The 72,089-nt window shown below is 43.0% G+C and overlaps 3 protein-coding genes across 4 annotated transcripts in view; 1 reads left to right on the top strand and 2 right to left on the bottom strand.

The window, feature by feature from the left end:
• Positions 1-49, top strand: part of LOC106600410 (transcriptional adapter 1-like) — a 17,957-nt gene extending 17,908 nt beyond the window's left edge. For both annotated transcript variants that reach the window (XM_045714770.2, XM_045714771.2), the window contains one exon: positions 1-49. This exon is cut by the window's left edge and continues 610 nt beyond it. The gene's annotated coding sequence lies outside the window, so the exon portion shown is untranslated.
• Positions 50-6,994: 6,945 nt separating this feature from the next.
• On the bottom strand, positions 6,995-8,879 carry LOC106600411 (transcription factor Jun). The gene has a single exon (XM_014191729.3). The coding sequence runs from the start codon at positions 8,477-8,479 to the stop codon at positions 7,529-7,531; it is 951 nt and encodes a 316-aa protein (XP_014047204.1). The 5' UTR covers positions 8,480-8,879; the 3' UTR covers positions 6,995-7,528.
• A 53,998-nt stretch (positions 8,880-62,877) lies between these two features.
• LOC106599954 (myocilin) lies at positions 62,878-65,361 on the bottom strand. Its single transcript, XM_082973090.1, has 3 exons — positions 64,701-65,361; positions 64,142-64,179; positions 62,878-63,749 (listed from the first exon to the last, which is right to left on the bottom strand). Exons 1-3 carry the CDS (start codon positions 65,164-65,166, stop codon positions 63,300-63,302), a joined length of 954 nt encoding a protein of 317 aa, XP_082829216.1. The 5' UTR covers positions 65,167-65,361; the 3' UTR covers positions 62,878-63,299.
• Between the last annotated feature and the right edge of the window lie 6,728 nt (positions 65,362-72,089).

The following is a 72,089-nucleotide window of genomic DNA, read 5'->3' as shown; positions in this document are numbered from 1 at the left end:
TCGTTTGAGGATGGGTGTGTTTCTGATCACCTGGTGGGTTTATTTTGTCGGTTAATTTGTTTGATAGAATAGTGTTACTTTTGTATTTCCCACGCCTCTGTGTACAAATGTTATTATTGCGATATTGACATGCTCTTGTAGAATTATGCCGGAGTAGTACACTTGGGTCCTTGTTCACTGTACTTTGTCAGAGCAATGCATTTATTAGTATGCATGCAAATATGTAAATATGATTTATTTAAAAAAAAAAAAATTTACACCAGCTATCTTGTTTAATATCAAAGTCCACTTGATCAATAGTAAATAAATAATAATAATAAATAGTAAACGGTACTGTGCAGCCGTATTCATTGCCCCGGCCAAGGCTTTCGACTCTGTCAATCACCACATCCTCATCGGCAGACTCAACAGCCTTGGTTTCTCAAATGATTGCCTCGACTGGTTCACCAACTACTTCTCCGACAGAGTTCAGTGTGTCAAATCTGAGGGCCTGTTGTCCGGGCCTCTGACAGTCTCTATGGGGGTGCCACAGGGTTCAATTCTTGGGCCGACTCTCTTCTCTGTATATACACTGCTCAAAAAAATAAAGAGAACACTTAAACAACACAATGTAACTCCAAGTCAATCACACTTCTGTGAAATCAAACTGTCCACTTAGGAAGCAACACTGATTGACAATAAATTTCACATGCTGTTGTACAAATGGAATAGACAACAGGTGGAAATTATAGGCAATTAGCAAGACACCCCCAATAAAGGAGTGGTTCTGCAGGTGGGGACCACAGACCACTTCTCAGTTCCTATGCTTCCTGGCTGATGTTTTGGTCACTTTTGAATGCTGGCGGTGCTTTCACTCTAGTGGTAGCATGAGACGGAGTCTACAACCCACACAAGTGGCTCAGGTAGTGCAGCTCATCCAGGATGGCACATCAATGCGAGCTGTGGCAAGAAGGTTTGCTGTGTCTGTCAACGTAGTGTCCAGAGCATGGAGGCGCTACCAGGAGACAGGCCAGTACATCAGGAGACGTGGAGGAGGCCGTAGGAGGGCAACAACCCAGCAGCAGGACCGCTACCTCCGCCTTTGTGCAAGGAGGAGCAGGAGAAGCACTGCCAGAGCCCTGCAAAATGACCTCCAGCAGGCCACAAATGTGTCTGCTCAAACGGTCAGAAACAGACTCCATGAGGGTGGTATGAGGGCCCGACGTCCACAGGTGGGGGTTGTGCTTACAGCCCAACACCGTGCAGGACGTTTGGCATTTGCCAGAGAACACCAAGATTGGCAAATTCGCCACTGGCGCCCTGTGCTCTTCACAGATGAAAGCAGGTTCACACTGAGCACATGTGACAGACGTGACAGAGTCTGGAGACGCCGTGGAGAACGTTCTGCTGCCTGCAACATCCTCCAGCATGACCGGTTTGGCGGTGGGTCAGTCATGGTGTGGGGTGGCATTTCTTTGGGGGACCGCACAGCCCTCTATGTGCTCGCCAGAGGTAGCCTGACTGCCATTAGGTACCGAGATGAGATCCTCAGACCCCTTGTGAGACCATATGCTGGTGCGGTTGGCCCTGGGTTCCTCCTAATGCAAGACAATGCTAGACCTCATGTGGCTGGAGTGTGTCAGCAGTTCCTGCAAGAGGAAGGCATTGATGCTATGGACTGGCCCGCCCGTTCCCCAGACCTGAATCCAATTGAGCACATCTGGGACATCATGTCTCGCTCCATCCACCAACGCCACGTTGCACCACAGACTGTCCAGGAGTTGGCGGATGCTTTAGTACAGGCACGTGGAGGCCACACACACTACTGAGCCTAATTTTGACTTGTTTTAAGGACATTACATCAAAGTTGGATCAGCCTGTAGTGTGGTTTTCCACTTTAATTTTGAGTGTGACTCCAAATCCAGACCTCCATGGGTTGATAAATTGGATTTCCATTGATTATTTTTGTGTGATTTTGTTGTCAGCACATTCAACTATGTAAAGAAAAAAGTATTTAATAAGATTTTTTCTTTCATTCAGATCTAGGATGTGTTGTTTAAGTGTTCCCTTTATTTTTTTGAGCAGTATATCAATGATGTCGCTCTTGCTGCTGGTGAGTCTCTAATCCACCTCTACGCAGACGACACCATTCTGTATACTTCTGGCCCTTCTTTGGACACTGTGTTAACAACCCTCCAGGCGAGCTTCAATGCCATACAACTCTCCTTCTGTGGCCTCCAACTGCTCTTAAATACAAGTAAAACTAAATGCATCCTCTTCAACCGATCGCTGCCTGCACCTGCCCGCCCATCCAGCATCACTACTCTGGACATATTCTGACTTAGAATATGTGGACAACTACAAATACCTAGGTGTCTGGTAAGACTGTAAACTCTCCTTCCAGACTCACATAAAACATCTCCAATCCAAAGTTAAATCTAGAATCGGCTTCCTATTTCGCAACAAAGCATCCTTCACTCATGCTGCCAAACATACCCTCGTAAAACTGACCATCTTACCGATCCTCGACTTTGGCAATGTCATTTACAAAATAGCCTCCAACACCCTACTCAACAAATTGGATGCAGTCTATCACAGTGCCATCCGTTTTGTCACCAAAGCCCCATATACTACCCACCACTGCGACCTGTACGCTCTCGTTGGCTGGCACTCGCTTCATACTCGTCGCCAAACCCACCCTCCACGTCATCTACAGGACCCTGCTAGGTAAAGTCCCGCCTTATCTCTGCTCGCTGGTCACCATAGCTGCACCCACCCGTAGCACGCGTTCCAGCAGGTATATCTCTCTGGTCACCCCCAAAGCCAATTCCTCCTTTGGCCGCCTCTCCTTCCAGTTCTCTGCTGCCAATGACTGGAACGAACTACAAAAATCTCTGAAACTGGAAACACATCTCCCTCACTAGCTTTAAGCACCAATTGTCAGAGCAGCTCACAGATCACTGCACCTGTACATAGCCCATCTATAAATAGCCCAAACAACTACCTCTTCCCCTACTGTATTTATTTATTTATTTATTTATTTATTTTGCTCCTTAGCACCCCAGTATTTCTACTTTGCACACTCATCTACTGTCAAATCTACCATTCCAGTATTTTAATTGCTATATTGTATTTACTTCACCACCATGGCCTATTTAAATAAATAAAATTACTCTATCTTATGGTGCCACTGTTGTCAATGACATCTATAGTGCCACCAACTGGTCTGGTGCAGCCATCTAAGGTTGCAGTGACTTTGTTCACACAGCTTGTAAGGACACATACGTAAGGTTTACTTACCAAGTTTCATGGCCCCATGTCCATCGGTTCAGTTCTTTATAGCCCTGGTGTGATATGGTGCCATCTAGTGGTGTAGCGTGGCCGACTTTGAATGCACCAACTAATCATTGTCAAATTCATTAGGCTAATTCATTGACTCCAGATTTGGTATATAGACTCAATCTGACTTAAAGTTCATGAGATGTTTTAAGTATTATTAGCATATGTGCTAACATGCATCTACAGGTTCATCTTAAGGACGTCCATTATAGCGATGATACGTTTCAAGTTGATAGGCCACTTTGGAGTGGCTTTACAGTGGTTTAAATGGACACGTAAAATCAGATTTTTGATTTGTTATGTCTGCCATCTTTTTTACCAATAACTTAGCTTTTCTCAAACTAAAGGGAAGACGTAGCATGGGCCAACATTCCACATTTAGTGTCATGGTTCATGATAAGATTTTTTGAAGTGTTTTTTTTATTTTATTTATTTTTTCACATTTTAGCATATGTGCTAATATGCATCTACTGGTATAGTGTGACCATCTTTGAATGCATTAATGTTATTTTCTCAAACTGTTTAGGGACTGTTTTGATGATTCAAAATACCAAATTCAAAATCAGACTTTCAGTCCATGTGAAGATTATTTTATGATTATTTTAAGCATTAGCCTTACATAGTCAAAGTGAATTGTTAATAGTTTCCTAACTTTTTAAGATATCAAAGCCAAACTTAACATGGTTCATCGTGGTAATGTATTTGATGACCCTACAAAGTTGATAGGCCATTGTGGATTTAAATGGACAAGTAAAATCTGATTTCCTGATTTATCAACAACTCAGCCATCTCTTCACCAATCCCTTAGTTTTTCTCAAACTCAGTTAAGAGATGGTATAATTTGGATTTATGGTTCATGAGAAGTTTTTAAAAGATTTTCCAAAATGTCCAAGATGGAGGAAAATCTATCCTGAGGGACCGTATGGGTCCTTGAGGCAAATCTGTTCAGCATGAGGAAAGACCTACAAGAGCTTTCATGTCTCTAGGTCAAACGGGGCAGCGGATATGAGGGTTTGTGAGACTGGCCTATAGGTGGTGCTGTTATAATCAATCTGTGCCATTCTTTTTGACCAAGCTACTAGTTTCTGTGTGCCAAATAAATTAATAAATGACCAATTTATGCTTGAGTTATTTAACCATGTCAATGGGAGGGAGGGGGGGAAGTATCTAAGAAAAACCTAATGTTTTTCTTAGATACTCCCCCCCCTCCCTCCCATTGACATGGTTAAATAACTCAAGCATAAATTGGTCATTTATTAATTTATTTATTTCATAGCTTCGCTGTGAATCCCTTATAATAATAGTAAACAGTAAGGCAGCATAAGTGGTGGGTGGGTGGGTGTGTGTGTGTGGCAAGTGTCAGTGTAGGCGTAATAGGCGGATATACACGTAAACAGGACTAAAACATGATTGGTAGCAGGGATATATATATATATATATATATATATATATATATATATATATATATATATATATATATATATATATACTTATGGTATTATACAGTGCATTCGGAAAGTATTCAGACCCCTCGACTTTTTCCACATTTTACGTTACAGCCTTATTCTAAAATTTCAATTTTTTAAACCTCATCAGTCTACACACATTACCCCATAATGACAAAGTGAAAACAGGTTTTTAAATTTTTTTGCAAATGTATTAAAAATAGATACCTTATTTAAAGTATTCAGACCCTTTGCTATGAGACTCGAAATTGAGCTCAGGGGCATCCTGTTTCCATTGATCATCCTTGCGATGTTTCTACAACTTGATTGGAGTCCACTGGTGGTAAATTCAATTGATTGGACATGATTTGGAAAGGCACACACCTGTCTATATAAGGTTTCACAGCTGACAGTGCATGTCAGAGCAAAACCAAGTCATGAAGTCGAAGGAATTGTCGGTAGAGCTCAGAGACCACATTGTGTTGAGGCTCAGATCTGGGGAAGAGTACCAAGAAAGATCCAGAAGAACACAGTGACCATCATTCTTAAATGGAAGAAATTTGGAACCACTAAGACTCTTCCTAGAGCTGGCCGCCCGGCCAAACTGAGCAATCGGAGAAGGGCCTTGGTCAGGGAGGTGACCAAGAACCCGATGGTCACTCTGACAGAGCTCCAGAGTTTCTCTGTGGAGATGGGAAAACATTCCAGAAGGACAACCATCTCTGCAGTACTTCACAAATCAGGTCTTTATGTTAGAGTGGCTAGGCGGAAGCCACTCCTCAGTAAAAGGCACATGACAGCCCGCTTGGAATTTGCCAAAAGGCACCTAATGGACTCTGACCATGAGGAGAAGGTCTGATGAAACCAAGATTGAACTCTTTGGTGTAAATGCCAAGCGTCACATCTGGAGGAAACCTAGCACCATCCCTACGGTGAAGCATGGTGGTGGCAGCCTCATGCTGTGGGGATGTTTTTCAGCAGCAGGGACTGGGAGACTAGTCAGGATTGAGGGAAAGATGAACTGAGCTAAGTACAGAGAGAGCCTTGATTAAAAACCTGTTCCAGAGCGCTCAGGACCTCAGACTGGGGCGAAGGTTCACCTTCCAACAGGACAATGACTCTAAGCACACAGCCAAGACAACGCAGGAGTGCCTTTGGGACAAGTCTCTGAATGTCCTTGAGTTGCCCAGCCAGAGCCTGGACTTGAACCTGATCGAACATCTCTGGCTTTGCAGCAACACTCCCTATCCAACCTGACAGAGCTTGAGAGGATCTGCAGAGAACAATGGGAGAAACTCCCCAAATACAGGTGTGCCAAGCTTGTAGCGTCATACCCAAGAAGACTCGAGGCTGTAATCGCTGTCAAAGGTGCTTCAACAAAGTACTGAGTAAAGGGTCTGAGTACTTATGTAAATGTGATATTGTTTTTATTTTTAATATAAATTTACGAAAAATGTATACAAACCTGTTTGTGCTTTGTCATTATGAGGTTTTGTGTGTATATTGATTAGGGGGAAAAAAACTAATCAATTTTAGAATAAGGTTGTAACATAACAAAATGTGGGGAAAAAGTCCAGGGGTCTGCCTACTTTCCAAAGGCACTGTACATGTAAACAGGAGTAATAGTGACCAGTAGCAGTATGAATAGATACTTGGGAATGTCAATCAATAACCAATGGATAGCAGCATAGTGGTAATCATTTACGCAGCAGTGTAGGTATGAAGGGGGACAGAAGTTGACACTATTAAACATCTATTGAACACATTACACTATCTACACAAGACACTATTGAAGATTTTTTTTTTTCTTCTCTCAGTCATGTGAACTCGTTATCAAAGATGTTTTAATCTATTATGTAGCACCTCAGCTCCTTAAAACACCAGTCGTAAGACTATTACTACCAACCAGCATTTACAACAGGAGACAGTATTTTAGGCACACCCTGACCCACCGTCATAGAAAACGTAACTGCTCTCAGAGCTCTCTTGCCATATTTGGCTTGCTTGCTGCTCATTTCCGAAACGATGTCCAATCGTTGTCGAGGAGCACGGTCCCCTACCAAGCGATTACACTACACTGGAGTGACTCAATGGTCAGTCTGTCCCCATTTTACTGTTAACAAACATTACATTCATTCACTGTTCATCCAAGAACGAACTATTCAACTTTTTTCCTGTGTCAATAAAAGCTATTTAAAACCCAATTCTTTATAATTATAACAAAGACAATATTCTCAATTCATGACTTTTTATTCCACATTGTATTTGTCGTATATTTGTATTTTCTGAAGTGCTCAAAAGACAGGCATAAAAATAGTATTATGATAAAGTATTAATTCAGGTCTAACGTTTGTTTTAACCTTTTCACAAAATTGTATTAATGTAAATGTTAAGAAAGTAAGGCAGTGTTGTGTCAGTCCTAGTACACAAACACCTCTGGGTCAATCCTCGCACAAGGTGTGTCAATAAAGCAATGTCTCGTAACGCTATAGTGTTACATTGTACAACTTGTCGCTGGTGAGAGAACTCAGTGCTAGACTTGGTCTATATACATACTAGACAATGTCAGAACTCGTAATCGATCAACAGGCATTGCCACTGTTCGTTGGCCTTAGCCACCGCTAGCCGATTTATTCCACGAATACGTTTATTTTTCTTGTCGCCATTCTGTCAGGGCGCAAAGACGAAGAACCCGCCCCTATAGGAGCTGCGTTTGGTCCCATAATGAAAAGTCTCTCACTCAAACCGCAATGTCTTATGGCTGTTCAGAACGCCTGGAGCTGCTGCGTCAATATGAGTTGGCACCCGCTGTTAACATGGTCCATGACCTTCTGTTTGAGCAGTGCCAGTTCGTCCCGGAGCACGTTGGCAGAAGAGACCAACTCTGTGTGTTGGGTCTTCAGGTTTTTGACCCTGTCCTCGAGCCTCGAGATCCTCTCCAGCTTCCTTTTCCGGCATTTAGACGCGGCCACCCTGTTCCTCATGCGCTTTCTCTCGGCCTTTATCCTCTCCTGGCTCTCCATGTCGATAGGAGACATCGGAGGGGTATCGCCGCTCATCTCGGGCACCGTCTGGGGCTCCTCCTTGAATGGCTGTAGCCGTGGGTGCTGGGCTGGCAGCTGGGTCTCGATGTGGGTTTGGGACGGGACGGACGTGTAACTGGCGGAGGAGTGTCTGTCGCCGGTAGGTGCCGACGCAGAGCTGACAGCCCGATTGAAAAGGCCCAAGTTTGTGTATTCCGGTGGCTCGGGGCGCACGGTGCAGCTGTAGGATATAGGACTGTCCGACACAGTAGATGCGGATGCCATGTCGTTGGAAGCATTCGTCTGAGAGTCACAACTGCCATTAGGCATATGCTGTTGATAATGAAGCTCCGCGAGCGCCCTCACGAAACCCTCAGCAAAACCCTCTTGCTCGTCGGTGATGTTCTTGGGACAGAGGAACTGAGTTGGGGTCGGAGTCGTCAAACCATTGCAGGACTGGATGATGAGCCTTTCCAATTCCGGAGAGGCCAGTTTTAATAATCCCACATCAGGGGACGTCAGTATATCGATAGCTTTCGCCCGCAGATGAGGTTTAAACATTTTAGGGTCGTTGAGGTTCAGTGTCATACTCTGCTTCATACTATTCGGGTTAACCCCATGATATCCAGCCACTGCGCCTTGCTGACCATTTACCGATTCGTCATAGAATGTAGCTTCCATCTTGGTGGGCATCAATTGACTGATCTTTATCGCGAAAATAGTTGTTGGGAAAAAAATAAAAGCATCAAATGTTGAAATTGCAATAAACAATTTGGAGTGATAAACTGCAATCCGATGTCCCCAATCTTTTGACAGTTTTAGGATAAGTAGAGTAATGTTCGAACCTCTAACCTCAAGTCGGAGGACAACTTTTAATGTCCTAAGTGGAAACTTTTCTTGAGGCTTGATAAAAGAAGAATAGTATAAAAAAAAATATTCCCTTCCTCAATCGATATGCGTCTTTGTTTCAATTAAGATTTTTTTTATTCGATTTGCCTACTGAAATGAGGCTTTTCTTTTCTAAGCAGATGCTGTATCTCACTCGATACAATGTACTTTCTAGCACTTCCAACGTGGAGACGAACTTTATCCACTTCTATGCTGCTGCTATACTGAAAATAACAATGATGTAATTTCTAAGGCTTCCTATTGGTTTGAGATGATGTGATGGGCGTTACTTTTTGAAATGACATGCACGTTGCGTTGACAACCAGCCATGTTCCCGCCTCCCGCAATGGTTGATGGGATTAGGTAATGCAGTAAAAGGAGCGGTGTCCTCTGGGATGACGTATTGTTTTTGAAAATATTGTTACCCGCTCTATTTCGTAACACAATCTTAATCAGGTTGACTAGATTTCCTTTTGAATAACAGCTTTCACAATATTTGCTTTCCTTCTTTTGCTCTTTGATTTTGTAGGTGGAAGCGTGGCAATTTGGCACCAGTCACCACACAAATTATTGGCACCCTTGATGAAGATTAGCAAAAAAAACTATATCAAAAATAAATAATTCAAATACTGAGCTATATTTCATGCATAAAAATTGGGAAATTATATATTTTTTATACTAACACAATTACTCAGAGAAAGATATGTTTTTTTTTTAACAAGTAATACATTTTTTTCACAAAAAGATACATTTCAAAATTATTGGCAGCCCTGTTTTCAATACTCCAGCACCTTTGCGAGGATAATGGCACATCCTTTTTCTAAAATGTTTGAGATTGGAGAACACATTGTGAGGGATCTTAGACCCAGTTTTGTGGTCAGATGACATGAAAATAGAGCTCTTTGGTCACACACACCAGTGATGGGTTTGGCTTAAAATAATGGAGGCATATGCAGAAAAGTACCTCATACCTACTGTAAAATATGTGGTGTATTAATTAATGTATTTTTATTTCACCTTTATTTTAACCAGGTAGGCCAGTTGAGAACAAGTTCTCATTTACAACTGCGACCTGGCCAAGATAAAGCAAAGCAGTGTGATACAAACAACAACACAGAGTTACACCTGGAATAAACAAACGTACAGTCAATAACACAATAGAAAAAGTCTATATACAGTGTGTGCAAATGGCGTAAGGAGTTAAGGCAATAAATAGGCCATAGTAGCAAAGTAATTACAATTTAGCAAATTAACACTGGAGTGATAGATGTTATGGGGCTATTTTGCTTCCACTGATACTGGGAACCTCGTTAAATCAATGGCATCATGTACCAGGACATTTTAGCCAAAAACCTGGTTGCCTCTGCAACCAGTATATCTGACCCTGAAACTTGGCCACAAGTGGATCTTCCAGCAGGGCAATAACCCCAAGCACACATCCAAATCCATAAAGAAATGGTTAATTGACTATAAAATCAACATTTTATCAGACTCCGGACTTGAACCCATTGAAAACCAATGGTTTGAATTGAAGAGGGCAGTCGAAGATATCAAGGATCTGGAAAAATTCTGTATGGAGGAAAGTTCTATGATTCCTCCCAATGTGTTCTCCAATCTCACAAAACATTTGAGAAAAAGGCTCTGTCGTTATCCTCCCAAGGGGAAGGTGCTGGAGAATTGAAAGCCAGGGTGCCAGTAAGTATTAGGCTACTTGTTAAACAAAATATCTTTCAACGAGCAATTGTGCTGTTATAAAATAATATAATTTTCTCGATATGTTGAGCATACGATATAGCTCAGTATTTTAATTATTTATTTGATAGTCTATTTTGCTCATCTTTATCAAGGGTGTCAATAATTTTGGAGGTGACTACTTCTGGTGTGTGTGTGAGAGAGAGGGGGCCGAGGGAGGGGGGTGGCTCCCCCTGTTTTTTTGTTTTGCTTTCCAGGTGATACTTTCTGCGTTGGTTATATAGGGGAAGGAAAATGTTCAAATGAATATCAAATAGAACATTGTGCCTCACATTTTAAGGGGTGTTTCAAGTACAAGTATAACAAGTAGGCATCTGCCAAAAATAAAGGAAACACCAAAATAAAGTGTCTTAATTGGGCGTTGGGCCACCACGAGACAGAACAGCTTCCATGCACATTGGCATAGATTCTACAAGTGTCTGGAACTCTATCGGAGGGTTGCAACACTATTCTTCCACAAGAAATACCATCATTTTTTGTTTTGTTGATGGTGGTGGAAAACTCCCATAAGTGTTCAATTGGGTTGAGCTCTGGTGACTGAGATGGCCATGGCATGTGGTTTACATCGTTTTCATGCTCATCAAACCATTCAGTGACCATTTGTGCCCTGTGGATGGGGGCATTCTCATCCTATGTGGACAAAGAAATGGTAGCCAAAATAATGGCCTGCCCAGCAGTTTTATGCATGACCCTAAGCATGATGGGATGTTCATTGTTTAATTAACTCAGGAACCACAGCTGTGTGGAAGAACCTGATTTCAATATACTTTGCATCCCTCAAGTGCTTCCAATATTTTGTCAGTTAGCTGTATTTTTTTTTTTTTTTTTACATTTATTTCATCTTTATTTAACCAGGTAGGCAAGTTGAGAACAAGTTCTCATTTACAATTGCGACCTGGCCAAGATAAAGCAAAGCAGTTCGACAACATACAAAAACACAGAGTTACACATGGAGTAAAACAACATACAATCAATGATGCAGTAGAAAAAAATAAGACTATATACAATGTGAGCAAATGATGTGAGATAAGGGAGGTAAAGGCAAAAAAGGCCATGGTGGCAAAGTAAATAAAGTATAGCAAGTAAAACACTGGAATGGTAGATTTGTAGTTTGAAGAAAGTTCAAAGTTAAAATATAAATAATATGGTGCAAAGGAGCAAAATAAATAAATACAGTAGGGGAAGAGGTAGTAGTTTGGGCTAAATTATAGATGGGCTATGTACAGGTGCAGTGATCTGGGAGCTGCTCTGATAGCTGGTGCTTAAAGCTAGTGAGGGAGATAAGTGTTTCCAGTTTCAGAGATTTTTGTAGTTCGTTCCAATCCAGTATGTAGCAACAATGTGTTTCTACACTGTAATTACATAGGTACTACCATGCAAATACATATCCTAGGTATTAGCATTACTGAATGTAAACTCTCTATCTAGGTTTTTCATTATTTTCCTGAATAGATGGAAATATGTCTTATGATCTGTCTGTAATATGCAATGTGTGGAGAAACTCCTTCCAGTTCGAGTAGAGCTCTATGGGCCTCAGTGTTGCTCCTCGGTCTCTAGCAAACTCTTGGACTGATAGCACTGGTATTGTCTCTGTGCTCTGTCCTTGCCATGAGATCAACCCTGAGATGACACTCTTGTCTTCAGGTTGCCTTGACAACAGAACAACAACCACCATTTAGAGGTATTGACACCTGCTGTTGGAATTCCAGAATGGAATATTTTGGAAAGTCTGTTCCTCCTGTCACGATAATGATAATAACAACAAATGGATTAAACAACAATGTTCCAATACCACAGTCATGCACACAGTCACAGGGACAGATCAAACACACATAAGCCAAAAAAGAAAAACACACACCTGCATTCTCTGTATGGAGCTAGTAAGACTCGAGATTTGTCTCTTTGCTGAAGATAAAATAGGTTTACACATATCCCCCAGCACGCTCCTGTGTTTATTACTGTAACTGGGAATTTTCCCATCAGCCTACAGCTGACCTGGCCATACTTCCTGTTCCTCTGTCCCTGCTTCCTGTTCAGTGGCCTGATGGGTAACCTCTAGATAACACCATCTTCTTCCCCCTGGCTCAGCCAGCTGCTTCCACTGCATGGAGGTCTCTATTTTCCGATGTCCACCAGTTGCATATGCGTTTTGTTTTGCTGGATGTCTAGTCCACATTTTCCGTACTTGACGCACATGTGCTTCGCTTTTCAACTACAGTAGCTAAAAGCTATCTTGTTAGAGTCGGTGACTGTACTTCCATTTGTACCACCGCATGGTAAAGCAACCCACGAGTTGAAAATATTGAATGCATGCGGTACACAGAATGCACCACAGCCTATTGCGGCACCCCCAACATAGCGTTGCGGACTGCTTCATTGACAATGAATGACTTCCGCCGGAACGCAAAGAGTTTGATGCATCTGGACATGAGGTGTAATCAAGAGTTTAGACCCAGACCCAGCTGACATAAGCTGTCCTTTGTTGGAAAGTGATGGATCCTTAGCCACTCTTCCTATCTGTGCTCTATCCAAAATGAGGACAGTGCCCTTTGCATTTGTTGTTCATAAATAGAGGAAAGTTAGATTACCCACTCACTCACTCGTGTGTGTATGTTAAACATGTCTACAGTGTTTGTTAACGACCATCTGTTTCTTCCTGTCCTGCTGCTATGTTTTCCTCCACCCTCTCCCTCCTCTATTCTCTCTCCCCTCTATTCATGTATGGCCCAAACACAGCCTGCTAACTGTACACTGCTTCTCTGTTTCCCCTTGGCTTTAAGTGTTTATACTTTCTAAGAAAATAACACAATAGTAAGATACTGTATTCGCCCTTGTAGTTTTGGCAGGGTCAATAGGATTGTCGTGCAATTCTGACTGAATGTTTTAAAAAAAATCTGTGTTAGACTCTAATGACCCTGACTTATCTATGTTATTATCACCTATTTCTAAGAAGTGTACGCCTTTTTATCAATTGAGGTCAATACCATTTGAAGGTCTAATCTTGGCAGAGCATTTTTTATACATATAGATTAGTTTCCTGACATCCTCACTTTAAAATAAGGCAACAGTAAACATGTCGCCCCCCCCCCCCCCCCCCCCCCCCCCCACACGAAATATGCAATGCCCCCCTTGGGCCAATCAGTGTACTGTTCTAAATGAGGATTCTCTATGGCAAGATGCGTCATTCACCCATGTTTTGTCAAAATCTGGCGAGTGGTGTCTGAGATAGCGTGTGGGTTAGCTAGACTCATATCCCTGAGCATGTATGCCAAATTTCAGCACTCTGAGTCAAACAGATTAAGACATATTGAGTCTTAACAGTGTTTGCAACGTGTTCCAAATTGTTACAATATGAATATCCTTGACGGATTTATATGCATTTGTGAGCCAGACCACGCCCACGTGAGTGTTTATTGGTCAACAGCGGCCATGTTATTTTAGGCACTAGTCTGGAAAATATTGTTGTTGAGAGACTTTTGTGCATAGATGACACATGTCAAGTTTTGTCCAGATCAGTCATTTGGTGCCAGAAGAGTAGCGTTTTAACAAAAACATTTAAAAATCCATCATGGCAGACCTTATGGGTCCCTGAGGCAAATTTGTTCCTTGTGAGGAGAGGGAGCTATGTATCGAATTTCAAAACGGAGCATTTGACCTAAAGTCTTTAAATTCGGTACATTTAGTGGGCTAATGTAATTTCAGATTTGTGTGTGTTGGATAATGAGCTGCCAGTGTCACAAACTCACTGTTTACGAAGCTGACCAAACAAGAGAAACCTCTCTGGGCTGGGGTGTAATTAACTAAATTTGTCCAATAGAAAATCTTGTTTTAAGTCCCTCCCCGTTTCGTTTCTTTTACTTCCGTTTAAGAAACGTTTCGCAACAGAATGGTCTGAATGAATACACACATGCCTTGGTATGCGAGACCACAACAACGTACCCTTTTTGGCCACTAATGCGTTCCGTTGGAAATCAGAACGTTGTCGTGGAAGTTATCAACATAAATTGTGAACTTCAACGTAATGTTTCAAAAAGTTAAAGTTTCCCGTCGTGTTGTCCCTGTTTAAATCAAATGTTTTGGGAGTCGTGTCCTGCACAATAAATTGTCAAATGCAGCAGACTGAACGGAGACCGAAATGATGGTTGAAATTCCACACAACAAAATGTGATCACTCACCATAGTGCGATAGTTTTGGTATTTTTACAGTCTATCAATGAGTCTCTACATATGTTTATATGTTTTAATTAAATGTTTGGGACCATAACCAATAAAAAAACAGATCCAGACTTACCCTAGTAACCTTCTTCACCAGTGATCTCTTGTTAATGATTCCTCTCTCTCCGGCAGGTGTTGTTCATGGTTGAGTCAGGCCCAGTAGAGTGGTACTATGTGGGTGTGGACGTGGGGACAGCCAGAGTGAGAGCTGCTCTGGTCACCAGGGAGGGACAGATGAAGACTACTGCAGAGGAACCTGTCACCATCTGGGAGCCTCACTCAGACCATTATGTCCAGTCATCCACTGACATCTGGTCTAAGTGCTGTAGCACAGTTAGGGTAGGTGTTAGGATAGTCTGATTAATCACACTAATACACAATTCATTGGTATACAGCCTGAGACGTGTGTGCAAAATCGTGTAAATATACACAGTACAATATAATTACATTGAACTTTCTCTACACGTTGTCAGTGCGGTTTGTACTTTAGATGTTTCCCTGGTAGGTATGATTAATCAGACTAGTGTTCAGGCTATTTGAGAATGTAGGTATGACTTAAGTGCTCTGCAAAGGGATGCATTCTCTAGGAATTTCTGTCATTATTGGCGTAGATTAGTATGACGCTTAACTCCAAGGCCTTTATGAATACTTATTGCCGTTTTGCAAAATGTTGTCCTTATATTCAGCAGCAATACAAAACCAAAGCATAACTGTCACGCCCTGATCTGTTTCACCTGTTCCTGTCATTGTCTCTGCCCCCTCCAAGTGTCGCTTATTTTCCCCAGTGTATTTATCCCTGTGTTTCCTGTCTCTCTGTGCCAGTTCGTCTTGTATGTTAGTCATGTCAACCAGCGTGTTTTTCCTGTACTCCTTTTTCTGTTCACTTTTTGATAGTCCTCCCGGTTTTGACCCCTGCCTAACTCTGGACTACTTTCCTGCCTGCCTGATCATCCTGCCCGGCCTGACCTTGATTCTGCCTGCCCTTCGGCACCTTTTGGACTCAGAACTGGTTTTGACCCTTTTACCTGTCTATGACCATTCTCTTGCCTTCCCCATTGGATTAATAAATATTGTAAGACTCCAACCATCTGCCTCCTGTGTCTGCATCTGGGTCTCGCCTTGTGTCATGATAACAACATGTTTCGAACACCATATTCATGTGACAGAGGGTGACCCAGGGAGTGCAGAGGAGCCAGGTCTGAGGGGTGGGTTTTGATGCCACCTGTTCTATTGTGGTCCTGAACCAGAATTTTCACCCTGTAGCCGTCAACCAGGATGGTTGAGTGAGAGAGTGGTGAAAAGTAGATGGATACCCGTACTAACACTGTTGAATGCTCAGGCAGTTTTATTGAGTGCAATGTTTCAACTCGAAAGTCTTGGTCAAAATGTCTCCTCCTTCTCTGTTGCCCTGTGTGTAGGTGAGACTGACTGCAATGCGGTGATGTGGAGGGACGCATCACCAGCACCGGCCACAGGGTCCTGGGCAGGGTTGGAGGCGTGATGTCATCAGAGATGCAGCCTCCCAAGCTACTCTGGCTGAGAGCAGTCAGAGGTTAGAGGTCACCCATTATAAGTCAACAGACAGTTTTATTGGTGGACTCTGCTGATTGGCTAGTTTTCCTAAGTGATGTTTGTTTATTGCCCTGACATTTTCATGTAATTTCCTACCTACCCTGAATTCTTTGGTCAGAACATGAGAGAGACCTGCTGGTGGGACACCGCCCACTTTCTGGACCTTCTTGACTTCCTGTCCTGGAAGGACACAGGTTCTCTGGCCAGGTGAGCTATAGAACAGGAGGAGAGGGGGGTAGGATGGATTTTGGCAGTGGGTTTGGTTGATTATTGGGGAGGGTGTACTCTGTATGTGTGTCTAAATGATGGTGTGGGTGTGTGCGTGCGAGTGTGTGTGTGTATTTTAACCAGACAGTGTGTGCAGGGCAATTCCACCGTAACGGAATTACACTTTGATTCCGTTTTTTCACTGAATCAAAGTGCCAAACAAAAATCATTGATTTCAAAGTTTAACAGACCATACAACTCTAGGCACAATGACTACTTTTAACAATTTCCACTGAAAAATGTACAAAAACTCATTTTGTGGAAGAACTGTGCAGATGCAAACTTAGGTAACAGAATTACGGTAAAATATCCCTCAGTTTTTCATTTTCTCAAAACTCTGTCAAATATCTACTCCAAATTAAGATTCAAAGATGTCTGAATTAAGAATTGGGTGTCAGCTATGACATGACACCTTGAGTTTTGATTATTATAATTTTTTGGGTTATTGAACTACAGTAAGTGAAGTGGATTTACACCCGGTAATGAAATTACGGTAACAAAATGACATCATGGGTCCCTGATCTGTACTACCAAGAAATGCATAATTATGGATATGGTTTCACAAGTTTGGACATCACAGTTCAGCACAGTGCAGTACAATAGAGCATAGTAGAATTCAGTACAGTGCAGTAGAGTACACTACTGTAGATTATAGTTCTGTACGGTACAATATACTCTACTGTACAACACTACTTTTCTTTACAGTATTGTATTGGACTGTACTCAACTGTGCTCTACTCACTGTACTGTGCTATCCAAACTTAAGAAACATACGTCTATGGTAGGTTCAGATTTGGTCCGGTCCATAGGTGGACGTTACCATCAAAGGCCAGGGTGAACGAACCAAATTGTAACTACTTTTCAACGTCCATGGACGTCCAGTGTCGGTCGGTGCTAAGTGGTTGAGGATGTTGGTTACAGTAAATGGAAAGAGAGGGGTATCATAAGTAGGTATCATTAAGAGTTGGGAGAGGTGACATTAACTGGAGAGTGAGAGAAAAAGGCAGAGAGAGAGAGACAGGAAAATAGGGAGGGAGGGGTTGTCAAGGCGTTGTTGGGGTTGTTGATTTGACCTCCAGACAACAGAAAGAGAAAGAAAACAGTTATGAGCTGAACATAACAGTATGCCAGTAGAGGGTAGGACAGTAACAGGTGACCCAACTGTGGTTTGTGACCAAGGGCTGGAACCGGTTCAGGGAACAGAACCGGAAAATAACTACATTATTTGAGTAACAGAACCCGAACTGGAAACTAAATTGATCTATACTGTTATGGAACAGAATTGTTATTTTAAAAGCATGGGAACCGGTTAATTACGTAATTTGGCATTTTGGGCAATTTTTTTCCATAGTCAATCGATCAATAATATAATAATATAATAATACTCCGGCTGGCGGGCGGCGATGGCTGTGCCCGGCTGGCGGGCGACCCTGGCTGCGCCCGGCTGGCGGGCGACCCTGGCTGCGCCCGGCTGGCGGGCGACCCTGGCTGCGCCCGGCTGGCGGGCGACCCTGGCTGCGCCCGGCTGGCGGGCGACCCTGGCTGCGCCCGTCTGGCGGGCGTCCCTGGCGGCTCCGGCGGCACTGACCCAGGATTCACCAGGCTGAGGAGACATGTAAGAGGCCTGGCCCTAGGCGTAGGCACAGGACTCACCGGGCTGGCAGGCGGCTCTGACTGCTCCGGACAGGAGGGCGGCTCTGGCGGCTCCGGACAGGCGGGCGGCTCTGGCGGCTCCGGACAGGCGGGCGGCTCTGGCGGCTCCGGACAGGCGGGCGGCTCTGGCGGCTCCGGACAGGCGGGCGGCTCTGGCGGCTCCGGACAGGCGGGCGGCTCTGGCGGCTCCTGACTGGCGGGCGGCTCTGGCGGCTCCTGACTGGCGGGCGGCTCTGGCGGCTCTGGACTGGCGGGCAGCTCTGGCGGCTCCGGACTGGCGAGACCCACTGGAGGCCTAGTCCTGGGAGGTGGCACAGGATGGACCAGGATGGGAAGACCCACTGGAGGCCTAGTCCTGGGAGGAGGCACAGGACGGACCAGGATGGGGAGACCCACTGGAGACCTGGTCCGTGGAGCAGGCACAGGACTGACCAGGATGGGGAGACCCACTGGAGGCCTGGTCCGAGGAGGAGGCACAGGCTTAACCAGGATGGGGAGACCCACTGGAGGCCTGGTCCGTGGAAGCGGCACAGGAGAGACCAGGATGGGGAGACCCACTGGAGGCCTGGTCTGTGGAGCAGGCACAGGACTGACCAGGATGGGGAAACCCACTGGAGGCCTGGTCCGTGGAGGCGGCACAGGATTCACCAGGCTGGGGAGACATGCAGGAGGCCTGGTACTGGGCGCAGGCACAGGATAGACCGGGTCCTGAAGACGCACTGGAGGTCTAGAGCGCACGGCCTACACAACCCGTCCTGGCTCAATGCCCAATCTCCCCCGGCAGATGTTAGGAGCTGGGATGTAACGCGCCGGGCTCTCCACGCGTACTGGGGACACGTGCGCTTTACTGCATAACACGGTGCCTGACCAGTACTACGTTGCCTCCTGTAAGCACGGGGAGCTGGCTCAGGTCTCCAAACTGACTCTGCCACACTCCCCGTGTGCCCCCCCCCAACATTTTTTTGGGCTGCCTCTCGGGCTCTACCTGCCTCCCAGGCAGGTTGTCACAGTGGTCCCGCAACTGCTCCCATGTCCAGTCAATCCTTTCCTCCAATACTTCCAGCGACCAGGATGCCATCTCCTCCCGAGCGCGCTGCTTCCAATAGTCCTCCTTGACTTCCATCTGCCCTCTTCTCCGCTGCTTGGTCTTTTTGTGGTGGGTAATTCTGTAAGGGCTGTCGTCGGAAGAAGACCAAGGTGCAGCGGAGTTAGTGTTCATCTTGACATTTAATTCAAACAAAGAGAACACTATACACAAAAAAAACAGGAAAACCGACAGCCAAACAGTACTGACAGGAAACACACTGAACAGAAACAATTACCCACAAAACCCAAAGGAAAAACATGCTCCTTATGTGTGACTCCCAATCAGCAACAACGACCTTCAGCTGTGCCTGATTGGGAGCCACAGACGGCCCAAAACAAAAAAATACAAAAACATAGAAAAAGGAACATTCTTCAGCGTTCTGCCCACCCAATGTAACACCCTGGACTAACCAAAAATAAAGAACAAAAACCCCTCTCTATGGCCAGGGCATTACAATATTTAAACAAATTATGGGTGAAAACTTTGGTCCGAACCTGTTCAGATCTTATTTTTTTCTGGTCAGAACAGTGGAATGGAATGAAAAACATAATGGTTCTATTCAGAACAAAACGATTGGAAAATAATTTTGGTTCCAACCCCTGTTTGTGACTACAACAATTTCCCATTGTAGCCAATTCAGTTGCAGTAATTCCGTTACAGGTAAGCGATTTAATATGTATAAAAAAGTCGTTAAGAGCAAATTGTATTTTGCCGTAACAGCATGGTTTAATCCTAATGAAAGACAAACACACACTTTGTGCTGCCAGTCACAGTGTAGGGTGCGAGATGCTACTGAAATTTTGGTAATTCTGTTACCAATTTGGTAACGGAATTACGAGTTTTGATCATTTTGGTATTTATTAGGATCCCCCATTAGATGTAGCAAAAGCATCAGCTACTCTTACTGGGGTCCACATGGAACACAGCATAATATATAATACATAATATTATTAGTCATGGACTGAAATACATACATTTAAAACATCACACACAGCCTACATATCAGTACATACACACAATATCTAGGTCTAAAACATAGTACAGTCCAAATTAAAATACAAGATATAAAATGCCTGTTTCTTCACAGTCCACCTTTTGTGCAGTAAGGTGTTCTTCTATCTGTTTTTTGAAACTGGTTTTATTGCTAGCTTGAGTTACCTGGAATGGCAGAGTTCCATGTAGTCATGGCTCTATTTAATAGTGTGCATTTCCCAGCCTCTTTTCTGGACCTGGGGACTGTGAAGAGACCTCTGGTTGCATGTCTTGTGTTGTACTGATGAGTGTCCGAACTGTGTGCCAACTGCTTGAACAGACAAGGTTTAGCGTTGAGCGAGTGTTTGTCCCAAAAATGATGCTTTCATTTTTGAGATCAGTAGCACCAGCCTATTGCTAGTTACCCATTATAAAACTGACTGGAGGTATGTTAATTGTCTCAGTTATTGATTTTACTGTTGTAGCTGACTTGTATACTGTTAAGTCGTCAGCGTACATAGACACACATGCTTTAGTCACATTCAGAGGAAGGTCATTTGTAAAAACAGAAAAACAATGGCCCTAGCCAGCTGCCCTGCAGTACACCACACTGAACTGAATTTGCATGAGAGAAGCTTCCATTAACAAAAACCCTCGTGGTTCTATTTGATAGGTAACTATCAATCCATAATAAGGCAGAGGATGCAAATCTATAACACCTATGTTTTTTCAGCAATAGGTTACGATCAATGACATCAAAAGCTGCACTGAAGTCTAACAAAACAGTCTCAATCTTCTTGCTATCAATTTCTTTCAGCCAATCATCAGTCATTTGTGTCAGTGCTGAGCATGTTGAGTGCTGTTCCCTATAAACATGCTGAAAGTCTGTTAATTTGTTTTCTTTAAAATAACTTTGTATTTGATGAAGCACAATTTTTCCAAAAGTTTGTTACGCACTTGTAAGAGGCTGATTAGTCGGCTGTTTGAACCATTAAAGGATGCTCTGCTATTCTTGGGTAGCGGAATGACCTTTACCTCCATGTCTGAGGGCACACACTGTCTTCCAGGCTTAAATTGAAGATGTGGCAAACAGGAGTCACAATGTGTTCCGCTACCAACCTCAGTAATTGACCATCCAGATTGTCTGTACCAGGTGGTTTGTCCTTATTTATAGATAGCAACAATGTGTTCCTCTTCCACACCCACTTTCTGGAACTCAAAACTACAGTACTTGTCTTTCATTATTTGGTCCATTATGCATGAATATTAAGGCTCAGCATTTGTTGTTTACATGTCAAACCTAAGTTTGCTAATCTTGTTAACAAAAAAGTAAATGTGGTTGGCAATATCAAAGGGTTTTGTTATGAACAAGCCATCTGCCTCAATGAAAGATGGAGCTGAGTTTGCTTTCTTGCCTAGAATTTCATTTAAAGTACTCCAGAGCTTTTTACTGTCATTCTTTATATCATTTATCTTTGTTCCATAGTATAGTTTCTTCTTCGTTTTGTTAAGTTTAGTTACATTGTTTCTCAATTGCCAGTCTGCTGTGTTGTCAGACTTATCTGCTATACCCTTTGCCTCATCCCTCTCAGCCATACAGTTTTTCAATTCATCGTCTATCCATGGGGATTTGGCAGTTCTAACAGTCAGTTTCTTGATGGGCGCATGCCTATCAGTAACCGGAAGAAGCAGTTTCATACTGTAAATGCTTCAAGTGCAGTGTCTGGATGTTCCTCATTACACACATCAGACCAATACATATTTTTCACATCTTCAACATAGGAATCATTACAAAACCTCTTGTATGATTGTTTATACACAATTTTAGGTCCAGTCTTTGGAACTTTTTTCCTAGATATGGCTATTCTATTATTTTCACTACATCTAATGGGTGTGGATACTGCTTTAGAGTACATTTCTGCAACATTAGTGTAGATGTGATCAATACATGTGGATGATTTAGTTCCTGTTCTGTTTGTAAATACCCGGGTAGGTTGACTGATGACTTGGACCAGATTGCAGGCAGTGGTTACAGCTTGGAGCTTATTTGTGAGTGGGCAGCCTGATGACAACCAGTCAATATTTAGGTCACCCAGAAAATATACCTCTGTTGATATCACATACATTATCCAACATTTGACACATATAGTCCAAATACAGACTTTTAGCACTTGGTGGTCTATAGCAACTTCCTATGAGAATAGGCTTTAGGTGAGGCAGATGAACCTGTAACCATATTACTTCCACATCATCTGACATGAGATCCTCTCTCAGCCTAACATAAATATGACTCTGGACCTACATGGCAACACCTCCTCCATTTGCATTTCTATCTTTCCTGTATATATTCTATAACCATGTATAGCTACTACTACATCATCAAATTAATTATCTATGTGCGTTTAAGAGATGGCCAGAATATGAATGCTTTCTAATGTTAATAAATTGTCAATTTCATGAACCTTTTTTCTCAGGCTACATATGTTAATATTGGCAATATTTGAGTTGTTTGTTTGTTTTTAGTGCTATTCTGAGAGGCTGATCTAAGGTATACATGTCAGTGACATTTACATTTGAGTCAATGGTACTGAGTGGGCTGCCCACAGTGGGCTTCTTCCTAAGGCAGACAGTTTCAGTGCAAACAGTGGAATTAAATTCTATGTGCATATGATAATTTTGGACTCGGAGGTAACATTTAAAGGAACATAGATTAGGTTACTTACCTTTATTGCACTTCTATTTCTCTGGGATTTAATATGATTTCCATGTCCTCTGTTACTTATTATGACAGGGAGGACTGGAATGCTACCAGACCTGGACCGTCAGTCTCTTAAGCAGTTCACTATGTTGATGGAGATAATCCTGGAATCCCTGCGGTTAGGGTGAATCGCATCTCTTTTAAAGAGTGTCGGTTGCTCCCACAGCAAGTCAAAATTGTCACAAAAGGAGACATTCCTGTCTTTGCAGAGTTTCTTCAGGAACATGTTTAGGGCAATGAGGCGGCTGTAACGTTCCGAACCCCTTCTCTAGCACAGCAGGGGGCCAGAGATGACTGTTCTCTTCCCTGTGCAAACAAGGGTGTTAATGAGAATGTTGTAGTTCTTCTTCAGTTCCTCAGATTGCCGAAAGCGAATGTCGTTAAATCCAACGTGAGTGACAATGGTGCCAATATTAGAGTAGTTGGCTAGATCTGTGGGCAGGAGGGAGTTGATGACTTGGACACGGGCACAACAGTTGTGGTCATGATGGAATCCGACGGGGAAGGAAGAGGGGTAACAGAACGGGCCTGCTTTAGGCAGGGGGAGGAGGTGTGCTTAATAATTCATAAACCAAATTTATATCAGTAAAATCACTATAAAATTAGAAAATATCTTAGATATGTGGGTTTTTGGCAATGGAATTACAAGGCACAAGGCAATATTTTGTAAAACTTAAAGAAGGTAAACAATTTCTCCCAAACTAAATATGTGTTGTCAGGGGTCATTACATCAACATTATAATTTTTTGATGTATTTCTGATACCTTTTAATACTTTTCTGCTAGATGTTTTTTAAAACCCCTTTTCCTTCTGTTTATCCAAAAATCAATGCCTTTAATTATGCTAAATGTTTAAGATGAAAAATGTATCTATGTCTTAATTTTTTCTTCACTTACGTTTGACGCCCAATTTGATATGCTCCTGTGAACTTCACATGTTGGTGCTCATGGATCCTTTTAGATGGAAATGCCTTTTATCTGACTGATTAAACCTTCTCCTCCAGGTCTTTACTGTATGTACTCTGGTGTGTAACTGGACATACTGCCCCACATAAAAATGGAACACCAGCTTCTGGACAACCATTGGTCTGGAGGACTTACTGGAAAACAACCGTTCCAAAATAGGTGAGCAGATTCAACAGGTTTTCTACATCAATGGAGTTTTCCTGGATAAATTAAAGATAAATAAGAAATATCATAATCAGCATTGGTTGGTTTTGGTTTCTCAATGGGAGTACCTACCTGTGGTTGTTGTGACTCCAGCCACTGTGTTTCTCGACATCCATCTAGGCAGTGTGACCTGCTATCGAGGGAGCCCAGTGGGAGAAGGCCTTACCCATGAAGCTGCAACTCATCAATGCATGGGTAGACACTCCTTCCAAAGGTCTCCTGGTTTTTTAGTATACCACTGGTGCTTCATATTGCCGTTAATCTATAGATGAGCTTAGAATAGAATAGAGATCTAGATGTTAACTGCACATGTTTCTGTGAGCTGTTCTGTAGAAGCTACTGCAGGAGTTTATCATCACCTGGACCAGTCACCTAACCAGACCTTGGCCATCTGGCTCTGTTTAGGCAGTTAAACTGCTCACGAACTTCGGCTTCTGTCCCCTGCCATGACCTCTGCCGATCACACATTGGGTCGAAGGTGAAAGGTTGAAGCACTCGGTGCGGTTCTGACTGTTTTACATATCAGAGTGACGTGCACTCTGCTCCTCCACCTCTGTGTTTCCTCCTTCCATGGCCGCGGGAAGATGTTTTGGGTTGGGTGTGCTGTCAAACAAATGTGACAGCCTTGTCAAACAAATGTGTTCTTGGTGTTAAAAAAGAAGTAGAAGCCTTGTGCACAGCTTCAATGGGCAGGAACAACTACGTTTTTTTTTACATCATGTGTTTTCTGTTTTCCTAGTGAACTTTTAAAATGTAGAAGTGGAAATGTCAAGTAGACCGAAGAATGAGAAATGCTTATTTTTTCACAACATACTTGGTGGGATGTAAATGAGGAAGATTTTCAAAAAGTAAGTGAACATTTAATCGTTATATGTGAATATATGAAACCTGTGCCGGTGGAAAAATATTTATGTGGGGCGCCATCCTCAAACAATCGCATGGCATGTTTTCGCTGTAATAGCTACTGTAAATCGGACAGTGAAGTTAGATTAACAAGAATTTAAGCTTTCAGCCGATATAAGACACTTATATTTACCTAAATGTTTAAAATCCATAATATTTATGATTATTTATTTGAATTGCGCGCCCTCCAGTTTCACCGGAAGTTGTACCGCTAGCGGGACACCGATCCTTAAGTTAACCGTGTACATAATGATCCTTAAGTTAACCTTGTAAATAATGATCCTTAAGTTAACCTTGTAAATAATGATCCTTAAGTTAACCGTGTAAATAATGATCCTTAAGTTAACCGTGTAAATAATGATCCTTAAGTTAACCGTGTAAATAATGATCCTTAAGTTAACCGTGTAAATAATGATCCTTAAGTTAACCGTGTAAATAATGATCCTTAAGTTAACCTTGTAAATAATGATCCTTAAGTTAACCGTGTAAATAATGATCCTTAAGTTAACCTTGTAAATAATGATCCTTAAGTTAACCTTGTAAATAATGATCCTTAAGTTAACCGTGTAAATAATGAGAACAAGGGGTGTTTTGTGGTTCCAGGTGTAATTAGTGCAGACATGAGGGGTTTCTGCCTACCCTGTGAGGACCAGCCAATCACATTGCACATGGCCATGATCTGTGGAACATCTTCAAGTCACAAGGCAGTGAGTTTGTTAGAACAGCTGCTGTTTTACTACAACATAATATGTGGCACTTAGCAAATTTTATACAAAGCAATTTCCAGAACATTTTTTACAGAACATTTTTATAGCGCTTTTCATGGAATCTCAAAGTGCTTCAAGAGCAAAAAACAAACAAGCAATATATCATGACAGGTCAACCAATACAGGCCAGGTGATGAAAAATCTGGGAAACCAGGCCTGCTATTCATAGCGGACTTTGAAAAGGCTTTTGATAAAGTACGACTGGAGTTTATATATAAATACCTGGAACATTTCAATTTTGGAGATTCTCTTATAAAATGGGTTAAAATCATGTATAGTAAACCTAGGATTAAAATAGTAAATAATGGCTTCTTCTCAGAAAGTTTTAAACTGTCAAGAGGAGTAAAACGAGGTTGTCCACTATCAGAATATCTATTTATTATGGCCATCGAAATGTTAGCTATTAAAATCAGACCCAACAATAATATCAAGGGATTAGAAATAGAGGGCTTAAAAACAAAGGTGTCATTGTACGCTGATGATTCATGTTTTCTTTTAAATCCGCAACTTGGATCCCTCCACAGCCTCAGAGGATCTGGATAATTTTTCTCACCTATCTGGATTACAACCAAATCATGATAAGTGTACTATATTACGTATTGGATCACAAAAAATACAACTTTTACTTTACCATGTAGTTTACCAACAAAATGGTCTGACGGGGATGTGGACATACTCGGTATACATATCCAAAAATAAATGATCTCACTCCAATACATTTTAATAGAAAGTTAGCAAAAATAAATAAGATCTTGCTACCATGGGAAGGTAAATACCTTCTATTTATGTTAAAAAATCACCCTGATTTAACTCTTTAGTCATATCCCAGTTCAGCTATTTGTTTATGGTCTTGCCTACAACTAGTGAACAGTTTTAAAAAAATTATATGATAAAAAAAATATTCAATTTTATTTGGAACAGCAAGCTAGACAATTAAATGGGCCTATTTATTTTGGAATATATGAATTCGGAGGGCAGAAATGATTAAATATTGAAGCATTAGACCTCTCACTAAAGGCTTCTGTCATACAAAAGTAATGCTTAAATCCGAACTGATTCACTAGCAAATTAGTAAGTGTCTCACCCTATGTTCAAGAAAGGCCTTTTTTCCTTTATTCAGATTACAACCTCTCACTTTCAGTTATTTGAAAAGGAAATCATCTCCCAAATATCACTATTTTACAACAAGCCATAGAAAGTTGGTTGCAATTTAAATTTAATCCACCAGAAAAGAGAACAAATAATACAACAAATATTGTGGTTAAACTCAAATATAGTAATTGCTAAAAAATATATATATATAAAAAGTATAATCTTCGTAAATTATATCATAAATACGACTGGTGGAGTTATGTCAATGATGTAGCTAACTAAAACATGTGAAAATGTGTTCTATACCCAAAATTACAACCAACTAATTGCAGCATGACCGCAAAAATGGAAGACGAAAATGGAAAGGGGAAAAAGTAAGGAACTTATCTGTCGGCCCTGCATTAACCTCTATGGGCTAGCGTCCCACCTACTCAACAGCCAGTGTAATCCCGTGGCGCGTTATTCAAATACCTCAAAAATGCAAAAACTTCAATTTTTCAAACATATGACTATTTTACACCATTTTAAAGACAAGACTCTCGTTAATCTAACCACACTGTCCGATTTCAAAAAGGCTTTACAACGAAAGCAAAACATTAGATTATGTCAGCAGAGTACCCAGCCAGAAATAATCAGATACCCATTTTTCAAGCTAGCATATAATGTCACATAAACCCAAACCACAGCTAAATGCAGCACTAACCTTTGATGATCTTCATCAGATGACAACCCTAGGACATTATGTTATACAATACATGCATGTTTTGTTCAATCAAGTTCATATTTATATAAAAAAACAGCTTTTTACATTAGCATGTGACTAGCATGTGACTAGCATTCCCACCGAACACTGCTGGTGAATTTACTAAATTACTCACGATAAACGTTCACAAAAAACATAACAATTATTTTAAGAATTATAGATACAGAACTCCTCTATGCACTCGATATGTCCGATTTTAAAATAGCTTTTCGGTGAAAGCACATTTTGCAATATTCTCAGTAGATAGCCCGGCATCACAGGGCTAGCTATTTAGACACCCAGCAAGTTTAGCCTTCACCAAACTCCGATTTACTATTAGAAAAGTTTGATTACCTTTGGTGTTCTTCGTCAGAATGCACTCCCAGGACTGCTACTTCAATAACAAATGTTGGTTTGGTCCCAAATAATCCATTGTTATATCCAAACAGCGGCGTTTTGTTCGTGCGTTCAAGACACTATCCGAAAGGGTAAATAAGGGTGGCGAGCATGGCGCATTTCGTGACCAAAAAATTCTAAATATTCCATTACCGTACTTCGAAGCATGTCAACCGCTGTTTAAAATCAATTTTTATGCTATTTCTCGTAAAAAAGCGATACTATTCCGACCGGGAAAGCCTGTATACGTACAAAGAGAGAGAAAATAAATACAGCGTGAGTCACAGAGTACTCTGACCAGCCACTATCCAAACGCGATAATGTGTTTCAGCCAGAGGCTGCCTCGATATCATTCAGCTTTTTCCCGGGTTCTGCGAGCCTATGGGAGCCGTAGGAAATGTCACGTTACGGCAAAGATCCTCAGTCTTCAATAAAAAGAGCCAAGATGAACAACAACTTGTCAGAGAGGGCGCTTCCTGTTTGGAATCTTCTCAGGTTTTTGCCTGCCATATGAGTTCTGTTATACTCACAGACACCATTCAAACAGTTTTAGAAACTTTAGGGTGTTTTCTATCCAAAGCCAATAATTATATGCATATTCTAGTTACTGGGCAGGAGTAGTAACCAGATTCAATCGGGTACGTTTTTTATCCGGCTGTGTCAATACTGCCCCCTAGCCCTAACAGGTTAAAGACCATAATTGGTTAAAGAAAATTGTTATAATTACATTTAATTTTGATACTTAAGTGTAGTGAAGTAAAAGTTTTCAGAAATATACAATACCATTCAAAAGTTTGGGGTCACTTAGAAATGTCCTGGTTTTTGAAAGAAAAGCACATTATTTTGTCCATTAAAATAACATCAATTTGATCAGAAATACAGTGTATACATTGTTAATGTTGTAAATGACTATTGTAGCTGGACATTTTTTTAAATGGAATATCTACATACTGTAGGCGTGCAGAGGCCCATTATCAGCAACCAACACTCCTGTGTTACAATGGCACATTGTGTTAGCTAACACTACCGGCAAAACACCAGTCTCAACGTCAACAGGGAAGAGGCAACTCTGGGATGCTGGCCTTCTAGGCAGAGTTCCTCTGTCCAGTGTCTGTGTTCTTTTGCCCATCTTAATATTTTCTTTTTATTGGCCAGTCTGAGATATGGCTTTTTCTTTGCAACTCTGCCTAGAAGGCCAGCATCCTGGAGTCGCCTCTTCACTGTTGATGTTGAGACTGGTGTTTTGCGGGTACTACTTCATAAAGCTATCAGTTGAGGACTTGTGAGGCGTCTGTTGTGAGGCGTCTGTTGAGGACTTGTGAGGCGTCTAAGGACTTGTGAGGCGTCTGTCAAACTAGACACTAATGTACTTGTCCTCTTGCTCAGTTGTGCACCGGGGCCTCCCACTCCTCTTTCTATTCTGGTTAGAGACAGTTTGCGCTGTTCTGTGAAGGAAGTAGTACACAGCTTTGTACAAGATCTTCAGTTTCTTGGCAATTTCTCACAAGGAATAGCCTTCATTTCTCAGAACAAGAATAGACTGTCGAGATTCATAAGAAAGTCTTTGTTTCTGGCCATTTTGAGCCTGTAATCGAACCCACAAATTCTGATGCTCCAGATACTCAACTAGTCTAAAGAAGGCCAGTTTTATTAATTATTTAATCAGCACAACAGTTTTCAGCTGTCCTAACATAATTGCAAAAGGGTTTTCTAATGATCAATTAGCCATTTAAAATTATAAACTTGGATTAGCTAACACACCATGCCATTGGAACACAGAAGTGGTTGTTGGTGATAATTGGCCTCTGTACGCCTATGTAGGTATTCTATTAAAAAAATCTGCCGTTTCCAGCTACAATGGTGATTTACAACATTAACAAGCACAGTTTGAAAGATATGGCAAATAGAAATCATAAATATACTGCTCAAAAAAATAAAGGGAACACTTAAACAACACAATGTAACTCCAAGTCAATCACACTTCTGTGAAATCAAACTGTCCACTTAGGAAGCAACACTGATTGACAATACATTTCACATGCTGTTGTGCAAATGGAATAGACAACAGGTGGAAATTATAGGCAATTAGCAAGACACCCCCAATAAAGGCGTGGTTCTGCCGGTGGTAACCACAGACCACTTCTCAGTTTCTATGCTTCCTGGCTGATGTTTTGGTCACTTTTGAATGCTGGCGGTGCTTTCACTCTAGTGGTAGCATGAGACGGAGTCTACAACCCACACAAGTGGCTCAAGTAGTGCAGCTCATCCAGGATGGCACATCAATGAGAGCTGTGGCAAGAAGGTTTGCTGTGTCTGTCAGCGTAGTGTCCAGAGCATGGAGGCGCTACCAGGAGACAGGCCAGTACATCAGGAGACGTGGAGGAGGCCGTAGGAGGGCAACAACCCAGCAGCAGGACCGCTACCTCCGCCTTTGTGCAAGGAGGAGCAGGAGGAGCACTGTCAGAGCCCTGCAAAATGACCTCCAGCAGGCCACAAATGTGCATGTGTCTGCTCAAACGGTCAGAAACAGACTCCATGAGGGTGGTATGAGGGCCCGACGTCCACAGGTGGGGGTTGTGCTTACAGCCCAACACCGTGCAGGACGTTTGGCATTTGCCAGAGAACACCAAGATTGGCAAATTCGCCACTGGCGCCCTGTGCTCTTCACAGATGAAAGCAGGTTCACACTGAGCACATGTGACAGACGTGACAGAGTCTGGAGATGCCGTGGAGAACGTTCTGCTGCCTGCAACATCCTCCAGCATGACCGGTTTGGCGGTGGGTCAGTCATGGTGTGGGGTGGCATTTCTTTGGGGGGGCGCACAGCCCTCCATGTGCTCGCCAGAGGTAGCCTGATTGCCATTAGGTACCGAGATGAGATCCTCAGACCCCTTGTGAGACCATATGCTGGTGCGGTTGGCCCTGGGTTCCTCCTAATGCAAGACAATGCTAGACCTCATGTGGCTGGAGTGTGTCAGCAGTTCCTGCAAGAGGAAGGCATTGATGCTATGGACTGGCCCGCCCGTTCCCCAGACCTGAATCCAATTGAGCACATCTGGGACATCCTGTCTCACTCCCAGACCTGCTTTAGTCCAGGTCTGGGAGGAGGTCCCTCAGGAGACCATCCGCCACCTCATCAGGAGCATGCCCAGGCGTTGTAGGGAGGTCATACAGGCACGTGGAGGCCACACACACTACTGAGCCTCATTTTGACTTGTTTTAAGGACATTACATCAAAGTTGGATCAGCCTGTAGTGTGGTTTTCCACTTTAATTTTGAGTGTGACTCCAAATCCAGACCTCCATGGGTTGATAAATTGGATTTCCATTGATTATTTTTGTGTGATTTTGTTGTCAGCACATTCAAATATGTAAAGAAAAAAGTATTTAATAAGATTATTTCATTAATTCAGATCTACGATGTGTTATTTTAGTGTTCCCTTTATTTTTTTGAGCAGTGTATATGGGAGAGGTTGAGGGTAGAGGAAGACAAGAGTTAAAAACAAACAAAATTAAACTATTGTAAAATAGACTGTGTCCATAAAATGTATATTTTATGTATAAGCTGGAAATACAGGCCTAAGCGTTGTTGTTCACTAGTTTGCTCCAATTGGGGAGGGGTGGTAGGGTTGGAGGGTAATAAAGGAAATATAAATATAAAAAAAGATATGTGTACAGTTGAAGTCGGACGTTTACATACACTTAGGTTGGAGTCATTAAAACTTGTTTTTCAACCACTCCACAAATTTCTTGTTAACATACTATAGTTTGGCAAGTCGGTTAGGACATCTACTTTGTGTATGACACAAGTAATTTTTCCAACAATTGTTTACAGACAGATTATTTCACTTATAATTCACTGTATCACAATTCCAGTGGGTCAGAAGTTTACATACACTAAGTTAACTGTGCCTTTAAACAGCTTGGAAAATTCCAGAAAATTATGTCATGGCTTTAGAAGCTTCTGTTAGGCTAATTGACATCATTTGAGTCAATTGGAGGTGTACCTGTGGATGTATTTCAAGGCCTAACTTCAACAAAGCGTCTTTGCTTTGTATTGTTGTGATCATTGTGTTTACTTGATAGCTACCAACACAAATAGCTAGCTAGGACAAAGTGTTAATAAAATACACATTCATTAAAATATTTAAAAGCAATACAAATAATACAAATAGTAGCCAGTCTTCCTCACTATGAGCGCTCTGCCTCAGCACTGCTGTATTCCTCCATCTTCCATTCCTCTCGCACTTCAGGCGACTCCTCAAATTATGTTCTCAGAAGATCAGGAATTGGCAGCCAGGTGAAACAAAAAAGGCAGTACTGTGTTCAGATGCATTTTTTAAACAAAAATATTAGCTTGATAGCTAGCTAGTTAGCCAAGCCAAAAAGCTAGTTAGCCAAGCCAAAAACATGTCAGTCAATCTGTAAATCCATTGCTAAAAAACACAAGATATATGCAATAAAAACTCAATATTATGCAAACCAAAAGAGCTTATTTAAAATCAACAAAACACGGTGTTTAGGGAGCCTGTACAAGCTGTGTTGAAGCACATAGCTCAGTGCTCCCCTATGTGTTCTTCTGTCCCCGGGTGTTTCCGATCAGTCAGGGGCCCCTGATTGTCCCGGGGGTGTGGAGACCCTACCTGTCCGCCATGGTGCCTGACCTGTGGCTCAACGAGGGAGGACAGAGTGCTACTGGAAGACTGGTCAGTTCAGCTCTGCTCCGCCTGGGTCCTGCAAGATCAGGCTTATTCAACCTCAGGCGCTTGGCCCTACAGAGCTGCTGTTTTGTTGTTTTCTTTTCCTTCTCCATACCTGGTAGGTAATTGATCAATTCATGTCACTGATTGGCCTGAGAACCCACACACCTGGTGTCCCAGTCTCCTTTTTAGAAGGAGAGAAAGAAAACCCTGTAGTTGCGTCCCCAGATCCTCAAAGTTATACAGCTGCACCATCGAGAACATCCTTACCGGTTGCATCACCGCCTTGTATGGAAACTGCTCGGCATCCAACTGCAAAGCCTAACAGAGGGTAGAGCATTTGGCCCAGTACATCACTGGGGCCAAGCTTCCTGTCATCCAGGATCTACAGTGCCTTGCAAAAGTATTCCCCCCCTTGGCGTTTTTCCTATTTTGTTGCATTACAACCTGTAATTTAAATGAATTTTTATTTGGATTTCATGTAATGGACATACACAAAATAGTCCAAATTGGTGAAGTGAAATGAAAAAAATAACTTGTTTCAAAAAAATAAAAAAATGTAAAACGGAAAAGTGGTGCGTGCATATGTTTTCACCCCCTTTGCTATGAAGCCCCTAAATAAGATCTGGTGAAAACAATTACCTTCAGAAGTCACATAATTAATTAAATAATGTCCACCTGTGTGCAATCTAAGTGTCACATGATGTGTCACCTGATCTCAGTATATATACACCTGCAACACCACCAAGCAAGCGGCACCATGAAGACCAAGGAGTTCTCCAAACAGGTCAGGGACAAAGTTGTACAGAAGTACAGATCAGGGTTGGGTTCTAAAAAAATATCCGAAACCATTAAATCCATTATTAAAAAATGGACAGAATATGGCACCACAACAAACCTGCCAAGAGAGGGCCGCCCACCAAAACTCACGGACCAGACAAGGAGGGCATTAATCAGAGAGGGAACAAAGAGACTAAAGAGAACCCTGAAGGAGCTGCAAAGCTCCACAGCGGAGATTGGAGTATCTGTCCATAGGACCACTTTAAGCCGTACACTACAGAACTGGGCTTTATGGAAGAGTGGCCATAAAAAAGACATTGCTTAAAGAAAAAAATAAGCAAAAACATTTGGTTTTTGCCAAAAGGCATGTGGGAGCTTCCCTAAACATATGGAAGAAGGTACTCTGGTCAGATGAGACTAAAATGGAGTTTTTTGGCCATCAAGGAAAACGCTATGTCTGGCACAAACTCAACACTCTCATCACCCTGAGAACACCATCAGGGCAGGGACTGGGAAGCTGGTCAGAATTGAAGTAATGATGGTTGGAGCTAAATACAGGAAACATTTTTAGGGAAACCTGTTTTAGTCTTCCAGAGATTTGTGATTGGGACGGAGGTTCACCTTCCATCAGGACAATGACCCGATGCATACTGCTAAAGCAACACTTGAGTGGTTTAAGGGGGAACATTTAAATGTCTTGGAATGGCCTAGTCAAAGCCCAGACCTCAATTCAATTGAGAATCTGTTGTATGACTTAAAGATTGCTGTACACCAGCAGGAACCCATCCAACTTGAAGGAGCTGGAGCAGTTTTGCCTTGAAGAATGGGCAAAAATCCCAGTGGCTAGATGTGCCAAGGTTATAGAGACATATCCCAAGAGACTTGCAGCTGTAATTGCTGCAAAAGGTGGCTCTACAAAGTATTGACTTTGGGGGGTGAATAATTATGCACGCTCAAGTTTTCTTTTTTTGTATTATTGCTTGTTTGTTTCACAATAAAAAATATTTTGCATCTTCAAAGTGGTAGGCACGTTGTGTAAATCAAATCATACAACCCCCACCCACCAAAAAAAATCTATTTTAATTCCAGGTTGTAAGGCAGCAAAATAGGAAAAATGCCAAGGGGGGTGAATACATTTGCAAGGCACTGTATATACTAGGCGATGTCTGAGGAAGGCCCAAAAAAATTGTTTAAGACTCCAGTCACCCAAGTCATAGACTGTTTTCTCTGCTACCGCACGGCAAGTGGTACTGGAGCTCCAAGTCTAGGTCCAAAAGGCTCCTGAACAGCTTCTACCCTAAGCCATAAGACTGTTGAACAATTAATCAAATATCCACCCGGACTATTTACATCATACCGGCTGTATTTCTGTATTTTTTATGTTACAGTGCCTTCAGAAAATATTCATACCCTTTGTCTTGTTCCATATTTTGTTGTTAGTCTGAATTCAAAATGGATTAAATAGAAAAAAAATTCTCATCCATCTACACACAATACCCAAAATTGACAAAGTGAAAACATGTTTTTAGAAATGTTTGCAATTGTATTGAAAATTAAATACAGAAATATCAAATTTATTCACACCCCTAAGTCAATGTTAGAATCGCCTTTGGCAGTGATTACTGCTGTGAGTCTCTTAAATTAAGAGCTTTGAACACCTGGATTGTGCAATATTTGCACATTATTCTTTAAAAAAATTCTTCAAGCTCTGTCAAGTTGGTTGTTGATCATTGCTAGACAGCTATTTTCAAGTTTTACCATAGATCTTCAAGTCGATTTAAGTCAAAACTGTGACTAGGTCACTCAGGAACATTCAATATTGTCTAAGCAACTCCAGTGTATATTTGGCCTTGTGTTTTTGATTATTGTCCTGCTGAAAGGTGAATTTGTCTTCCAGTGTCTTTTGGAAAGCAGACTGAACTAGGTTTTCCTCTAGGATTTTGCCTATGCTTAGCTCTATTCAGTTTCTTTTATATCCCCCCCAAAAACTCCCTAGTTATTGCCGATGACAAGCGTACCCATTACATGATGCAGCCACCAACATGCTTGAAAATATGAAGTTGTACTCAGTGATGCGTTGTGCTGGATTTGCTTCAAGCATAGTACTTTGTATTCAGGGCATAAAGTTCAATTTTTGCAGTTTTACTTTAGTGGCTTATTGCAAACAGGGTTCATGTTTCAGAATATTTTTATTCTGTACAAGCTTCTTTCTTTTTACTCTGTCATTTAAATGTTTTACATTTGAGTAATTTAGCAGACATGCTTATCCAGAGATACTTACAGGAGAAATTAGGGTTAAGCGCCTTGCTCAAGGGCACAACAACATATTTTCACCTACCCGGCTTGAGGATTCAAACCAGCAACCTTTCAGTTACTGGTGCAACGCTTTTAACCGCTAGGCTACCTACCACCCTCCATTTAGGTTTGTATTGTGGAGTAACTACAATGTTGTTGGTCCATCCTCAGTTATTTTCTATCACAGCCATTAAACTCTTTAACTGTTTTAAAGTCACCATTGGCCTCCTTCCTCTCCGGCAACTGAGTTAGGAAGGACGCTTGTATCTTTGTAGTGACTGGGTGTATTGATAAACCATCCAAAGTGTAATTAATAACTTCACCATGCTCAAAGGGATATCTACCAATAGGTGTCCTTCTTTGCGAGGCATTGGAAAACCTCCCTGGTCTTTGCGGTTGAATCTGTGTTTGAAATTCACTGCTTGACTGAGGGACATTACAGATAATTGTATGTGTGGGGTACAGAGATGCGGAAGTCATTAAAAAATTATGTTAAACGCTATTATTGCACACAGAGTGAGTCCATGCAACTTATTATGTGACTTGTTAAGCACATTTTTCCTCCTGAAGTTATTTAGGCTTGCCATAACAGAGTTTGAAAACGTATTGACTCAAGACATTTCAGCTTTTCATTTGTAATTTCAAACATTTTCTAAAAACATAATACCTCTTTGACATTATTAGCTATTGTGTGTAGGCCTGTGACACATCTCTGTTGAATCCATTTTAAATTCCTTCTGAAGGCACTGCATATACCTTACACTTAAGTCTATATCAACAATAGACTAATGAAACAAATACCAAAAGATAGTTTTTGGGTGGAGTTTTCGTATGTACTCTGTGCCCTGGTGCCTGTAGGCGCCTGAATCCACTAATCTAGTAAGAGCATGGGTTAGTTTGTTTTAACGGTCTGGCCTAGTTAGAACAAACCCACCCCTTGGGCAAACCAGTTTTTCGAGCTCTGTAACATTTTTGCTTGAAATAATGTTTGTCCACCTGTGATGTATTAATGATCAGAGGCATTATATACAGTGGCTTGTGAAAGTATTGGGGTATGTCTCTATAAGCACATCTAGCCACTGGGATTTTGGCCCATTCTTCAAGGAAAAACTGCTCCAGCTCCTTCATGTTGGATGGGCTCTGCTGGTGTACAGCAATCTTTATGTCATACCACAGATTCTCAATTGGATTTGAGGTCTGGGCTTTGACTAAGCCATTCCAAGACATTTAATTGTTTCCCCTTAAACCACTCGAGTGTTGCTTTAGCAGTATGCATCGGGTCATTGTCCTGCTGGAAGGTGAACCTCCATCCCAATCTCAAATCTCTGGAAGAGGGAAACAGATTTCCCTTAAGAATTTTCCTGTATTTTGCGCCATCCATCATTCCTTAAATTCTGACCAATTTCCCAGTCCCTGCTGATGAAAACCATCCCCACATCATGATGCTGCCACCACCATGCTTCACTGTGGGGATGGTGTTCTCGGGGTGATGAGAGTGTTGGATTTGCGCCAAGCATAGTGTTTTCCTTGATGGCCAAAAAGCTACATTTTAGTCTCATCTGACCAGAGTACCTTCTTCCATATGTTTGGGGAGTCTCCCACATGCCTTTTGGCAAACACCAAACATATTTGCTTATTTTTTTCTTTCAGCAATGATTTTTTTTATGGCCACTCTTCCGTAAAGCCCAACTCTGTGAATTGTATAGCTTAAAGTGGTGCTATGGACAGATACTCCAATCTCCGCTGTGGAGCTTTGCAGCTCCTTCAGGGTTATCTTTGGTCTCTTTGTTGCCTCTCTGATTAATGCCCTCCTTGCCTGGTCTCTGAGTTTTGGTGGGCGGCCATCTCTTGACAGGTTTGTTTAATAATGGATTTACTGGTGCTTCGTGGGATGTTAAAAGTTTAGAATATTTTTTTATAACCCAACCCTGTTCTGTACTTCTCCACAACTTTGTTCCCGACCTGTTTGGAGAGCTCCTTGTTCTTCAAGGTGCCGCTTGCTTAGTGGTGTTGCAGACTCTGGGGGCCCTTCGGATCAGGTGTATGTATGTGTGTATATATGTGTGTGTGTATATATGTGTGTGTGTGTGTGTGTGTGTGTGTGTGTATATATATATATATATATATATATATATATATATATATATATATATATATATATATATATATATATATATATAGATATATAGATATATATATATATATATATAGATATATATATATATATATATATAGATATATATATATAGATAGATAGATAGATGTACATACTGAGATCATGTGACAGATCATGTGACACTTACACTGCACACAGGTGGACTTTATTTAATTAATTATGTGACTTCTGAAGGTAATTGGTCGCACAAGATCTTATTTAGGGGCTTTATAGCAAAGGGGGCAAATACATATGCACGCACCACTTTTACGTTTTTAATTTTTGGGAATTATTTTTAACGTTATTTTTTTCATTTCACTTCCCCAATTTGGACTATTTTGTGTATGTCCATTACATGAAATCCAAATAAAATCCATTTCATCTACAGGTTGTTATGCAACAAAATAGGAAAAACGCCAAAGGGGGTGAATACTTTTGCAAGGCACTGTAGTTCCAATAGCAGCTAAGAAACTGAATTACTTGATACTCTTTACAAAATAGATTGCTAATGAAAAAGCACCATGCTACAAAAAGATTTGGCAATCGACAACATACACTCCCGTACATATTTATATAGGCTGTGATACTAAAATGTTAAATTTGTCTCTATACTCCAGCATTTTGGATTTGAGATCAAATGTTTCATATGAGGTGACAATACAGTGTTTTCATGCATATCTGCTTTCCATTTAGAAATGGAAGCACTTTATAGATCTAGTCCACCCATTTGAAGATGTCATAAGTATGTGGACAAATTTCACTTATAGTGTAGTAGTAAAAAGTGTAGTATTTAGTCCCATAATCCTACCACACAATGACAACATCAAGCTTGTGACTCTACAAACTCGTTGGATGCATGTGCAGTTTGTTTTGGGTAATGTTTTTCCCAATAGGAACTGAATGGTGAATGAGTCTCAAAGTGAGTATATAAGATGTTTCTGAACGCTTCTAAATCAAACCTGATAATGCCATGATTAAGAAAAATCATGAATGAATAATGAGGAGTGAGAAAGTTACAGAGGCTACATCAAAGCATGCTAATCTCTCATCACCAATAATGGGGCAGATTAGCATTTTTTTGGCGCTGGGTATGACTTTGTCCTTCTGTAACTTTCTTACTCATCATTCACGATTCATCCATGATTATCCATAATCATGGTAGCATCCACATTCATGTAGAAGTGTTCAGAAACATCTATTCTTACTTACAATAAAAGTAACCCCAAAATGACAATATGTTATTCACCATTCACTTTCTATTGGATAAAACATAAATCAAATGTATTTATAAAGCCCTAGACAGCTATTTTCAAGTTTTACCATAGATCTTCTTACCTCAGCTGATATCTCAAAGTGCTGTACAGAAACCCAGCCTAAAACCACAAACAGCAAGCAATGCAGGTGTAGAAGCACGGTGGCTAGGAAAAACTCCCTAGAAAGGCCAGAACCTAGGAAGAAACCTAGAGAGGAACTAGGCTATGAGGGGTGGCCAGTCCTCTTCTGGCTGTGCCGGGTGGAGATTATAACAGAACATGGCCAAAATGTTCAAATGTTCATAGATGACCAGCAGGGTCAAATAATAATAATCACAGGGGTTGTCGAGGGTGCAACAGGTCAGCACCTCAGGAGTAAATGTCACTTGGCTTTTCATAGCCGATCATTCAGAGTATCTCTACTGCTCCTGCTGTCTCTAGAGAATTGAAAACAGCAGGTCTGGGACAAGTAGCACGTCCGGTGAACAGGTCAGGGTTCCATAGCCGCAGGCAGAACAGTTGAAACTGGAGCAGCAGCACGGCCAAGTGGACTGGGGACAGCAAGGAGTCATCAGGCCAGGTAGTCCTGAGGCATGGTCCGAGGGCTCAGGTCCTCCAAGAGAGAGAGAATTAGAGAGAGCATACTTAAATTCACACAGGACACCGGATAAGACAGGAGAAATACTCCAGACTGACCCTAGCCCCCGACACATAAACTACTGCGGCATAAATACTGGAGGCTGAGACAGGAGGGGTCGGGAGACACTGTACCCCCGGACAGGGCCAAACAGGCACGATATAACCACACCCACTTTGCCAAAGGACAGCCCCCACACCACTAGAGGGATATCTTCAACCACCAACTTACCATCCCGAGACAAGGCCGAGTATAGCCCACAAAGATCGGAGCTGCTCTTCCTCCCGGGGAAGGACTGCCATCACGGTTGACAACTCCATTGTGTCCTCCTCCCAGAGTGCGAAGAACCTTGGCGTGACCCTGGACAACACCTTGTCGTTCTCTACTAACATCAAGGCGGTGACCCGATCCTGTAGGTTCATGCTCTACAACATTCGCAGACTACGACCCTGCCTCACACAGGCCAACCCAGACAAGAAGATCGCGTCAGTGACTCAACTCACTCAAGTGACGCACCCCTCCTAGGGACGGCATGGAAGAGCGCCTGTAAGCCAGTGACTCAGCCCCTGTAATAGGGTTAGAGGCAGAAAATCCCAGTGGAGAGAGCGGAACCGGCCAGGCAGAGACAGCACGGGCGGTTCGTTGCTCCAGTGCCTTTCCGTTCACCTTCACACTCCTGGGCCAGACTACACTCAATCATAGGACCTACTGTAGAGATGAGCCTTCAACAAAGACTTAAAGGTTGAGACCGAGTCTGCGTCTCTCACATGGATAGGCAGGCCATTCCATAAAAATGGAGCTCTATAGGAGAAAGCCCTGCCTCCAGCTGTTTGCTTAGAAATTCTAGGGACAATAAGGAGGCCTGTGTCTTGTGATCATAGTGTACGTGTAGGTATGTACGGCAGGACCAAATCGGAGAGATGGGTAGGAGCAAGCCCATGTAATGCTTTGTAGGTTAGCAGTAAAACCTTGAAACCAGCCCTTGCCTTAACAGGAAGCCAGTGTAGAGAGGCTAGCACTGGAGTAATATGATCAAATGTTTTGGTTCTAGTCAACATTCTAGCAGCAGTGTTTAGCACTAACTGAAGTTTATTTAGTGCTTTTGCCAGGAAAGTAGAGCATTGCAGTAATAATCTGAAACACAACCAAAACAATCTGTAAATGCATCCAATAAGTTTGCAGAGTCACAAGCTTGATGTTGTCATTGTGTTCTGTGTGCAAAGAATATGTAACCAAATACCAAACTTGACTACTTTAATACACTATGGGTTCTATATTCATCTGGTATTGAGGCGCAAGTGTCAAACACACGTTAGTTTGCAATTTCGTCATCCCCAAAAAATAAAATGCGCCCTGGCATTTTCCAGCCCTAACGCCAGGTTAAGCAATTTATCTGTCAAACATCAGCTCTTTTGCCCTGAGATGGGAAGGGTGGAATTTTTTTTTAGGTGTCCTTGAAGCAGCAATCAGCGGTTGAAACAATAACAAAGCTCACTCCCCACACATTTCGGTAAAAAGATGAGGAATGGGGCTGGAGAAATGTAACCACTCTCAAATACATAGACAGAGCTACGAATTCAAGGACTGACCATCCATGGTATCAAAATTATGGTTTTAACCATGCTTTGATGCTATATGGTGTTTGTTTACATTTACTTTGCTCACATACAACGGAGTAAAATAATTATATTTTGGGTAGTGATGGGGTATGACAGTTGAACTAAGCTCATGAAGCATTTATGAGTTAAATTCTTCCAGAATGAATGGGCTCATATGATTAATTTATAAATCCAAAAATGGGATGTAGCATCTGCAGATTGACCTTTTTTTTACATTTGCAAAAGTGACAATTTCATGCAGTGCTAATGGGATGTTTTAAGACCCACAAAAAGCAGGTCTTAACAGTAACGCAGTTGATATAATGGAATGAATTTTGAGAGCAGAAGTGCAGCCTATCCAGACATAACATACAGTGCCCATGGAAAGAGAAGTGCCTTTTGTGCCAATGAATCTCGTATTTAGAAACATAAAGGTTGGTTTCCCCCCATTTAGTTTAATTTGAATAAAAACCAAGCACAGCCTACCCCCCTCTTAATCAATGCTGGTTTAGCAGCGTTGTATATGTGCCTATTTTTATCCTGGGCATTAGCCAAGTAGCCTATGAATAAAGGGGTTTTAAATGGTCTACTGAGAGTGCTTTGAAATATTTTGCCGTTTTTTGCCCTCATGCATTTTCATTATTTACAATTCACATACCTGCATATTTCATTTCGCTTGTTCAAGTCGGCTGTCCATCCCCATTTTCATAGAGCGCTCCTCGTCCGATTACCAAAGACACGCTCCAGTCCAAACTATTCAGTCTTCCTATAATGCCGTATCAACTGCAGATTGTTTTGAGAATCTGCCTCTCACATAGGCAACGACACAATTAACAGGAGCCTAGTATGTTGTATAGACGTGCAAATGTTACACGTAAAGACAATTAGGCCTAGGTGTGCACACAGTGCCAGTGCCACAGGACGAGAGAAGTGATTTATAATATCATGCTTCGTACCTGATCCTATTTAAGAATGAACTTATTAGAAAGATTCACCTTCCATGGGTTTGTGGTGAGGAACGTACATGGCTCGAATGCAATGTAAATTAATCTGCTATTCGTGGAGAAGTGCAAAAATGATCTGTAAGACGCTTCCATGATGTTTATAAACCATTACATTTGCGAGCGGTACAGCGGTCAGTGGACATTCCCCCTTTCTCTTTATATTGGATCTTTATCCAGCTCCCATGAAAAGTTTGGATGTGCCTAAAAACCCTCCATAGTCTTAATTTGCCTTGTCTGTGTTTTATGCCCACGGGGAGCAATTATGGTGCCTGTAACTGTATTTAAAACAAGTTGTTGTTTTGTTTTCAGTCAAATTTGATTACAATCATACACTGTCTTTGAAGACCTTATCAATAGCCTAAACGTGCTTATTGACTACGTTTGGTATGTCCATATCCAGACTCTAATTTACAGTAGGCCTAGCCCCTATATCAGTGTGAATCCTATAGCCTATATTTAAAAATGTACTTCCATATTTAAGTAATGCAAATAGAACAATGTGGACTGCAAACATGTTCAACATACCAGTATTTAGCAAATATGGGGCAGGCTATTCAATGAACTAGGCTATAATGGACTAACATTTGAATTGGAGTTGATGACAACGCAATACATAAAAGACTGTAAATACACAGCGTCTACACACCCACGGCTTGTTTATTCATCAAAACCCAGCCCTTTCGTGCCACCGCCAGCTACTGCACCCATAATTCCAGTTGTGAAAATAGCTAAAATATTTCTGACACACCCCTGAACCTATGTTGCTACCGCCAGCACTTAGATTTACCATTGCGTTAGGTTTGTTCAACTAGAGCCATATAGCTGAAATTTGTCCAAATAGTTATGATGATCTATTCCCTTCAAATGGGGGGACTAGATCTATAAAGTTTAAGTTTAAGACTTTAAGATATCTATGAAAATACCCTCGGAAAGTATTCAGACCTCTTGACTTTTTCCACATTTTGTTACGTTACAGCCTTATTCTAAAATTGATTAAATTGTTTCCCCCTCCTCCTCAATCTACACACAATAATACCCCATAATGACAAAGCAAAAACACTTGTTTTTTTTGCTAATTTAGAAAAATATATTACAAACTGAAATATCAAATTTACATAAGTATTCAGACCCTTTACTCAGTACTTTGTTGGACACCTTTGGCAGCGATTACAGGTTACACCGAACCCAAACCGTCTGCGCGAGTGCGCCATCATGCATAGATTTATTTTGTCCCCCCACACCAAACGCGATCACGACACGCAAGTTAAAATATCAAAACAAACTCTGAACCTATTACATTAATTTGGGGACAGGTCGAAAAGCATTAAACATTTATGGCAATTTAGCTAGCTAGCTTGCACTTGCTAGCTAATGTGTCCTATTTAGCTAGCTTGCTGTTGCTAGCTAATTTGTCCTGGGATATAAACATTGAGTTTTATTTTACCTGAAATGCACAAGGTCCTCCACCTGAAAATTAATCCACACATAAAATGGTCAACCGAATCGTTTTTAGTCATCTCTCCTCCTTCTAGGCTTTTTCTTCTCTTGACTTTATATTGCGATTGGCAACTTTCAGAAATGAGGTGCAATACCGCCACTGACCTCGTTCTTCTTTCAGTCACCTACGCGGGTATAACCAATGAGGAGATGGCACGTGGGTACCTGCTTCTATAAACCAATGAGGAGATGGGAGAGGCAGGGCCTGCAGCGCGATCTGCGTCACAAATAGAACTGACTTCTATTTTAGCCCTTGGCAACACAGACGCTCGTTGGCGCGCGTGAGCAGTGTGGGTGCAATAATTGAATAATATAGATTTCAAAATGTATTTTTCAACGCTCACGCACGTGACGGTGTAGTCAGCCTGTTAGTCTTCCTGGGTATGACGCTACAAGCTTGGCACACCAGTATTTGGGGGAGTTTCTACCATGCAGATCCTCTCAAGCTCTGTCAGGTTGGATGGGGTGCGTCACTGCACAGCTATTTTCAGGTCTCTCCAGAGATGTTTGATCGAGTTTCTCATGGTCTGAGAGTCCTTTAGGTATCTTTTGGCAAACTCCAAGCGGGCTGTCATGTGCCTTTTAGTGAGGAGTGGCTTCTGTCTGGCCACTCTACCATAAAATCCTGATTGGTGGAGTGCTGCTGTCACGTTGGTATAAAGGGTCGGGAGACAGGCGCAGGAACGCTTAATCGTTTTTTAAATTTCTTTACCTACAGCGTGCCGTGTATAGGCACGGGGACGAAGACCAAACAAACACGTATACAACACACAGGGTTGACACTCAAACAAAAGAGTGAGGAGTATCTCTAATAAATAACACAAGCGCACAATGATTATCACACGGGACGAGACCTGTAATCATCTACGCAATCCAAAATGGCACGAAAGTCAAAACAACATAGCACACGAACCAATGGACATTGTAACAATAATGGACAGCACCATGGTGAACAAAGGACACGAATATACAAATACTAATCAGTGGGAATAGGGGACAGGTGTGTGTGATGAAAGTTCCGGAGGGATCCGTGACAGCTGCAGAGATGGTTGTCCTTCTGGAAGGTTCTCCCATCTCCACAGTTAAATTAACCACAGGTGGACTCCAATCAAGTTGTAGAAACATCTCAAGGATGATCAATGGAAACAGCATGCACCTGAGCTCAATTTCAAGTCTCAGGGCAAAGGGTCTGAATACTTATTTTCAATACATTTGTCTAAAATAACTTTCGCTTTGTCATTATGGGGTATTGTGTGTAGATTGACGAGGGGAAAAAATGATGTAATTCATTTTAGAATAAGGCTGTAACGTAACAAATTGTGGAAAAAGGGAAGGGTTCTAAATACTTTCTGAATGCACTGTACATATAAACTCAGGTTGTCCTCGGTTCTGTTCAGAACGGGTCTAAATAAAAAAACGTCCTCTCACTGTCAACTGTGTTTATTTCAGCAAACTTAACATGTGTAAATATTTGTATTAACGTAACAAAATTCAACAACTGAGACATAAACTAAACAAGTTCCACAGACATGTGACTAACAGAAATGAAATAATGTGCCCCTGAACAAAGGGGGGTCAAAATAAAAAGTAACAGTCAGTATCTGGTGTGGCCACCCGCTGTATTAAGTCGATCCCGTTCCAGAGTACAGGCCTCGGTGTAACGCTCATTCCTTCGACGGTAAACGCGAATCCGACCATCACCCCTGGTGAAACAAGACTCATCAGTGAAGAGGACTTTTTGCCTGTCCTGTCTGTTCCAGCGATGGTGGGTTTGTGCCCATAGGCAATGTTGTTGCCGGTGATGTCTGGTGAGGACCTGCCTTACAACAGGCCTACAAGCCCTCAGTCCAGCCTCTCTCAGCCTATTGCGGACAGTCTGAGCACTGATGGAGGGATTGTGCGTTCCTGGTGTAACTCTGGCAGTTGTTGTTGCCATCCTGTACATGGCCCGCAGGTGTGATGTTCGGATGTACCGATCCTGTGCAGGTGTTGTTACACATGGTCTGCCACTGCAAGGATGATCAGCTGTCTGTCCTGTCTCCCTGTAGTGTCTTAGGCGTCTTTATTGCCCTGGCCACATCTGCAGTCCTCATGCCTCCTTGCAGCATGCCTAATGCACGTTCACGCAGATGAGCAGGGACCTTGGGCATCTTTTTTTTTGTGTTTTTCAGAGGTAGTAGAAAGGCCTCTTTAGTGTCCTAAGTTTTCATAACTGTGACCTTAATTGCCTACCGTCTGTAAGCTGTTGGTGTCTTAATGACCGTTCCACAGGTGCATGTTCATTAATTGTTTATGGTTCATTGAACAAGCATGGGAAACAGTGTTTTTAACCCTTACAATGAAGATCTGTGAAGTTATTTGGATTTTTACGAATTATCTTTAAAAGACAGGGTCTTGAAAAAGGACTGTTTCTTTTTTTGCTGAGTTTACATAACACACACACACTTTCTCTCTCTGATTTCTTCTTATTGTTTCCCCCATAACGTCTCTAACCTCTCCTGTCCCCTGCTGGCCGAACGGTCCAGGTGGCCGTAGAGGAATGTCTGTTCCTGTTCAAAGTGCTGTACAGCGGTATTTCCCAACATCGAGTACCCCAACAGCACACATTTTTGTTGTAGCCTCGGATAAGCACACCTGATTCAACTTGTCAACTAATCATCAAGCCCTCAATAAGTTGAATGAGGTGTGTTTTTCCAACGCTACAACAAAAAATGTGTACTGTTGGGGGTACTCGATGTTGGGAAATACTGCTGTACAGGATCAAAGAGTAATCTCCTCTCCGCCGGTGTTGTCCTGGTGAGACAGAGGAATGCTCAAATCCCACACAGCTGAGTTAACAGGCCACTTCTTTCAAATGACTGACTAATGACCACAAACAAGTGTCTCAATAACAGATGAACGTGGTACCTTCAGGCATTTGGAAATTGCTCCAAGGATGAACCAGACTTGTGGAGGTTTCTACTGAAGGTACCACGTTCATCTGTACAAACAATAGTACGCAAGTATAAACACCATGGGACCACGCAGCCGTCATACCGCTCAGGAAGGAGACGCGTTCTGTCTCCTAGAGACGAACGTACTTCGGTGCGAAAAGTGCAAATCAATCCCAGAACAACAGCAAAGGGTCTTGTGAAGATGCTGGAGGAAACAGCATCTATATCCACAGTAAAACGAGTCCTATATCGATATGACCTGAAAGGCCGCTCAGCAAGGAAGAAGCCACTGCTCCAAAACTGCCATAAAAAAAGCCAGACTACGGATTTGCAACTGCATGTGGGGACAAAGATTGTACTTTTTGGAGAAATGTCCTCTGGTCTGATGAAACAAAAATAGAACTGTTTGGCCATAATGACCATCATTAAGTTTGGAGGAAAAAAGGGGAGGCTTGCAAGCCGAAGAACAGCATCCCAACTGTGAAGCACGGGGGTGGCAGCATTATGTTCTCGAGGTGCTTTGCTGCAGGAGGGACTGGTGTACCTTACAAAATAGATGGCATCATGAGGAAGAAAATTATGTGGATATATTGAAGCAAAATCTAAAGACATCAGTCAGGAAGTTAAAGCTTAATCGCAAATGGGTCTTCCAAATGGACAATGACCCCAAGCATACTTCCAAAGTTGCGGCAAAATGGCTTAAGGACAACAAAGTCAAAGTATTGGAGTGGCCCTGACCTTAATCCTATAGAAAATTTGTGGGCAGAACTGAAAAAGCGTGTGCGAGCAAGGAGGCCTACAAACCTGGACTCAGTTACACCAGCTCTGTCTAGAGGAATGGGCCAAAATTTACCCAACTTATTGTTGGAAGCTTGTGGAAGGCTACCCAAAACGTTTGACCCAAGTTAAACAATTTAAAGGCAATGCTACCAAATACTAATTGAGTGTATGTAAACTTCTGATCCACTGGGAATGTGATGAAATAAATCAAAGCTGAAATAAATCATTCTCTACTATTATTCTGACATTTCACATTCTTAAAATAAATTGGTGATCCTAAATGACCTAAAACAGGACATTTTTACTAGGATTAAATGTCAGGAATTGTGAAAAACTGAGTTTAAATGTATTTGGCTAAGGTGTATGTAAACTTCCGACTTCAACTATATGTGAGAATGCTGTTCATTGACTATAGCTCAGCATTCAACACCATAGTGCCCACGAAGCTCATCACTAAGCTAAGAACCCTGGGACTAAACACCTCCCTCTGCAACTGGATCCTGGACTTCCTGACGGGCCGCCCCCAGGTGGTAAGTAAGGCAGCAACAATTCTGCCACGCTGATCCTCAACATTGGGGCCCCTCAGGGGTGTGTACTTAGTCACCTCCTGTACTCCCTGTTCACCTACGACTGCGTGGCCAATCACGACTCCAACACCATCAAGTTTGATGACGACACAACAGTGGTTGGCCTGATCACTGACAGTGAGACAGCCTTCAGCCTATGAGACAGCCTATAGGGAGGAGGTCAGAGACCTGGCAGTGTGGTGCCAGGACAACAACCTCTCACTCAATGTGAGCAAGACAAAGAAGCTGATCGTGGACTACAGGAAAAGGCGGGCCAAACAGGCCCCCATTACCCTCGACGGGGCTGTAGTGGAGCGGGTTGAGAGTTTCAAGTTCCTTGGTGTCCACATCACCACCAAACTATCATGGTCCAAACACACCAAGACAGTCGTTAACAGGGCACGACAGCACCTTTTCCCCCTCAGGAGACTGAAAAGATTTGGCATGGGTCTCCAGATCCTCAAAAGTTCTACAGCTGCACCATCAAGAACATCCTGACTGGTTACATCACCACCTGGTATGGCAACTGTTCGGCATCTGACCATAAGGCACTACAGAGGGTAGTGCGTATGGCCCAGCACATCCCTGGGGCCAAGCTTCCTGCCATCCAGGACCTCTATACTAGGCAGTGTCATAGGAAAGCCCCAAAAATTGTCAGAGACTCAGTCACCCACATCATAGACTGTTCTCTCTGCTACCGCACGGCAAGCGGTACCGGAGCGCCAAGTCTAGGACCAAAAGGCTCCTTAACAGCTTATTCACCCAAGCCATAAGACTGCTGAACAATTAATAAAATGGCCTCGGACTATTTACATTGACATCACCCCCCCCCTCCATTTGTTTTGTACACTGCTGCTACTCGCTGTTTATTACATATGCATAGTCATTTCACCCCTACCTACATTTGCAATATACCTCGAATAAACCTGTACCCCCGCACATTGACTCAGTACCAGTACCCTCTGTACATAGCTGCTTTATTGTTATTATATTGTGTTACTTTTTATTATTTTTTACTTTAGTTTATTTGGTAAATATTTTCTTCACTCTTTCTTGAACTGCACTGTTGTTTAAGGGCTTGTAAGTAAGCATTTCACAATAAGGTCGTTGTATTTGGCGTATGTGACAAATAACATTCCATTTTATTTTATTTAGACCAGTGGAAATCTGTCCTTTTGATCTGATGAGTCCAAATTTGAGATTTTTTGTTCCAACCACCATGTCTTTGGGAGATGCAGAGTAGGTGAACGGATGATCTCCGCATGTGTGGCTCCCACCGTGAAATGGTGGAGGAGGTGTGGGGGTGCTTTGCTGTTGACACTGTCAGTGATTTATTTAGAATTCAAGGCACACTTAACCATCATGGCTACCACAGCATTCTGCAGCTATACTCCATCCCATCTGGTTTGCGCTTAGTGGGACTATCATTAGTTTTTCAACAGGACAATGACCCAACACACCTCCAGGCTGTGTAAGGGCTATATGATCAAGACAGAGAGTGATGGAGTGCTGCATCAGATGACCTGGCCTCCACAATCACTTGACCTCAACCCAATTGAGATGGTTTGGGATGAGTTGGACCACAGAGTGAAGGAAAAGCAGCCAACAAGTGCTCAGCATACAGTATGTGGGAACTCCATCAAGATTGTTGGAAAAGCATTCCTCATGAATCTTTTAAAGCTGTCATCAAGGCAAAGGGTGACTACTTTGAAGAATCTCAAGTATTGTCACACCCTGATCTGTTTCACCTGTCTTGTGCTTGTCTCCACACCCCTCCAGGTGTTGCCCATTTTCCCCATTATCCCGTGTATTTATACCTGTGTTTCCTGTTTGTCTGTTGCCAGTTCGTCTTGTCTCATCAAACCTAGCAGCGTGGTTTTACCGTACTTCTGTTTCTCTCTTGCCCCTGTTTTTCTAGTTTTTCCGGTTTGACCACTCTACCTGCCCTGACCCTGAGACTGCCTGCCATTCTGTACCTTACTGACGCTGCCCTGGATTACCGGCCTCTGCCTGCCCTTGACCTGTCATCTGCCTGCCCCCTGTTTTGTTAATAAACATCTGTGATTCGAACTGTCTGCATCTGGGCCTTATCCTGAGGTCTGTTAACCTCTCTAGGGTAGGTGGGACGAAATCGTCCCACCTACTCAACAGCCAGTGGAATCCTGTGGCGCGTTATTCAAATACCTTAGAAATGCTATAACTTCAATTTCTCAAACATATGACTATTTTACACCATTTTAAAGACTCTCGTTAATCTAACCACACTGTCCGATTTCAAAAAGGCTTTACAACGAAAGCAAAACATTAGATTATGTCAGCAGAGTACCCAGCCAGAAATAATCAGACACCCATTTTTCAAGCTAGCATATAATGTCACATAAACCCAAACCACAGCTAAATGCTGCACTAACCTTTGATGATCTTCATCAGATGACAATCCTAGGACATTATGTTATACAATACATGCATGTTTTGTTCAATCAAGTTCATATTTATATCAAAAAACAGCTTTTGACATTAGCATGTGACATTCAGAACTAGCATACCCACCGCAAACTTCCGGTGAATTTACTAAATTACTCACGATAAACGTTCACAAAAAACATAACAATTATTTTAAGAATTATAGATACAGAACTCCTTTATGCAATCGCTATGTCCGATTTTAAAATAGCTTTTCGGTGAAAGCACATTTTGCAATATTCTGAGTAGATAGCCCAGCCATCACGGGCTAGCTATTTAGACACCCACCAAGTTTAGCCCTCACCAAAGTCAGATTTACTATAAGAAAAATTGGATTACCTTTGCTGTTCTTCGTCAGAATGCACTCCCAGGACTTCTACTTCAATAACAAATGTTGGTTTGGTTCAAAATAATCCATAGTTATGTTCAAATATCCTCTGTTTTGTTCGTGCGTTCAAGACACTATCCGAAGGGTGACGAAGGGTGATGCGCCCGACGCGTTTCGTGACAAAAAAATTCTAAATATTCCATTACCGTACTTCGAAGCATGTCAACCGCTGTTTAAAATCAATTTTTATGCTATTTTTCTCGTAAAAAAGCGATAATATTCCGACCGGGAAACCCTGTTTACGTTCAAAGACAGAGAAAATAAAAACATGGTGTCACCTCGTGCACGCGCCTCAGTCTCATTGTCCTCTGATCGACCACCATCCAAATGCGCTAATGTTTTTCAGCCAGGGGCTGCAAAGACATCATTCAGCTTTTTGACGCCTTCTGAGAGCCTATGGGAGCCGTAGGAAGTGTCACGTTACAGCAGAGATCCTCAGTTTTCAATAAAGAGAATGTAGAAGCCCAAGAAATGGTCAGACAGGCCACTTCCTGTAAGGAATCTTCTCAGGTTTTTGCCTGCCATATGAGTTCTGTTATACTCACAGACACCATTCAAACAGTTTTAGAAACTTTAGGGTGTTTTCTATCCAAAGCCAATAATTATATGCATATTCTAGTTTCTGGGCAGTAGTAATAACCAGATTAAATCGGGTACGTTTTTTATCCGGCCGTGCAAATACTGCCCCCTACCCTAGAGAGGATAAATATAAAATATATTTTTATTTGTTTCATATTTTTTTGGTTACTACATGATTCCATATGTGTTATTTCATAGTTTTGATGTCTTCACTATTATTCTACCACGTAGAAAATTGTAAAAAAAGAAAAACCCTTGATTGTGTAGGTGTGTCCAAACTTCTGACTGGAACTGTACTTTTGCAAACATTTCTAAAAACCTGTTTTCTCTTTGTCATTATCGGGTATTGTGTATAGATTGTTGAGTAAAAATATATATTTAAAACATTTTAGAATAAGGCTGTAACGTAACAAAATGTGGAAAAAGGGAAGGGGTCTGAATACTTTCCGAATGCACCATGCGTGGCATGCCAATTGATGTAGTACTGAATGCCAATTGATATCGCTCTGACAGTGGGTTCCAAGTATTTGGAGAGCAATACAAATAGTTGCAGTGATGAATGTTGATTGTCTACTGATTGTCTATAGGGTCACTCAAACTGCCATTTATATTTGACTAACAATACTTCCTGGAGACAGCTGCAGATGCTACTCTATATAGTGAGACTTGGCTACTTTCAGGCTATGGAGTTCGAGAGGGACTGGCTGACTGACCTGCCACTCAGCAGGGGTGTGCTGTGAGCTGCAGGCCGTCAACCACTCTCAGGATCTCATCAACGTTCCGTGCCATTGTGGGAGGGTAGAGCAGGGACAGCTTCAACCTTTTGTCTGGGCCAATAAAAAAAATCCTTTGACACGCAAACATGTCACACTTTGGTGGGAAGGAATTAGGCAGGTAGGGGATGGGTTTACTCACATGGTTAACAGAGAGAGAGAAAGTGTGTGTTTGACAGAGATGGGGAGTGTAGCAAATATGAGCTAGTGAGCTGTGTTCATTAGTAACCATCGTGTGGCGATATCACCCTCACTGATACATATAAGAAGATTACGTCATCGTATCCAGCAAGGGGCTGAGGTAGTGTGTTTTTGCGAGACGGGGTGGTGGGGCCTGGGTGGGAGGGGTAGTTAACTCATATTAACCGGTGAAGATGGGCTGCTTGCATCAGCATGAATAAGTAACATTTATGGGAAATAGAGCACAAGAAAGAGCAGGATGATCTCATGGTGGGCCATTGAGTCATACCGGAAACTGAGAAACAGTGGAGGGAGAGAAAGGCTGTCTGAGAAAGAGTGTGTGTGTGTGTGCCTGTAGGTGTGCATGCATGCATGAGTGTGTTTTGACACTCACACAGTGGCAGTAAGGGGAATGCCGTCCTTGTCCTTCTCGTCATGGTCCAGTACGTCCAGGGCCACTGCCAGCTTCCTGTGACTGTCTGCTATGACGGGGAAGAGGAACGCACAGCCAGACTCCTTCCTCATTGTTGTAGGCCAGGATGTCTTACAGGATCACAGCACAGCCCCTCTATTACTAAACGCACTGGACATTAGTATAGGCACTCAAAACTATGGCTGTATCCCAAGCAGCACCCTATTCCATGGGCCCTGGTCAAAAGTAGTGCCTTATAAAGGGAATAGGGGGCCATTTGGGAAGCAGCCAAAACCTTGGTCCAGCCACGGTGGTCCTCCAGACAGTCGATGGGCGATCATCTCTATGTTGCTCCTGCTAAATTCACAGCTGAGTTTGGCGGCTCAGCCCAGCTCTATGGTGCAGACAGCAGTGTAGTCATGGAGGTGGGAGAACAGGATACCCCAGCTACAGAGAGAAGGGTGGGGGGGTGATGGATAGAGGGACAGAAACAGCGAGAGAGAGAGTAGGGGCCCAGCAGAGGAATGACAGCCTCTGTCCCCCTGGCTCCTGTGTTTCATTATTTGACCACTATTGCTTTTAGATCAGGGTAAAAAATAGTTCATTTAGTGTTTAATACACTTTAATAAAACTTATGTTAAGCAGTCCAAAGTTCCATTCAAATGTTTGATTTCATCATGTAGCTAAGAACCAGGAGGAATGTAAAATTGTCATGTAGCTGGACACAGAGATCTTGTACCCATTGACATTTCAGAGTCAGCATTTTCATTGAGGAGTGGGCTCAGAAAACAAATCATTTGAGCAGTAAGTAAAGCAGTTTTTTCTCTGACGTCTCGACCTCGTTAGCCTGACACAACCAATTGACCTACACTGATTATACAAAACATTAAGAACTCTTTCCATCACACAGACTGACCAGGTGAATCCAGGTGAAAGCGATGATCCCTCATTGATGTCACTTGTTAAATCCACTTCAATCAGTTTAGATGAAGGGGAGAATACAGGTTAAAGAAGGATTTATAAGCCTTGAAACAATTGAGACGTGGATTGTGTATGTGTGCCATTCAGACAGTGAATGGGCAAGACAAAATATTTCAATGCCTTTGAACAGGGTATGGCAGTAGGTGCCAGACGCAGCAGTTTGTGTCAAGAACTGCAACACTGCTGGGTTCTTCATGCAGCTTCCCGTGTGTATCAAGAATGGTCCACCACCCAAAGGACATCCAGCCAATTTCATACAACCGTGGGAAGCATTGGAATCACTGTAAGGTCTACACCTGTTGTATTCGGCGCATGTGACAAATACAATTGGATTTGTAATTTGAGTTTATCACAGAGAGCCGTTAGTGGCCTTCTAAGTGCCCATCCTGCCTCAGAGGCTCCAGTTGTTCCTATGTCCCCTCTCCCCTCTTCTGCAGCTGGGGCGCAGACGGAGGATTACTCTGTGTGTTTCAATCAGTGCATTCTTGTTATCATCCTGAGGTTGTTTTTATCCATTGACCTGTGGCCCTCCAAATGGCTAGGGGTGTGCGTCTGTGAGGACTCGTCCTGGGGCAGCATCCGGACCCTGGTGAAGCTGGTGGAGATCACCGGCCACTTTGTGCCCTGGTTCATCGGCACCTTGTACTGTCTACTCCGGGTTGAACCGTCGCAGAGCAAGTAGCCTCTGCTCAATCCTCAACAACCGGATGACAAAGAGAGCCTGTGATGCGACTTCCGCTATTGGACGTTAACATCTTCTGGATTGGTTGAACAGTGCAGAAGAGAACCTCCCCTGACAGTTTTTTTCTTCCCATCAAGACCAGTAAGTAGAGGATCTATTGTAGTTTCAGGGGTTTCTTTTACACCTTCTATGTTAGGTTACAGAGCAAGAGATGATGCTCAACCTGGTTTTAGGTGAGTAGACTCATATTTTATCATCTGGGTTGGATTTATGTCATCTGGATTTTTATAGACTGTCCTACACTGTTGTGATCTAATCTTTAGACAATAATACAAATGATGCTCAGTTGGTAGAGCGTGGTGTTTGCAACGCCAAAATGTATGCATTCACTACTGTAAGTCGCTCTGGATAAGAGCGTCTGCTAAATGACTAAAATGTAATGTAAATGTAAACCACAAACTCGTATTGCTTCGGTTACACTCTCCGTTCAGTGAATTGTTCGCTGCATGGCCTCCCTTTTCTTTCAAAGCCCTTCCACCGCTTTTATAGGCCTTTGAGCTTCTGATTGGATGAATTATTGTGTGACATTTTGTTTTGATACTAGCCTAGGCATAATACTTGATTCAACTGAACAGATGGTGTTCAATCCTACATTTACCACTTGTGCTAAATTTGGATATTATACTGAATTGAATCAAATGGACTCAGAGGTAAACTTCAACATGTCTTTACCCCATGACTGTTGGTCAAGAACCCAGCATTCTTTACTGACGTCATATCAGTACACATCATCCCCCCTTTACTTGGATATAAACTTCAATGTCAACCTGACATACACAACGACACTTGTACAGCAACCTTAACAATAAACAACTTTTCTTTATCAGCTTACTTTTGTTTTCTACCATAAGCAAAAATTAACTATTCCTTTTTTTTATTCTGCTACAAAACATTCTGCACCTTATCTTTTTCACAGAATAACTCAAACTTTCAGAGTATTTTTATTAGTCCATTGTACTTGCCACTTTTCAGATAACGCTTGTTTTCTTTAACTCTAACAGTGGGGAAATTATTTAACGACAAAGTCTGTTAGCTTCTGAGGCAGGGTGATACCAGGCGGTGTCAAAGGAAGGCCTTAAACATTTTCAAAGACTCCAGCCATCCAAGTCATAGACTGTTTTCTCTGCTACCGCACGGCAGGTGGTACCGGAGCACCACGTCTGGCACCAGAAGGCTCCTGAACAGCTTCTACCCCCAAGCCATAAGACTGCTGAACAGTTAATCAAATGGCTACCCGGACTATTTGCATTGACCCCCTTTTTTACTGACATTGTTGCACTGGCTCTATGCACACTCACATAGACACACTTTCACACTCTTCAAACATGCTGCTGCTACACTGTTTATTATCTATCCTGATTGCCTAGTCACTTTTACCCCTATCTACAAGTGTTGATTCCAGGTTAACATATTACCTAAATTACCTCAACTACCTTGTACCCCTGCACATTGACTTGGTACCTGTACTTCTTGTATATAGCCTCGTTATTGTTATTTATTTTTTATTTAACCTTGATTTAACTAGGCAAGTCAGTTAAGAACAAATTCTTATTTATAATGACGGCCTACCCCGGCCAAACCCTAAACCGGACGACGCTGGGCCAATTGTGTGCCGCCCTATGGGACTCCCAATCACGGCCGGTTGTGATACAGCCTGGAAACGAACCAGAGTCTGTAGTGACGTCTCTAGCACTGAGATGCAGTGCCTTAGACAGCTGCGCCACTCGGGAGCCCCAGTATTTTATTCTGTTACTATTTCATTTTTTATTCATTTTCTCTTAAAAAAAATATTTTTACTCTGAATTTTTGGGAAAGGGGTCGTATGTAAGCATTTCACAGTAAAGTCTACGCCGGTTGTATTCGGCACGTGTGACAAATAACATTGTGATGGGATTTGATTTGACTTACCTTTGTCCTATTTTAGGATAGCCTGGTTTATTCCGCGACTGTCGGTGCATCAAGAACCCAGCATTCTTACTGACGTGGTGATGTCATATTAGTACACGACAGATGGTTCCTCTCCAGTCCTGCATAATGTCCCTCAGGGGTCCATCTGCACACTTTGCACTATGTAGATGAGTAGCCTATGCGGAATTACGTGCAGCATATGCATTGTGAACTCGTTGGAATTAACCATAACAAAGGTTATTTTAAGCTGCATTAAGTTAATGGACAGTGTTGGGCAGAGCTGTGTTTGCCAAAGTCCCATCAATTCACGAAAGTGTCTGATATTGCATTCGTTTGTGGGAGAAGTGTATTTTTTACTGTCTTAGAAAAAGCACAACTGGCCAAGAGAATGGTTGTATTCTGTTTTAAAATGAGCTCGAATTGAATAGAAAAATTGTTAACACAATTTGGAAAACATTTCTCTGTATATATTTTTGAGGGGTATGCAATGCACTTACAGTATTTCATTCTATTCTACCAATTGCCAAGTGGCATACAGTAATAGTTGATGGAAAGGCCAAGCCTAATAGTTGTAATATGCACTGTTGCATTTATGCACTGACTCTATGAATGCGTATACTTTTATATTTCATTCTATTTACTTTTCAAAGCTCCCGGAGCTATTATAGTTTGAGATGGGTTTGATGGGTGGATCAGAATTTATGATATAGTTTTGTGTGTCACATGTTCTACTGGGAAGGAATGACATACACTTTTGTATTGACAGTCAATAAAGACGTTGCCAACCCATCACCTTCACACTAAAAAATTATAAAATGAAAGGAAGTATCAAACCGCATAGTTTATTTCTTTATCTTATCGTTGGACAGGAAGTGAAATCCTGTGGGTGAGCCTGTGAGAATGAAAAAAAAATCGTCTGTCCTCGGTTGCAACGTCAGCACAAGAACTGTTCGTCGGGAGCTTCATGAAATGGGTTTCCATGGCCCAGCAGCCACGCGCATCTTAAGATTACCATGCACAATGCCAAGCGTCGGCTGGAGTTGTGTAAAGCTCTCCGCCATTGGACTCTGGAGCAGTGGAAACGTGCTCTCTGGAGGGATGAATCACGCTTCACCATCTGGCAATCCGACGAATGAATCTGGGTTTGGCAGATGCCAGGAGAACGCTACCTGCCCGAATGCATAGTGACAACTGCAAAGTTTGGTGGAGGAGGAATAATGGTCTGAGGCTGTTTTTCATGGTTTGGACTAAGCCCCTTAGTTCCAGTGAAGGGAAATCTTAACGCTACAGAATACATTTACATTTACATTTAAGTCATTTAGCAGACGCTCTTATCCAGAGCGACTTACAAATTGGTGCATTCACCTTATAATATCCAGTGGAACAACCACTTTACAATAGTGCATCTAAATCTTTTAAGGGGGGGTTAGAAGGATTACTTTATCCTATCCCAGGTATTCCTTAAAGAGGTGGGGTTTCAGGTGTCTCCGGAAGGTGGTGATTGACTCCGCTGTCCTGGCGTCGTGAGGGAGCTTGTTCCACCATTGGGGTGCCAGAGCAGCGAACAGTTTTGACTGGGCTGAGCGGGAACTGTGCTTCCTCAGAGGTAGGGAGGCGAGCAGGCCAGAGGTGGATGAACGCAGTGCCCTTGTTTGGGTGTAGGGCCTGATCAGAGCCTGAAGGTACGGAGGTGCCGTTCCCCTCACAGCTCCATAGGCAAGCACCATGGTCTTGTAGCGGATGCGAGCTTCGACTGGAAGCCAGTGGAGAGAGCGGAGGAGCGGGGTGACGTGAGAGAACTTGGGAAGGTTGAACACCAGACGGGCTGCGGCGTTCTGGATGAGTTGTAGGGGTTTAATGGCACAAGCAGGGAGCCCAGCCAACAACGAGTTGCAGTAATCCAGACGGGAGATGACAAGTGCCTGGATTAGGACCTGCGCCGCTTCCTGTGTGAGGCAGGGTCGTACTCTGCGAATGTTGTAGAGCATGAACCTACAGGATCAGGTCACCGCCTTGATGTTAGTGGAGAACGACAGGGTGTTGTCCAGGGTCTTAGCACTCTGGGAGGAGGACACAAGGGAGTTGTCAACCGTGATGGCGAGATCATGGAACGGGCAGTCCTTCCCCGGGAGGAAGAGCAGCTCCGTCTTGCCGAGGTTCAGCTTGAGGTGGTGATCCGTCATCCACACTGATATGTCTGCCAGACATGCAGAGATGCGATTCGCCACCTGGTTGTCAGAAGGGGGAAAGGAGAAGATTAATTGTGTGTCATCTGCATAGCAATGATATGAGAGACCATGTGAGGATATGACAGAGCCAAGTGACTTGGTGTATAGCAAGAATAGGAGAGGGCCTAGAACAGAGCCCTGGGGGACACCAGTGGTGAGAGCACGTGGTGCGGAGACAGATTCTCGCCACGCCACCTGGTAGGAGCGACCTGTCAGGTAGGACGCAATCCAAGCGTGGGCCGCGCCGGAGATGCCCGGGTCGGAGAGGGTGGAGAGGAGGATCTGATGGTTCACAGTATCAAAGGCAGCAGATAGGTCCAGGAGGATGAGAGCAGAGGAGAGAGAGTTAGCTTTAGCAGTGCGGAGAGCCTCCGTGACACAGAGAAGAGCAGTCTCAGTTGAATGCCCAGTCTTGAAACCTGACTGATTAGGATCAAGAAGGTCATTCTGAGAGAGATAGCAAGAGAGCTGGCCAAGGACGGCACGTTCAAGAGTTTTGGAGAGAAAGGAAAGAAGGGATACTGGTCTGTAGTTGTTGACATCGGAGGGATCGAGTGTAGGTTTTTTCAGAAGGGGTGCAACTCTCGCTCTCTTGAAGACAGAAGGGACGTAGCCAGCGGTCAAGGATGAGTTGATGAGCGAGGTGAGGTAGGGGAGAAGGTCTCCGGAAATGGTCTGGAGAAGAGAGGAGGGGATAGGGTCAAGTGGGCAGGTTGTTGGGCGGCCGGCCGTCACAAGACGCGAGATTTCATCTGGAGAGAGAGGGGAGAAAGAGGTCAAAGCACAGGGTAGGGCAGTGTGAGCAGGACCAGCGGTGTCGTTTGACTTAGCAAACGAGGATCGGATGTCGTCAACCTTCTTTTCAAAATGGTTGACGTAGTCATCCGCAGAGAGGGAGGAGGGGGGGGGAGGGGGAGGAGGATTCAGGAGGGAGGAGAAGGTAGCAAAGAGCTTCCTAGGGTTAGAGGCAGATGCTTGGAGTTTAGAGTGGTAGAAAGTGGCTTTAGCAGCAGAGACAGAAGAGGAAAATGTAGAGAGGAGGGAGTGAAAGGATGCCAGGTCCGCAGGGAGGCGAGTTTTCCTCCATTTCCGCTCGGCTGCCCGGAGCCCTGTTCTGTGAGCTCGCAGTGAGTCGTCGAGCCACGGAGCAGGAGGGGAGGACCGAGCCGGCCTGGAGGATAGGGGACAGAGGAAATCAAAGGATGCAGAGAGGGAGGAGAGGAGGGTTGAGGAGGCAGAATCAGGAGATAGGTTGGAGAAGGTTTGAGCAGAGGGAAGAGATGATAGGATGGAAGAGGAGAGAGTAGCGGGAGAGAGAGAGCGAAGGTTGGGACGGCGCAATACCATCCGAGTAGGGGCAGAGTGAGAAGTGTTGGATGAGAGCGAGAGGGAAAAGGATACAAGGTAGTGGTCGGAGACTTGGAGGGGAGTTGCAATGAGATTAGTGGAAGAACAGCATCTAGTAAAGATGAGGTCAAGCGTATTGCCTGCCTTGTGAGTAGGGGGGAAGGTGAGAGGGTGAGGTCAAAAGAGGAGAGGAGTGGAAAGAAGGAGGCAGAGAGGAATGAGTCGAAGGTAGACGTGGGGAGGTTAAAGTCACCCAGAACTGTGAGAGGTGAGCCATCCTCAGGAAAGGAACTTATCAAGGCGTCAAGCTCATTGATGAACTCTCCAAGGGAACCTGGAGGGCGATAAATGATAAGGATGTTAAGCTTGAAAGGGCTGGTAACTGTGACAGCATGGAATTCAAATGAGGAGATAGACAGATGGGTCAGGGGAGAAAGAGAGAATGTCCACTTGGGAGAGATGAGGATTCCAGTGCCACCACCCCGCTGGCTCGATGCTCTAGGGGTATGCGAGAACACGTAGGCAGACGAGGAGAGAGCAGTAGGAGTAGCAGTGTTCTCTGTGGTAATCCATGTTTCCATCAGTGCCAGGAAGTCTAGGGACTGGAGGGTAGCATAGGCTGAGATGAACTCAGCCTTGTTGGCCGCAGACCGGCAGTTCCAGAGGCTGCAGGAGACCTGGAACTCCACGTGGGTCGTGCGCGCTGGGACCACCAGGTTAGAGTGGCAGCGGCCACGCGGTGTGGAGCGTTTGTATGGCCTGTGCAGAGGGGAGAGAACAGGGATAGACAGACACATAGTAGACAAGCTACAGAAGAGGCTACGCTAATGCAAAGGAGATTGGAATGACAAGTGGACTACACGTCTCGAATGTTCAGAAAGTTAAGCTTACGTTGCAAAAATCTTATTGACTAAAATGACGAAAATGATACAGTACTGCTGGCTGGTGGAGTAGGCTAGCTAGCAGTGGCTGCGTTGTTGACTTTGAACGTGTAGCTGGCTAGGTAACCTCGATAGTTTCAGTACTACCCCTTGTCATGATACAAAGCAACTTTGTAGCTAGCTAGCTAACATAACACTAATCAAGACGTTCCTTGTAATGTATTTAGTTTCTACAATGCTGCTCGTCGGTAATAGTTGGCTGGGTTAGGAAAAATGGCGTCGCGGGGGACGGAAATAGCTGGCTAGCTGACCTCGATGGCTGGCTAGCTAACCTCGGTAATTACTAAACTACACAATTATCAAGCTATGACAAAGACAACTAAGTAGCTAGCTAGCTAACACTGCACTAGTCAAATCGTTCCGTTGTAAAGTATTAGTATCTACAGCGCTGCTAGTCGGTAACGGTTGGCTAGCTAGCAGTGGGTTAATGATGACTAGGTGTGTTGACTAAGTCTGGCGCCGCGTCGCGGCTGGCTAGCTCACCTCGATAATTACTCAAACTACACAATTATCTTAGATACAGAGACAGCAAAGACAACTATGTAGCTGGCTAACTAACACTAACACCACACTAATCAAGTTGTTACGTTGTAATGTAATAGTTTCTGCAGTGCTGCTAGTCGGTAGAAGTTGGCTAGCTAGCAGTGATGACTAGCTAGCTAGCAGCTAGCAGTGTTGACTACGTTAGGATGACGAAGATAGCTAGCCTCGATATTTACTCTAATTACTCTAAACTACACAATTATCTTTGATACAAAGACGGCTATGTAGCTAGCTAAGAAGAATTGCTCAGATCAAACAAATCAAGCCGTTGTAATGTAGTGAAGTGTAATATTACCTGTGGAGCGAAGCGTAGTGCGACTGCTCGCTCCAAACCGGAAGTCAGTGGCATTCTAGACGATTCGTTGCTTCCAACTTTGTGGCAACAGTTTAGGGAAGGCCCTTTCCTCTTTCAGCATGACAATGCACCCATGCACAAAACGATGTCCATACAGAAATGGTTTGTCGAGATCGGTGTAGAAGAACTTGACTGGCCTTCACAGAGCCCTGACCTCAACCCCATCAAACACCTTTGGGATGAATTGGAACGCCGACTGCGAGCCAGACCTAATCGCCTAACATCAGTGCCCAACCTCACTAATGATCTTGTGGCTGAATGGAAGCAAGACCCCACAACAATGTTCCAACATCTAGTCGAAAGCCTTCCCAAAAGAGTGGAAGCATCAAAGGGTGGACCAACTCCATATTAATGCCCATGATTTTGGAATGAGATGTTTGACGAGTACGTGTCTACATACTTTTGGCCATGTAGTGTAACTGTTAACCTGGAATCAACACTGAATATGTCTCAGTGCAGATTCCAGGTTACATAGCTGTAATGTGGTACAACTCCTTGATCTGATACTAGACATGACAACTAATGGCCAGCAGATGGCACCACATGACAGGTTAACAACAAACCTGCAACGTCTCTCTATCGTCTGAAATGCTCTGCACTTCACGTACTGTGGCTTATTCTGTAGTTGAATGTGTATCTCAAGGCTTTGGAATTAATGAAATTGATTCGGCAAACAGAGTTACAGGAAATGGAAATACACAAGGGACAAAAAAAACATGTAACTTTTTCTTTGGATATTTACAACATGCAGTTAGTTATATCCTCACATTTTTGTATTGTGTGGTCATGAATGATATTCTGAGCAAATTGTCCCACTGTAATTTATTGAACAAAACAAATGCAGACTGATAAACTTTTTAGGGATCTCTATCATTTACATTTTATTTCGAGATAAAATGACAAAGTAATGGTGAAGAGTGAGGATACAACTTTAGTAGAAAATTAACATGGACAATACAGTACATTTTATAAATTAAAATAAGTAAAAGACATAATATATAATACAGGAAGAGCAATATCTTAGATGGTTTACATGGAGTAGCACAAAGAGTTCCACCGTAGTGACATGCATTTTATTGTAAGATTCATCTTATTTACATTAGTACATTCTACTAGACAGAGTAACGCACACAAACAAAGGCCTCACTATGAACTTATTAGAAAGCTGTTAGTAATGACATTGATTGATAATATTTTAGTAACAGCACTCCACACCAATCCATCATCTTTGCCCAGCCTCCTCTTATTGGCTGTTTCCGCTGGGTTTCCCCAAGCTGACGTCGTAGGTGATCATGTGGAAGTTGTCCCAGGCGCAGAGCTTCCTCTGGGCGTGGTTGTAGTCCACCATGCTGTTGTAGCGGTAGTGGTTCTTGTAGGACACCTCCATGCCTCGGCCCTGGCCGGTGGTCGTGTTGAACACGTGGTTGACGGTGGTGTCTGGGGCCATGTAGCTGGACACTGTGTAGACCCGACCGCTGATCACGAAGGCGTTAGCCACTGCGTTCTTCCTGATGTTGGTCTCCCAACTCCTCTTCACCTCCAGGCTCTCAGGGTCCAGCTGGGATGCCACGATGGCTCCCTTGGCCTTGCTGGGGCTGTAGATGGCCCACGGGCTCTGCTCGTCCAGCGCCAGGTTGATGTCTGTGTAGCCGCCCCAGGGTCCTGCAGCCACACCCCGTACTTCCCTGTGATGCTGTCAGCCTTCCGGTGCAGGACAGGCTCTCCCACAGACACCAGCTCACCACAGCCTGGAGAAACAGATAGAAGGTATTTACATTCGTTTCAAACTTTGTCTCCACAAGAGAACTATGCCAAGTACATTGGAAATTGTGCTTTGTGAAATATGCAGTAAATGTCACAAAGCTATCCCTATCTTTATCTCTGAAAGGAATTTGGATTGTGAGAGGTGACTAGCATCTTTAATAGTTTGGTGTGTAGTGACTCTAGGAAGCCACCAGGAGGCTATAGATAGATAGATATCAGTGGGAGTCTGGAAGGTACAGCTGTAGAGTGGTAATAACAGGACATACCTGTGTGGTTCTGCCCAGCTTCTTGAATGAGAAGTGATGCTGGGAGCTCGGTCACCTCGGTCTTCATCTCCTGATAGGGGGCATAGTCAGGGTCTGACAGAGGGGGAGAGAGGGAGAGAGACAGGGAGAGGGAGGGAGATAAAACATATCGTTTCATTTAGTGTTTGATCTGGTTGCTGAAGTCCTAAACTCAAAACAATAACATACAGTATTGATAAACCTAAAACACATTCAAAGGTGACACGCTGACAACATGAAAGCTTCTTATTAGGTGCCCCAGTCATCTGACCTGCAGCACGGCACGATCACCAAAAGGATCACAGACAATTAAACTGACATGCAACATGCATGAGTGACAGGGCTGTAAAAGGATCTTCTGTGTCGTTAATACCCCTCTGCTAAGGCAACGAAGCACACCTAACAGAAACCGGACTTGTACTCCACCCAGTTTACATTACAACACTTTGATTTCATCCGATCAATTAAACAAACACACGCCTTCCACGGTTCCTAAGTCACACATATAATCATGCAGCATCACACAGTTCAGGGGTTCAGTTGTGATGTTGACAGTAGCGACTCACCGCTGGCTGGTCTCTGGTTGAGCTTGTGTTATGGCAGTCCTGATCCAGTGGCCTGGGACTGGTGGCAGGGGGTCTGTCTCAGTGTCTCAGCCCCCACAATCAGCTCATCCATCCTCCTCTGAAGTTCCTGCACCTGCCTGTTCAGCTGCTCCCTGTCCTCCTGCAGCTGGCTCTTCTCTCCCATGGCCTGGGAGTATGCGTCCTGGAGGGCCTTGTCACCCCCAGCCTGTAGCCCCTCTCCCCCGGCTCCCTCGCCTCCCAGTATGCTGCTGATCAGGGCCTCCAGTAGAGTAAGATGAGACTTGACCCCCTCCATCTCAGGTCCTCCGCTGGCCCCAGGGCAGCTGGCCTCGGCAGGGTTGTCCACAGTGAAGGTGTACTGGCAGTGCCCGGTGTGGTCGTTTGAGCGTCGCAGGGAGACTCTGTCCCGGCCATGGGTAGACAGCACCAGGCTGGACAGACACAAGGCTGCCGGGAGCCACATTCTGGAGGACATGTGAATGGGTAACCTTGGTCTTAGATTGGATCTGGGATGGAACCATTCAGCTTAGATCAGGAATTTGTCCTGTTGGATTCCTTGCTCAGTCTCTTTATTTCTCACTTTGTTTAGTGATGATCATTCTTTTATTGAAAAATGACATTTACATAAGTATTCAGACCCTTTACTCAGTACTTTGTTGAAGCACCTTTGGCAGCTATTACAGCCTCAAGTCTTCTTGGGTATGACACTACAAGCTTGGCACACCTGTATTTGGGGAGTTTTCCCATTCTTCTCTGAAGATTCTCTCAAGCTCTGTCTGGTTGGATGGGGAGCGTTTCTGCACAGCTATTTTCAGGTCTCTCCAGAGATGTTCGATCGGGTTCAGAGTCCAGGCTCCTGCTGGGCTACTCAAGGACATTCAGACACTTGTCTCGAAGCCACTCCTACATTGTCTTGGCTGTGTGCTTAGGGTCATTGTCCTGTTGGGAGTTGAACCTTTGCCACAGTCTGAGGTCCTGAGCGCTCTGGAGCAGGTTTTCATCAAGGATCTCTCTGTACTTTGCTCCGTTCGTCTTTCCCTCGATCCTGACTAGTCTCCTAGTCCCTGCCGTTGAAAAACATACCCTCAGCATGATGCTGCCACCACCATGCTTCACCGTAAGGATGGTGCCAGGTTTTCTCCAGACGTGACGCTTGGCATTCAGGCCAAAGAGTTCAATCTTGGTTTCGTCAGACCAGAGAATATTGTTTTCTCATGGTCTGAGAGTCCTTTAGGTGCCTTTTGGCAAACTCCAAGTGGGTACCTTTTACTGAGGAGTGGCTTCCATCTGGCCACTCTACCATAAAGGCCTGATTGGTGGAGTGCTGCAGAGATGGTTGTCCTTCTGGAAGGTTCTCCCATCTCCACAGAGGAACTCTGGAGCTCTGTAAGAGTGACAATCAGGTTCTTGGTCACCTCTCTGACCAAGGCTCTTCTCCCCCGATTGCTAAGTTTGGCCGGACTGCCAGCTCTAGGAAGAGTCTTGGTGGTTCCAAATTTCTTCCATTTAAGAATGATGAAGGCCACTGTGTTCTTTGGGATCTTTTTCTTGGTACTCTTCCCCAGATCTGAGCCTCAACACAATGCTGTCTCTGAGCTCTACAGAAAATTACTTCGACATAATGGCTTGGTTTTTGCTCTGGCATGCACAGTCAAATGTGTGACCTTCTAAAGTCAGGTGTGTGCCTGTCCAAATCATGTCCAATCAATTGAATTTATCAGAGATGGACTCCAATCAAGTTGTAGAAACATTTCAATCAATCAATCAAATTTATTTTTAAAGCCCTTCTTACATCAGCTGATGTCACAAAGTGCTGTACAGAAACCCAGCCTAATACCCCAAACAGCAAGCAATGAAGGTGTAGAAGCATGGTGGCTAGGAAAAACTCCCTAGAAAGGTCAGAACCTAGGAAGAAACCTAGTGAGGAACCACGCTATGAGGGGTGGCCAGTCTTCTTCTGGCTGTGCCGGGTGGAGATTATAACAGAACATGGCCAAGATGTTCAAATGTTCATAGATGACCAGCAGGGTCAAATAATAATAATCACAGTGGTTGTCGAGGGTGCAACAGGTCAGCACCTCAGGAGTAAGTGTCAGTTGGCTTTTCATAGCCGATCATTTAGAGTATCTCTACCGCTCCTGCTGTCTCTAGAGAGTTGAAAACAGCAGGTCTGGGACAAGTAGCACGTCCGGTGAACAGGTCAGGGTTCCATAGCCGCAGGCAGAACAGTTGAAACTTGAGCAGCAGCACGGCCAGGTGGACTGGGGACCGCAAGGAGTCATCAGGCCAAGTAGTCCTGAGGCATGGTCCTAGCGCTCAGGTCCTCCGAGAGAGAGAAAGAAAGAAAGAAAGAAAGAAAGAAAGAAAGAAAGAAAGAAAGAAAGAAAGAAAGAAAGAAAGAAAGAAAGAAAGAAAGAAAGAAAGAAAGAAAGAAAGAAAGAAAGAGAGAAAAAGAGAGAGAGAATTAGAGAAAGCATACTTAAATTCACACAGGACACCGGATAAGACAGGAGAAATACTTCAGATATAACAGACTGACCCTAGCCCCCTGACATATAAATTACTGCAGCATAAATCCTGGAGGCTGAGACAGGAGGGCTCAAGGATGATAAATGAAAACAGGATCTACCTGAGCTCAATTTCGTGTCTCATAGTAAAGGGTCTGGATACTTATGTAAATAAGGTATTTCAGATTTTTATTTTAATAAATGTACAAAAAAATGTTTTAAACCTGTTTTCACTTCGTCATTATGGGGTATTGTATGTAGATTGATGAGGACAATGTTTTATTTAATCCATTTTAGAATAAGGCTGTAACGTAATAAAATGTGGGAAAAGTCAAGGGGTCTGAATACTTTCCGAATGCACTGTACGAAGTAGTTGCTAATGAGCTAAAATGCTGAAGTTGTACGTAATGAGATTTGAAACACGCAACCTTTGGGTTGCTGGACGTGTGTTCTGACCCAACCGCCCTCCTTTAGTTTTTGCCTTAATTAACCTTCTGTCTTATGTAACCACCAAACGTAACATAGGCTATCATACTGATTTGAGTGTTCCATATTTCCGTTTACTATGTTACATCTCTTCTATGAGACTAGGCTACACACACACACACACACACACACACACACACACACACAAAATCTGCGTGGCAGATTTTCTAGGACAATTATAGACAGCAAGATCAGATGGAGTGAAGAAATAATAGCAAGGAGGATAACCATAGAAACTCAAACTGAAATCTTCTCTTGGACCCCTTTAGACCAGTGCCGTCAGAAAGTATTCACACCCCTTGCCTTTTTTCATATTTTGTTGTGTTACAGCCTGAACTTAAAATTGATTAAATGAAGATGTTTTGTTACTGATTTATACACAATAGCCCATAACCTCAACGTGAAATTATGTTTTAGAAATGTTTACATATAAATAAAAAATGTAAAGCTGAAATGTCTTGAGCCAATAAGTATTCAACCCTTTTGTTATGGCAAGCCAAAATAAGTCCAAGAGTTAAAATGTGCTTAACAAGTCATAATAAGTTGCATGGACTCAACTTGTGTGCAATAATAGTGTTTAACATGATTGTTAAATCATCGAGCAGTGAATTTCAAACACAGATTCAACCACAAAGACCAGGGAGGTTTTCCTATGATTTGCATATAAGGGCACCTATTGGTAGATGGGTAAAAAAAGAAGCAGACATTGAATATCCCTTTGAGTATGGGGAAGTTATTAATTACACTTTGGCTGATGTATCAATACACCCAGTCACTACAAAGATACAGGCGCCCTTCCCAATTCAGTTGCCGTAGAGGAAGGAAACCGCTCAAGGATTTCACCATGAAGCAAATGGTGATTTTAGAATAGTTACAGAGTTTAATGGCTGTGATTGGACATAACAGGATGGATTGGCAACATTTTAGTTACTCCACAATACTAACCTAAATGACAGAGTGAAAAGAAGGAAGCCTGTACTGAAAATAAATATTCCAAAACATGGGTCCTGTTTCTAATAAGGCACTAAAATAATGTGGCAAAGAAATGAACTTTTTATCCTGAATACAAAGCGTTATGTTTGGGGCAAATCCAACACATCACTGACTACCACTCTTCATATTTTGAAGAATGGTAGTGGCTGCATTGTGTTATGGGTATGCTTGTCACCGGCAAGGACTACAGAGTTTTGTTTTTATAAAAACAAACGGAATAGAGCTAAGCACAGGCTGTCACGACTTCCACCGAAGTCGGCTCCTCTCCTTGTTCGGGCGGCGTGCCATTTCTCATATATCCATTTGTTTTGTCTTGTTCCATTACACACCTGGTTTTCATTCCATAATCACTGCATGTATTTAGCCCTCTGTTCCCCTCCATGTCTTTGTGCGTAATTGTTTATTGTTATGTGGATATTGTCAGGCGCTATACTTTTGCTATGTTCTGTGTTTATGGCACGTTATTGTTTTTATGTGCTGTCATTTTTGGACCGGAATTAAAGTGCGCCTGTTTACTACACTCTGCTCTCCTGCACCTGACTTCGCCTCCCATACACACCCCTAACACAGGCAAAATCCTAGAGGAAAATCTGGTTCAACCTGCTTTCCAACAGACACTGGGAGACAAATGTACCTTTTCAGCAGGACATTACCTAAAATACAGAGCCAAATATACACTGGAGTTGCTTACCAAGACAACATTGAATGTTCCTGAGTGACCTAGTTACAGTTTTGACTTAAATAGGCTTGAAAATCTATGGCAAGACTTAAAAATGGCTGTCTAGCAATGATCAACAACCAACTCGACAGAGCTTGACAATTTTGTTGTTGTTGAATAATGGGCAAATAGACTCACAGCTGTAATTCTGTGTAGATTGTTAACCAAAAAAAAGACAATTAAATCAATTTTAATCATAACACAAAATGTTTTGGAAAAAGTGAAGGGGTGTGAAAAGTTTCTGAATGCGCTGTACATGATTCCCCCCAAAAGAGAGCGAGGAAAACAACGGCAAACGATCCAGACGATTGATCCAGGAGCTTGAGAAACGTTGAGAAGTATTGGTGAAGTGGGACAAGTAAGTTGACGTTTCATCACGCAGGACAAACAAAATAAATAAAGAGAGAAACAGTTTCATTGCTGATCAAATGACGCACCCCTCTCTCCACTGGGATTCTCTGCCTCTAACCCTATTACAGGGGCTGAGTCACTGGCTTACTGGTGTTCTTCCATGCCGTCCCTGGGAGGGGTGCGTCACTTGAGTGGGTTGAGTCACTGACGTGGTCTTCCTGTCTGGCTTGGCGCCCCCCCTTGGGTTGTGCCGTGGCGGAGATCTTTGTGGGCTATACTCGGCCTTGTCTCAGGATGGTAGGTTAGTGGTTGGAGATATCCCTCCAGTGGTGTGGGGGCTGTGCTTTGGCAAAGTGGGTGGGGTTATATCCTGCCTGTTTGGCCCTGTCCGGGGGTTTCATCGGATGGGACCACAGTGTCTCCTGACCCCTCCTGTCTCAGTCTCCAGTATTTATGCTGCAGTAGTTTATGTGTCGGGGGGCTAGGGTCAGTCTGTTACATCTGGAGTATTTCTCTTGTCTTATCCGGTGTCCTGTGTGAATTTAAATATGCTCTCTCTAATTCTCTCTTTCTCTCTTTCTTTCTCTCTCTCGGAGGACCTGAGCCCTAGGACCATGCCTCAGGACTACCTGGCATGATGACTCCTTGCTGTCCCCAGTCCACCTGGCCGTGCTGCTGCTCCAGTTTCAACTGTTCTGCCTGCGGCTATGGAACCGTGACCTGTTCACCGGACGTGCTACCTGTCCCAGACCTGCTGTCCCAGACCTGCTGGAACCCTGACCTGTTCACCGGACGTGCTACCTGTCCAAGACCTGCTGTTTTCAACTCTCTAGAGACAGCAGGAGCGGTAGAGATACTCTCAAAGATCGGCTATGAAAAAGCCAACTGACACTTACTCTTGAGTTGCTGACTTGTTGCACCCTCGACAACTACTATGATTATTATTATTTGACCATGCTGGTCATTTATGAACATTTAAACATCTTGGCCATGTTCTGTTATAATCTCCACCCGGCACAGCCAGAAGAGGACTGGCCACCCCTCATAGCCTGGTTCCTCTCTAGGTTTCTTCCTAGGTTTTGGCCTTTCTAGGGAGTTTTTCCTAGCCACCGTGCTTCTACACCTGCATTGCTTGCTGTTTGGGGTTTTAGGCTGGGTTTCTGTACAGCACTTTGAGAAATCAGCTGATGTAAGAAGGGCTATATAGATACATTTGATTTGATTTGATTTAAAGGGACTGTGGAAAGAACTTCTGGTATCTGGAATATCTGAGTGTTGCCAGCCTGTCAACAGGCAAACAGACAACATTAGTTACTCTCACCAAAGGAGTTAACTTGATACTGCATTAAAAAAAAAACACCCCAATTACCCAGATAATCAACTTATCATTGCAATAAAGTTCATTCCCGAAGGCATGGAAGACCATCGTGACCTCTGTACATAAATCTGGAGACCAGCAGGAAGTGAGCAACTACAGGCCTATCAGTATACTCCCTGTCATCTCTAAGGCTGCTGAAAAAGCTCACAGCACACCTGAAAACAGGGTCTGTCCCTCTTCACCCATGTAGTTCGGGTTTAGGGTGAACCACTCAAAAGAGACAGCATGTTGCTATCTCCTAGAGATGATCTAGGACAAGCTGGATAAAGGAGGTATGGTAAGGAGTGCCTCATGGGTCCAGCTTTGGGCCCCTGTTAGTCAACCTATACTGTACATCAATGACCATGACCTTCCTTCTGTGTGCCAGGGAGTGGAGATCCAGATGTATGCTGACGACACAGTGGAAAGAGAAAGTGGCTGCCAAGTTCACATCAGTTATGGATGATGTTTCACAATGGCTCAATGACTCCTGTCTCACCCTAAATGTGGGAAAAAACAGTGACCATGTATTTCTCCATCAATCAAAAGCAGGTCTACCCCAACATCATCATACATGGCCAACAGATCAAAACTGTCTCAGAATTCAAATACCTCGGCATAATCCTTGATCCAACCCTCAACTTAAAAAAATAATAAAATACATGAAAAAATTACCAACACAATCAAACACAGCCTAGACAATTTCCGGGTTTATCAGAAACTCTCTCCATTGAGACTTCCAGAATGTTCTTGCATGCTATGGTTTTCTCACATCACTCATACTGTATCACCAGCTGGTGAGACATGCCTGAAACCTCTCAAATCCCTCTACAAATCAGCGCTGAAAATCTTGGACAAAAAGTTACGGCACTACCAACACCGCAATATAATCACCAAGTTCAACCTGTTCAGTTTCGACAACTTAATTCGGTTCTCAGATGTGTCTACCTGGTTTACAAGATAACTCACAATCTAGCACCTCCATC

This window comes from Salmo salar, chromosome 03 (genome assembly GCF_965601325.2).
Source record: "Salmo salar chromosome 03, fSalSal1, whole genome shotgun sequence".
NCBI lineage: Eukaryota > Metazoa > Chordata > Actinopteri > Salmoniformes > Salmonidae > Salmo > Salmo salar.
Note: the sequence above shows the minus strand (reverse complement) of the source record. Positions and strands in the feature narration are given on the sequence as shown.

Bases quoted from the DNA above. Each gene is read 5' to 3' on its own strand.
- LOC106599954 (XM_082973090.1), bottom strand. From the start codon at position 65,166: ATGTCCTCCAGAATGTGGCTCCCGGCAGCCTTGTGTCTGTCCAGCCTG. The intron at 64,180-64,700 runs AACACAAGCTCA...CCCCTCTGTCAG, and splicing joins CACTGGATCAGGACTGCCAT to ACCCTGACTATGCCCCCTAT. The intron at 63,750-64,141 runs GTGACCGAGCTC...GAAGGCTGACAG, and splicing joins ATCAGGAGATGAAGACCGAG to CATCACAGGGAAGTACGGGG.
- LOC106600411 (XM_014191729.3), bottom strand. From the start codon at position 8,479: ATGCCCACCAAGATGGAAGCTACATTCTATGACGAATCGGTAAATGGT.